We start from the raw sequence: 59,100 nt of genomic DNA on the forward strand, positions 1-59,100 counted from the left end.
TACTTCAAGCTGTGATGTGTCGCTCCAGCTATCTGCTCTGGGGAACCCCTGACAACCTGTGTGAAAGTGTAGGAACCTACTCAGCACCCTGGCATATGCTACCTAGAAAGGAGGAGAAAGTCGACCAATGGGAAAAGAAACAATGCATAAATACTTGCTCCCTCTTTTAAACTCAGGTGGGGAGTTCTATAACACATTTCAAAAGCCCCCTCAGAGGATTCTGCAGGATCATGTGCCAATCGCTCATAAAGGCAACACAACGTTGTTTTGGCTTCTCCTTCCTGCCCTGTGTGCCTGCTCCCTGGAATCACACTGTTTAATAAACACTACTGGCCTTAAGGAAAACCCAGACAAAGATACCATTTTATGGGTCTTGCTTTAGCAAGTGTTATTTTCCCATAAGTTAACATCCAGAATATTTGAAGAGTTATTATTGCATCTCTGTTGGGAGTAAGCTGTTTAGTGCAAAGAGCCTGAGATTCTGAGTTCCAACAAATACCAGTGCCTTTCAGGTGCCTTAAGAATAACATTTAGTGACTCCATTCATTTCTTTCATACGACTTCCTAACCTCATATTGAAAAAAAAAATGTAAAATGATAGGCATAAAATGACATGGAAAAGGGAAGTGGGCATATCCCATGAACACACTAGTTTGTAAACGAGTATGCCTACTCAAGGTTTACTAAAAAAAGACAGGAAAGTTTGCAATGCTGGTTTGTTAGACCAATTTTAATTGTTTAACAATTAAAAATAATATTTTTATTGTTAAAATTCAAGCAAAATATGAAGTTTAAGGGAATTTATCCTTCATTTTTAATATTCATGGTGACTATCCATGTGTAAACTGCAGTGGAAATGTGGTGGAAAAAATGAATTGGCCAGGGATCTTGCTACAAGGAACTACCTTGTAGAGTTAACTTGCTTTGACAAGTTCCAGATGGGCTTCATCCAGAATTATTGATGGAGCCTAGAATAGATCATGGAGATGTGATTTCTTGCTATACAGAAGATGAGTGTTTATATAATCAATTTTTAACTGTCTTACAGGATCTAAAAATAGAACATACTGGTTTTTTTTATTTTAATTTATTTTGGTAGGACTGATATTTAGTTGGGATGTTATGCTTTACACAGCACATGTTAGAAGGCACCAATTCTTTTCATTGCCAGGCCTCCATCTTCTCTCTTATTTTTGGGTTGCCACCCTCAGCCAATTTCTTGGTTGGAATTGATGGTGGCTATACATTCTTAAAACATATAGCTCACTAATTTCAGGGATGGCTACCAGGCAAGGGATTCTCTTTAGCTCCCAGTAACATATTCTGAGATGATCATTACCCTTTTTTAAGAACTTTCAAGTTTCTAAGGAGGTGCCATAAAAATCCTCAAGAAAAGTTCATGATGTAACTTATTTTAATTTGTTTTGCTCCAAATTTTAAGACATGTGCTACTCTATACTTCCTATGTGGCTAGGAAGAGAGAATGTCATTGAATGTATGAGTAACAACATAAATAGGACCTAAATTGTGAAAAGGGTTAGAATCATTACTACTGGAGGCTGGTAAAGCAATTTTACCAGCTCTACCACAGCCCACTCCCAGGTATACACGACTCCAAAGGAAGGACTTGGTGCGTCTTCACCTTCACTTCTAAGAGGCACTGAGTACTGCTGGCCTCTCCTTCCTCACATTAAAATTAAACACCACAGTCACTGTCCATCCATAGTCATGCTAAAAACAAGGGCTGCATGTCCTATTTCTCCATCTCTGCCTTTGTATTTTTCTCACATGGAGTGGGTAAATTAAGCCTCTCCTGTCAAGAAAAAAAAAAAAAAACTATCCAGAGAAAACCCTAGTCATAATTCTTAACGGTTGTAATTAAAAAACTCTAAAGAAAGTATTTGTGTCCTTCCTTTCTCCCTATTAAATAGCTGGTTTGATGGCAAATTTTTCTTCTGCACCCCTTAGAGACATTTGTGTAATTTGTATGTTCATACCACAATGCCAGCTGCTTTTGTGGTGCTCCAGGAGTTGGTAAATTTTTTCCATAAAGGGCTAGGTAGTAAATATTTTAGACTTTGTGGGCCACATATCTCCATGGTAACTACTCAACCCTGTCATTGTATGGCTAAGACAGCCATAGATAATACATAAACAAATAAATGTGGCTGTATTCCATTAAAATTTTATTTACTGGCTCTGAAATTTGGTTTTCATATAATTATGTGTCACAAAATATTATCCTTTAAACATTTTTTTTCAACAATTAAAAAATGTAAAGTCCATTCTTAGCTTGCTGTATACACAAAAAACAGGCAGAAAGCTAGATTTGGCCCACAGACTATATGTAGTTAGCAGACTTCTGATGCTCCACTACCAAATTAATGAGAGTTAAAGTTGGTCATTGTGTTTAAAGCTTTGTAGTAAATTATGTCTGTTACCATTTTAAATTCTATTTTAGTATTTGAGGGAACAGCAGGGATTTACAGCTTAATAGCAAATTCTTTGGTATAAAAATTGGTTTTTAAAATCTAAAATAGAGAAGGAAATTGTGCTAAATCTGAAAAACCGCAAGCACTGATCCTGAATTAACGTTGCTATATTGAACTGTATGCTGATAAAATGTCTTAAAAATAGTGAACATTCACCTCTCTAAGTTTTTTAAATAAAAATTGATGAATTACAATCTTATTCTGGAATTTAAAAACACAGGAATATTTAAGTTTTAAATAATACTGCATACCATTTAAAAAATTTACTCTGAAGCGTATTTCTTTTCCAGAAAAAGGGCACCAAGATAAAGGCTCTGAACTTGGGATTCTAGGGATTTTTCAAAACTAAAGCATCTTCTTAAAAGATAACAAGCAATTGGAAGTTAAACCATATGACTTCATCATAGTGGATATTTTTCCCACTGACGGCTGAACCGAAAATGTCAGCCCATTTCAGAGTGATACCAGATGCTAGAAAGTTTCAGTCCCTGGAGATGAAACTTAACACATCAGTAATTGTTCCTTGACCAGCTAGTCATAATAGTATTTTACTTTATAATGGAGCCCAGTGAATGTAAAGAGCATATTAGTTTTTATAAGTTCATATTTAAATTTTAAAAATATGAGTTTGGTCCTATTCATCTCTCTGAATTTGAGTAATAATAACAAGATTTATTCCAGGGTGTTTGAAATTTGTATGCTTTGGAGGGGAAAATATGTTGTTTTCTTTGCAGGTTTCAATCACCTTCAAGTATAGCATGTTTATTTTATCCTATAAATGTTTTTCTCCCTTGATAGATTTCTAGATTTTTTTTTTGGCGTTTTCTTTTTTTTTTTTGGTTTCATTAATCTACAATTATATGAAGAACATTATGTTTACTAGGCTACCCCTTTGAACAAGTCCCCCCCACATACCCCTTCACAGTCACTGCCCATCTGCATAGTAAGATGCTGTAAGATCACTACTTGTCTTCTCTGACCCTCCCCGTGCCCTCCATGCACTATACATGCTAATCGTAATGCCCTCTTTCTTTTCTCCCACCCTTATCCCTCCCTTCCCACCCATCCTCCCCAGTCCCTTTCCCTTTGGTAACTGTTAGTCCATTCTTGGGTTCTGTGATTCTGCTGCTGTTTGTTCCTTCAGTTTTCCTTTGTTCTTATACTCCACATATGAGTGAAATCATTTGGTACTTGTCTTTCTCCACCTGGTTTATTTCACTGAACATAATACCCTCTAGCTCCATCCATGTTGTTGCTAATGGTAGGATCTGTTTTTTTCTTATGGCTGAGTAATATTCCATTGTGTATATATACCACATCTTCTTTATCCATTCATCTACTGATGGACATTTAGGTTGCTTCCATATCTTGGCTATTGTAAATAGTGCAGTGATAAACATAGGGGTGCATCTGTCTTTTTCAAACTGGAGTGCTGCATTCTTAGGGTAAATTCCTAGAAGTGGAATACCTGGGTCAAATATTATTCCTATTTTGAGCATTCTGAGGAACCTCCATACTGCTTTCCACAATGGTTGAACTAATTTACATTCTCACCAGCAGTGTAGGAGGGTTCCCCTTTCTCCACACCCTCGCCAACATTTGTTGTTGTTTGTCTTTTCGATGATGGCAATCCTTACTGGTGTGAGGTGATATCTCATTGTGGTTTTGATTTGCATTTCTCTGATGATTAGCAATGTGGAGCATCTTTTCATGTGCCTGTTGGCCATCTGGATTTCTTCTTTAGAGAACTGTCTATTCAGCTCCTCTGCCCATTTTTTAATTGGATTACTTGCTTTTTGTTTGTTGAGGTGTGTGAGCTCTTCATATATTTTGGATGTCAACCCTTTATCGGATCTGTCATTTATGAATATATTCTCCCATACTGTAGGATACCTTTTTGTTCTATTGATGGTGTCCTTTGCTGTACAGAAGCTTTTTAGCTTGATATAGTCCCACTTGTTCATTTTTGCCTTTGTTTCCCTTGCCTGGGGAGATATGTTCATGAAGAACTCACTCACGATTATGTCCACGAGATTTTTGCCTATGTTTTTTTCTAAGAGTTTTATGGTTTCATGACTTACATTCAGGTCTTTGATCCATTTTGAATTTACTTTTGTGTATGGAATTAGACAGTGTTCCAGTTTCATTCTCTTACATGTAGCTGTCCAGTTTTGCCAGGACCATCTGTTGAAGAGACTGTCATTTCCCCGTTGTATGTCCATGGCTCCTTTATCAAATATTAATTGACCATATATGTTTGGGTTACTGTCTGGAGTCTCTATTCTGTTCCACTGGTCTGTGTCTCTGTTCTTGTGCCAGTACCAAACTGTCTTGATTACTGTGGCTTTGTAGTAGAGCTTGAAGTGGGAGAGTGAGATCCCCTCCACTTTATTCTTCCTTCTCAGGATTGCTTTGGCTATTCGGGGACTTTGGCAGTTCCATATGAATTTTTGAACTATTTGTTACAGTTCATTGAAGAATGCTCTTGGTAATTTGATAGGGATTGCATCAAATCTGTATATTGCTTTGGGCAGGATGGCCATTTTGACAATATTAATTCTTCCTAGCCAGGAGCATGGGATGTTTCCATTTGTTAGTGACCTCTTTAATTTCTCTTAAGAGTGTCTTATAGTTTTCAGGGTATAGGTCTATCACTTCTTTGGTTAGGTTTATTCCTAGGTATTTTATTCTTTTTTATGCTATTGTGAATGGAATTGTTTTCCTGATTTCTATTTCTATTAGTTCATTGTTAGTATATAGGAAAGCTACAGATTTCTGTGTGTTAATTTTGTATCCTGCAACTTTGCTGAATTCCAATATTAGTTCTAGTAGTTTTGCAGTGGAGTCTTTAGGGTTTTTTATGTACAATATCATGTTATCTGCAAATAGTGACAGTTTGACTTCTTCTTTACCAATCTGGATTCCTTGTATTTCTTTGTTTTGTCTGATTGCCGTGGCTAGGACCTCCACTACTATGTTGAATAACAGTGGGGAGAGTGGGCATCCCTGTCTTGTTCCCAATCTCAGAGGAAAAGCTTTCAGCCTCTCGCTGTTCAGCATGATGTTAGCTGTGGGTTTATCATATATGGCCTTTATTATGTTGAGGTATCTGCCCTCTACGCCCATTTTGATGAGAGTTTTTATCATGAATGGAAGTTGAATTTTGTCGAATGCTTTTTCAGCATCTATGGAGATGATCATGTGGTTTTTGTCCTTCATTTTGTTGATGTGGTGGATAATGTTGATGGATTTTTGAATGTTGTACCATCCTTGCATCCTCGGGATGAATCCCAATTGGTCATGGTGTATGATCCTCTTGATGTATTTTTGAATTCTGTTTGCTAATATTTTGTTGAGTATTTTGCATCTACATTCATCAGGGATATTGGTCTGTAGTTTTCTTTTTTGGTGGGATCTTTGCCTGGCTTTGGTATTAGGGTGATGTTGCTTCATAGAATGAATTTGGGAGTATTCCCTCCTCTTCTGTTTTTTGGAAAACTTTAAGGAGAATGGATATTATGTCTTCCCTGTATGTCTGATAAAATTCTGAAGTAAATCCATCTGGCCCAGGGATTTTGTTCTTGGGTAGTTTTTTGATTGCCGATTCAATTTCATTGCTGGTAATTGGTCTGTTTAGATTTTCTGTTTCTTTCTGGGTCAGTCTTGGAAGGTTGTATTTTTCTAGGAAGTTGTCCATTTCTCCTAGGTTTGCCAGCTTGTTAGCATATAGGTTTTCATAGTATTCTCTAATAATTCTTTGTGTTTCTGTTGGGTCCGTCGTTATTTTTCCTTTCTCGTTTCTGATTCTGTTGATGTGTGTTGATTCTCTTTTTCTCTTAATAAGTGTGGCTAGAGGCTTATCTATTTTGTTTATTTTCTTGAAGAACCAGCTCTTGGTTTCACTGATTTTTTCTATTGTTTTATTCTTCTCAATTTTATGTATTCCTTCTCTGATCTTTATTATGTCCCTCCATCGGCTGACCTTAGGCCTCATTTGTTCTTCTTTTTCCAATTTCGATAATTGTGACATCAGACTATTCATTCGGGATTGTTCTTCCTTCTTTAAATAGGCCTGGATTGCTATATACTTTCTTCTTAAGACTGTTTTTGCTGCATCCCACAGAAGTTGGGGCTTTGTGTTGTTGTTGTCATTTGTTTCCATATATTGCTGGATCTCCATTTTAATTTGGTCATTGATCCATTGATTATTTAGGAGCATGTTGTTAAGCCTCCACGTGTTTGTGAGCCATTTTGCTTTCTTTGTACAATTTATTTCTAGTTTTATACCTTTGTGGTCTGAAAAGTTGGTTGGTAGGATTTTAATCTTTTGGAATTTACTGAGGCTCTTTTTGTGGCTAGTATGTGGTCTATTCTGGAGAATGTTCCATGTACACTTGAGAAGAATGTGTATCCTGTTGCTTTTGGGTATAGAGTTCTATAGATGTCTCTTAGGTCCATCTGTTCTAGTGTGTTGTTCAGTGCCTCTGTGTCCTTACTTATTTTCTGTCTGGTAGAACTGTCCTTTGGAGTGAGTGGTGTGTTAAAGTCTCCCAAAATGAATGCATTGCATTCTATTTCCTCCTTTAATTTTGTTAGTATTTGTTTCACATATATTGGTGCTTCTGTTTTGGGTGCACATATGTTTATAATGGTTATATCCTCTTGTTGGACTGAGCCCTTTATCATCATGTGATGTCCTTCTTTATCTCTTGTTACTTTCTTTATTTTGAAGTCTATTTTGTCTGATACAACCCCTGCTTTTTTCTCTGTGTTGTTTGCATGAAATATCTTTTGCCATCCCTTGACTTTTAATCTGTGCATGTCTTTGGGTTTTAGGCGAGTCTCTTGTAAGCAGCATATGGATGGGTCTTGCTTTTTTATGCATTCTATTACTCTGTGTCTTTGTATTAGTGCATTCAGTCCATTTACATTTAGGGTGATTATTGAAAGATACGTACTTATTGCCATTGCAGGCTTTAGATTCGTGGTTACCGAAGGTTCAAGGTTGGCTTGTTTACTACCTTACTGTCTAACTTAACTCACTTATTGAGCTATTATAAACACAGTCTGATGATTATTTCTCTCCATTATTATTCCTCCTCCTCCATTCTTCATATGTTGGGTGTTTTGTTCTGTGCCCTTTTTAAGAGTGCTCCCATCTAGAGTAGTCCCTCTAAGATACCCTGTAGAGCTGTTTTGTGGGAGGAAAATTCCCTCAACTTTTGCTTGTCTAGGAATTGTTTAATCCCTTCTTCATATTTAAATGATAATCGTGCTGGATACAGTATCCTTGGTTCAAGGACCTTCTGTTTCATTGCATTAATTATATCATGCCATTCTCTTCTGGCCGGTAAGGTTTCTGTCAAGAAGTCTGATGATAGCCTGATGGGTTTTCCTTTGTAGGTGACCTTTTATCTCTCTCTGGCTGCCTTTAATGCTCTGTCCTTGTCCTTGATCTTTGCCATTTTAATTATTATGTGTCTTCGTGTTGTCCTCTTTGGGTCCCATCTCTCAGGAGTTCTGTGTGCCTCCGTAGTCTGAGCAACTATTCCCTCCCCCAGTTTGGGGAAGTTCTCAGCAATTTTTTCTTCAAAGACACTTTCTATCCCTTTTTCTCTCTCTTCTTCTTCTGGTACCCCTGTAATGTAGATATTGTTCCTTTTGGATTGGTCACACATTCTCTTCATATTGTTTCATTCCTGGAGATCCTTTTATCTCTCTGAGTCAGCTTCTATGCGTTCCTGTTCTCTGGTTTCTATTACTTCAGTGGCCTCTTGCATCTTATCCATTCTGCTTATAAATCCTTCCAGAGTTTGTTTCACTTCTGTAATCTCCCTCTGGATGTCTGTAATCTCCCTCCGCACTTCATCCCTTAGCTCTTGCATATTTCTCTGCAGCTCTGTCAGCATGTTTATGATTTTTATTTTGTATTCTTTTTCAGGGAGACTGGTTAGGTCTTTCTCTGCAGATCCTCTCTCAGGTGTTGTCTGAACTATCTTAGACTGGACTAAATTTTTTTTTTTTTTTTGCCTTTTCATGGTGATAGTGGTGGCTGTAGGCAGGTTGTGGGTGTGTCAGCTGGGCAAAGAAAGTCCTTTCCTGCTTGCTGGATGCCTTGCCCTTCTCCACTGCCTGTGACAGTTACCCGCACTCCTGGAGCAGCCACCAGGTTAATCCCCTAAGCTGCTGTGGGCGGGGTCTCCATTAGAGCAGCGTGGAGCCCTGCAGGGAGTGGCAGGCAGTCCAGGTGCACTCCTCTGTGATAGCGGCACCCCTGCCAGGCAGCTGTGTGCCAGTAGCGGCCTTTGGGTCTGGTCCAGGCGGCTGTGCGTTGGGCTGGGATTCCGGTTGGCTGCTGGGAGTGCGCCTACTCCCTCTGGCTCCACTGCAGGTGCATACAGGGCTCTCCCACACAGGCCTCTACTGGGCTTCTCTGGCTCCACCAATGCCAGTGCACGTGAGCCACACCCGGGCTCTTTGGTCGCCGCCACTGCGGGCTTGCACAAGCCTCTCCTGGTCCCCTCTGGCACTGTTGGTGCATGCGATCTGCTCCCAGTGCCTTCTGGCGCTGCCGCCCCTGGCACATGCTACCACTCTCCCACTACTGGGCCAGTGTTTCGGGGTCCACACTGGTTGGAAGAATAACTGGCAGACTGCTTAGTGCCATGAGGGGCGTCAGAACTGTGCTGCCTCCCCGGGGTTTAGGGCACCTAAGGTTTCCCGGGATTCCCAGCTGTTGGCTAAGTGTGCCAGGACGACTTCGTCCAGCTATGGGGTCCCTGTCTCTTTAAGACTTGCAGAAAGCACTCGCTTTTCTTTTGTCTCAGGGGTGTCGGTTGTGGGGACCTGTCCACAGGTTTTGCTTTTCCATTTCTCTAATATATCCAGCTCCCCATGCACCTAGCATCTGCGCTCCAAGTGCAGATTTCTAGAGCTGGTTGTTTAGCAGTCCTGGGCTTTCACTCCGTCCCCATTCCGACTGCTTTCTTCTCACCATGTTCTGGGGTGGGGGAGCGTTTGGGTCCCGCCTGGTGGTGGCTTGTATCTTACCCCCTTCCTGTGAAGTTGAGTTCTCACAGATGTAGATGTATCCTGGCTGTTGTACTGCATCCACTGGTGTCTCTTTTAGGAATAGTTGTATTTATTGTATTTTCATAAATATGTATGTTTTGGGGAGGAGATTTCCTCTGAACTACTCATGCTGCCATCTTCCCATGATCCTTGGTGATTTCTAGATATTTTTTACAGAGCTTCCCATACTTGATATTTTCAATTTTGAAACTGGGTTACAACTACCCACAGGTACCACAAAGATGGGTAGATGAACAGATAGGCAAGACGACAACATAGGAATTAGACAAATAAGCTTGGCTTCCTTTTTTTCTTTTTAACCTAATCCTGAGAGATTTGTATCTCTTTAAGTTATGCTACAGAACAATAGTACAAAAATTAGTATCTTCTTTTCAGTGAGAGAGTATGCAATTACTTGTCCTTTCAAATTGAATTTCAAATTTCACTTAACCTGAGCCACTTAGGTGCTAGCTATATTGAACAAAACTTTAAAATATATATATATATAATTGACATCTACTGGAAAAACTGAATAGGCACCCGCAAAAGAATGAAGTTGGACTTTACCTAATACCATGTGCAAAAATAACTCAAAAAAGATTTAAAACCTAAGCATAAGAACTAAAATTATGTATCTCTTAGAAGAAAACAAAGGGCAAAATTTCATGACATTAAATTTGGCAATGGTTTCTTGGATATGACACCAAAGGCACGGACAACAGAAGAAAAAACAGACAAACTGGATTTCATGAAAATGAAAGACACTATCAACAGAGTAAAAAGGCAGCTCACAGAATAGGAGAAAATATTTGCAAATCATATATCTGACAAGGGGTTAATATCAAGAATATATAGAGAATTTCTAAAATTCAACAACAAAATCCAATTCAAAAATGGGCAAAGTACTTCAATAGACATTTCTTCAAGGAAGATATACAAGTGACCAACAAGCACTTGGAAATATGCTCAATATCACTAATCACTAGGGAAATACAAATCAAAACCACAAGAGATACAACCTAACACCCATTAGGATAGGATGGCTTCTATCAAAATGAAAAAAAATAACAAGTGTTGGCAAAGAAGTGGAAAAATTAGAATATTTGTGCACTGCTGATAGAGGTGTAAAATGGTATAGCTGCTGTGAAAAACTGCATTGTGGTTCCTCAAAAAATTAAAAATAGTGTCACCATGTGATCTAGCAATCCCACTTTGGGTATATACCTCAAATAATTGAAAGCAGGGTCTTGAAGAGGTATACCCATGTTCATAGCAACATTATTCACACAATAGCTAAAATGTGGAAACATCCTAAGTGTCCACTGATGGATGAATGGATAATCAAAATGTGGTATATGCATACAATAGAATATTAGCCTCAAATAGGAGGAAATTCTGACATACGCTCCAACATGATGAGCCTTGAGGACATATGCTAAGCAGAATAAGCCAGGTACATAAGAACAAATACTGTATAATTTCATTTATATGTACTACTTACAGTAGTCAAATTCATAGAGACAAAAAAATGAATGGTAGTTACCAGGGGTTGGGAGAAGTGGGGAATGGGGATTTATTGTTTCATGGGTATAGGGTTTCAACTTTTTAAGATGAAAACTGTTCCAGAGATGGATGGTGGTGATGATTACACACAACATGAATGTGCTTAGTACCACTGAACTGCACACTTAGAAACAGTTAAGATAGTTAAGGTTGTGCGTATTTTACCACAAAAATAATTTTTTTTATATAAGAAGCCTAATATAAATCAAGACCTTTGTGATAGAAGGGTCCTGAATTCAAATTCTACCTCTGCCACTTACTGGCTTGCTGTTGTCAGTAATTTTCTTAGGCTTTTCTAACCTCATTCTCCTTGTTGATAAAATAGGCTCAGTAATTAAAAAGTTAATAAGATAACACATATAATGATTTTACTTCACTGCCTGACTCAGTGCATGTGCCAGTGCCCACTGAACGTATCCCCTTCTTTTCCTCTCATTATACCAATAATTCAAACATCCATCAAATGGGATTGAGAAGAAATTCTTGGAGTTTTTTCCTTACAGCATTGCTATTAAACTTTCCTAACTTCTGTCCAGGATGCGTGAATGGAAGGGAAGTGCCCTAGTTCGCTGTAATTTATGTCCCTCAGTGCCAGTACTGTGTTCCTTTACCTAAACTGCCCATTTCCCTCACCAGTCTAATGCAGGACTAAGCTTAAATATTATCTACCTACCTCACATACATCTGGACCCTGAAGAAAGGGGTGGAATTTGGAATAATTTATCCCAATTCTCTCTCAACTATCCACCAGGTTAAGACAACCAGGCTTACCTACCAGAGGACCGCAGACTAAAAGGAAAGTAAGTAGTGCCACCAACTGCCATACACTTGTGAGTTCACACCTTGTATACAGGGAATATCTGTTCTGTTTGCTCATATTCTCCCACCAGTGATACCAGAGGAGAGATGTGTCTGGAGGCAAATGCCATGTTAGTGACCCTTCTTAGACCAACAACTTTGCTAATGACTCTCATCCTCAGGGGAAGCCAAAAAGACAGTATCATCTCAATCCACCACCAAGACAAGCAGGATCCACAGAGGAAGTACATTGTGTCCAGGGCTCAGGCGGCCCTCCCCAAGTCAAATTTCTAACAGGGACCCACTGCTCACTAATCCACCTTCCCTAAAAATTGCTACATCAAAAGAAGGGATGTATTTTCCCTTGGCTAATTTGTTCCTACACCCACTCATTAGAATCACTGACCTAGTTATTATTGCTCCATCTGTTTTTTCTTGGAAAGGAGACAGCTTTTGCCAACAGTATAAACAAGATTATTGAGGTCCAGTTAGCAATGATGAGAATAGGGTTGCTATTTTTGCTTTTTTGTACGCCTTTTTGTTCATAAGCAAACTAGATGCTTGCTATCCTTTCAACATCTCTTAAGGAGAAATGAACACAAGCAAAATATAGATGCCCTGTATGCAGCATAAAGAAAACCTCATGTAGGAATAGACCCGAAAAATGGAAGTTTTTCCAAAAGAAGATCATTACATATCATCTATTTCAAGTTAATGCTCTCTAAACATTTATTGAATAGCTCACCCAGTTTACAGCCTCTTGCTTCTGCAGTTTATTTTCTATACTCTTACCAAAATGATCTTAATAAAACTTGTTTATTTCTCTCTCTCCTCCATTTAATACTTTTTTTAGGTCTTTATTGCCCTCATTTTGAGAATAGTACACAAGAAAGTTCATGATGAGGGCCCTGTCTGCTCTCTAGCTCATCTACCAATCTTTCTCTATTAGTGTTGAAGTAATATCAACCAACTTATAGTTCCCCGAACACATTTGTCTGTTTTAGTCCTCTTACATTGCCTAAGAGAATGCCTCCTCTTTCCCTTGAATCACCTGAACTCTTATTAATTTTTCGAAACCCAGTTTTGACTTCAATTGCCCCAGAAAAAGTTCCCTGACTCAGACTGAAGACTCTCTCTCTGTGCACTTATTCCACTTTATTTATTCATCCAGTTGAGAGATTCAATAACAGTTGGCAAATATTTACTGACCTACTTAACACGTCAAGTACTGTGCTAGGGAATCTCATCATAATTGTCATCCTGGCTAATACTTACATAGAGTTCGCCATATGCCAGGCACTGTTCTAAATAATACACATTTACTAATTCACTGACCTGAGCAACAACTTTGTGAAGTAAATACTTTTAGTATGGTCCTTATATAAAGGAAGCAACTGAATCCCAGAAAGGGTAAATAATTTGCCCATGGTCACTGGCAGTCCAGCCTCAGAGGGCATGTTCAGGACCGGCCTTGTCCCCATCATAGTGGAGATAAAAAATCTAATGAGGAAGATGGACATTAACATGTAATTATAACAAAATATGATAAAAGAAGGAATATGGGATGCGATGGAAGCACAGACCTGGAGACCTAACCTATTTGATTGGTGAGGCTTCCTTGAGAAAGAGGGCTTAAAGCTGGGTGATGAAGGATGACTATGGAAACTGCTTTAACTCCTAGATAGACTTTAAGCTACTTGGGGGAGAAGCCTTCTTCTTAGTCATTGCTATGTGACAGGACCTTTTCTATTGCTAGGTACAGAAAGTGTGAGAAGGTATTTAATTGAATGAGCAAATAAATTAGAATGTTAGGTATCTTCTATGAGCTCTACTTTAAGTATTTTCTTATTTAATCTATCTAACATTCCTGCAAGGCACCTGTTTCTTCCTCCCACATTACTAAGAGTGAATAACTCCCTCTTCTGTGCACTTGAGAAACTGAACTTGTTTATTTGTGGAACTTGGAACATTTCAGAAGTCCTTGCTGTTCCAATGTAGTTTCAGAATTGGCTCATAGACAGCTCTTCAACTTTTAAATGATTTATAATTTTATTTTTGAAATAGTTTCCCTCACCTTGGGGATTAGATTTCAGTATCAACATGTGAGGAGGGGAGGAGGATACACAATTAATCTATAACAATTGCCCTAAAAGAAAATTTCTGTCTGTATCCAAAAGCTATGTATTTACTTTATCTTTATCCTAAGTTATCTACCTTGGAGGATTTTCTAATGGGTACCCCAATTTAATAGTGGAGGATTAAAAAAAAAGTGGGGAAGAGATGAGACTTCCAATAACTTTTACTTTTTGTATACTAAGCATTTCTTCTTTCTTTCTCTTTCTCTTTGTCTTCTTTATGTTTCGGTTTGGTTTTGGTTATTAGGTGCTACCAGGGAAAGAAAGATAAACAGAATTATTTGAAATTTGTGCTGGGAACTTATTTTGAGCTGACTATACAAATGACCAGGGACTCCCCAGTTTTCCCAGAGAGGCTGCACTCAACTCAAATTTCCACAGGCCACAAGGTCACATCTTGCTGGGTACCTGGTTTTTCTAGACAAGTTGTCTATAATCACTTGGCATCTAAACACAGATTGCCTGACGCCCAAGTGGTCTGAAATCCACTAATAAGATTATTCTTATGTGCTCCCTATTAGAAAGGAGAACAAAAGTTCACCGGCAGGGTAACCTTTGCTACAGCGCAGACTCACTGGCATCCACAGTTCATGGCTTCTCTTGCTAACCCTTAGCTAATAATTTTTCCCAACAAAGTTTATTCCTTTACCCAGACTGTGTGACTCTGACACTATAGAATCCACTCATAGCTACTTTGGAGGATAGCCCTAAATTATCCATTGTCAAATGAAATGTTCTCCTTTACTTAGAATTCAGGAGCAAGAGGTTTTGAGAGTGCACTGTTTTAAGTGGTAGAGAATGAGAAGAGCTCTGCTGACAACACCTTCAGGACAAGGACAAGGTTTTTAACACAACTGGATAAACAGAGAAGGATATGGGACCATATAGTACCCTAGGCTCCAGTCCAGGTAGACAGTTTAATTGTCCTTTTAATTCCTTCACTCCTTCAGTGGAAAATGCACAGGCTTGAGGACATAAAGAGTAGAACTTAAGTCCTGACTCATCTACTGCTGTGTAAACTTGTTAAACAAGTTCAACTTCCTATTCAGCTGTTCAAAAGATATGCCTCATTTATTTATCTCAATCCAATTTAATTTACCTCTGAGCCCCCCTTCTGCTGAGATGGTAGGAAATCCAGTCTCTGCATCCCCTCTAATCCTTGCCAGGATCATGCAAAGATCCAGGGAGCTGTGTCATGTAGCACCAAAGCAATAGGGAGCACTTGTTAGCGATGAGGAGCCCATTGTCTAACCCACCTGGTCTGTGCTCCTGTGTCAACAGGGATGGGCCTCTTGCCAGGCCTGGGAGCCAGTCTTCCTATGAGTACTGCCCAGTCATTTCTCTGCTCAAGTTTTCCCCCTCCCCCTCCAGTGGATGGGACCCACCAACCTCATCCCCCTTTGAATGGCCCTACCCTATCCCTTCCCCTATCTACTTTTGCCCTTCCCCACAGCACATTTAGAATAATAAGATTAAAGGGAGCACACTGGTCCATTGGGTCCCATCATGCTTCCTAGTATCCATCACATTCCACCTTATTTCCTTTAGAGCACTAATCAGTATCTGTAAGAATGCTGTTCATTTATTCGTTTATTGTCACCGCCTCACTGGAATTGGGCTCATTTCTGCTTATACAGCCGTAAATAACTAGCGATTGCATTTCTTGTTTGTTTTTTACAGAGAAGTGGGGAACTCAACAAAAAGAAGTAAAAGCAGTGAGTCAAGTGTGACTTTTATATAGAGAGTGACTCATGTCCTGAGAGGCCACACTATATCGGGATGTGCTAGAACCCCCGGATCTGAGGCTTTCCTAACTAAATTATCTTTTTTCTGAAAATAGTATTGGATCCTTAACCGTATGGTTCATTATGCTTTTCAGTAAAGGCTTGGTCCCGGGCTTTACGCCTACCCGCTCTTTCAGCCGACCAAATCCTGGGGGAGGGAAGCCCAGCCCCTGCGCAAGCGCGTAGCGGAGGATCCCGCGGCGCCGAGGGCTTTACAGTGCGCATGAGCAACTAGAAGCCGCGAGGCGGAAAGTAGTGCGCAGGCGCGTTTGGCAGACTCGGTAAGTGGGAAGCTCTTGGAGGCGGTGACCCAGGCATCTGGGGAGCCACTGATGTCGTATTCTCTTAAACCGTGAGTTTCTGATGCGTTCCGCGGCGCGGGATTATGAGGGATTAGAGACGAATTCTGGATCGTGATTTCGGTTTTATGGCAGCGCATTGCTCCCCAACGCCCCTTCGGATCCCGCTGACCTCCGGCGGGAAAGTCGTGCGCCTGCGCACTAAGCATCCCTTGCGGTCTCGGGTCTGAGCGAGAAAAGTTCTTCCCTGCTGGGCTCGCTCCCCGCGCTCCCCGGCGAGTTCCATTCATTCCCTGTTCTCTTACGCCGCCGGTGCTCGTGGCCGGTATCGGTTTTCCACCAACTCGTACAGGGCCTTGGACGAGCCTCCTGGCTCCCCCCTTGGTGGGTAGTCAAAGGTTGGCCCTTTCAGCCCTGTTCCTTAGGTCGGCCGCTCTCCCGAGGCCTGTGCCTCGCCTTGGGCCGTTCGCCGGCAGGCTGGTGCGGGGCGCGCTGCCACCTCCGTGCCCGCCACCCTTCCCGCCGCCTCTAGATGCTGAGGAGGCACCCGGACGGTGAAATTTTCCCGTCGGCCCCTAGCCGTTAATTTCTGGAAGGCGAACGGAAAGGGAAGCAAACGGAAACCTTAGAAATGGCCCAGTTTTCCTTCCTTAGAGAATTTGGACATACGGTGCAATCTTGAATGCTTGCCCCTTTCGGGGGGCAGGGGCATTTCTTAGCGCTTGGTTCAGTGAGTGACGCAGATATCTCATCTTCACCAGTATTCTGACTTTCACAGCTACTTTGCTCCCCCTGTGGACATGACCCCTTAGATGGCATTTTGCATCCCAGTTGTTTTGTGATGGAGGCGTCTTTGGGGATTCAGATGGATGAACCAATGGCTTGTTCACCCCTGTGTGACCGATTTCAGGAGGAAGGCTCGTTTAAAAATCATGAGCAGAATTTTAAACTACCAGGTATGTGTTGATGTACAGGCAGCAATTCTGCAATTTCGATTATTAAAAAAAAGACAAAACTTCCTGTATCTTCTAGCGAGTTGCTTGTTTATATAGGAGCGTTTTACAAATCAGAAAAGCTCCCAGGAATATAGATTCAGGATTTAATTGCATTTTAGAAGAATTGTAGTTCAACCATGTCATTTCAAGATGAAGTTGCTAAGTTCTAAATATTAGTGATTGTCCAAGAAAACAGTTTGTTGATAACCAAACTATTTCTGTTCTCCTAGACTTGTGTTCTTATCTTTACTCTTCATACTGCATAAAGCTTGGATTTAGAAATTGATATTGGAGGGATTTTCACTTAAGTACTCAAAAGCAGAATTCACTGACAAAAATAAATGAAAAGTTGGTATCAATAATAAAGAGAAGTGTCATTTGACCCTAACCCAGACCTTAAGGTGAGAGGTAGAGGGTCAAACAGTATCTGCATTTGATCTTGTACACTAAAATGTGCACCTTTCTTCCTGTTGTAGCACAGTGTCTGGGACAGGCATTTAATAAATGTTTGATAAATAGAAGAGTTCCAGTTGACTGTGTATTTTTCCTGAAAGGTACCAAAATCGTTTTCATCTTTGCCTTAAGCGTATTTAGTACTTGTCCAAAAGATACTAGTTTTGACCTTTCATCCGTGAAATATACTTACCCACTACAAAATAAACTTGAACACCACCCTAGAAAAATGACATCTCCTGGTTTTGCTTTAAACTCATCTTTGGTGTAGAAATAAGTACCCTTCCTGATATTTTTGGTGATGAAAGCTGCTATTATCCAGTTACCTATACTTAAAACTTCAGAGTTGTCTTCGACTTAGACTTTGTATTATCCTGTCACTAAACTCTGTCTTACATTCTTTTTGTTATGTATGGCATTGCCTCTTCTTCCCACTCCCACTTCCATCACAGTAATTTGTCACCTTATACTTGGCTCCTGAATACAAAGCTTCTTACCTAAACTGCCTGCTTTCATTTTTTTTCTATTCTCCAGTTCATCTTGTACACTGCTAGTAGAAAATGCCAGCTTCATTCAGTTCCATGCATACTGTCCCTCTTCTCTTCCATTTTTCCTGGAGTTAGCTGTTTTACCTGTTTTTCACAGTTCAACTTTCCCATCATTGAATACATAACACAGTCATAGTAATTTTTTAGCACTCTGTGTATTTTGTCTCTTCAGTTTAACTGTAAGCTTCTTGAAGGCATTATCTCATATAGCCCCTAATGTATGTTTTATATGAGGCAGAGTGTATGAATAGATGAATCTGACTTGGTTCTAGCTTTATGTTCAGATGAAAGCTACTATTTTGATTTTCTTCTGAAAACCTGGGAAATAAAGAGTGAGGTGAATTTTTTTCCAGATTTCTTAAGTTTTGTGCCCTTCATGTAACAGAATATTGAGCATTATAAAACAGCACCTTTGATAACTTACAAAAATGCTGAAGTTTTATTCATATGGTTATTATATGACCCTTAATAAAAGCTGAAGTTATATCAAAGATATAACTTTAATAAGGAGTAAAACTAATGAGATCCAGGCACATAGCTGATCTAATGTGATTAACTTTCTTTTAATGGAATAACTTGAATTTTGTGGCTTTTTCTGTATCTTTGTATTCAAGAACCTAACAGTATCTGGCATATAGTAGGTACTTGAAAGTATTTGAATGAATGGTTTAATGCAAGGGTATGAACTAAAATACTTAGTGTAATGGATGAATAGCATGGACTTTTAGAATATTTGTCAGTTTTTATAACTTTTTTCTGATAAAAATTGCATATGTTATAAATAAAATTGAGAAAGTATAGAAAGTCAAAATCAAATATTAACACACTATCCAGATATTGTTACTGTTGACAGTTATATATGTTATATATACTATATATTATATATAATGATTTGTCATATTCCTTTAGTCTTCCTGTGCATACAGAGATACATTTTTTTAAAAATTTAAGTGGGCTCATAGTCAACTTATTTCTTATCTCCATTTTTACTTAATATATATCTTGAACATTTCTTATATAATTAAATATTCTACAGCTTGATTTAAGTTGACTAATATTCCACTGCATAGTATAATTTATTTAATTGGCTTTTTCTTAATGAAGCCTTAGATTGTTTTACATTTTTTCCCATTAAGAAAAATGCTACAGTGAATGAAGTACCTGGAATAATACTGGACCAAATGTTTATTCTTTCATTCTTTCAGTAAGCTTTTTTTTTTTTTTTAAGTATCTGCTGTATGTCAAGTTTAGTCAAGTGATGAAAATCTGTTCAGTGAAATAACTAAGTGTCAACTATTCACCAAATGTCTCTTCCATATTCTGCCATATTCTGGAAGTACACTGTAACGCTTTTGGTGTGTTATATAGATGCTCTTAGCCCTTGCTTCTAAAGTGGCTTAGAGGTACCATATGGTGTACCTGGGACAGATCCAGTTTATGCCTGTTACCACACTTGTAATTATTATTAGCACCCCCTTTCACTCTCAAGTGTCCCAGTTTGGGCTAAATTACATAATCTTCCTAGTTTTAGTAAGCGTAAATCAGGCAGTACATGAAGCTCCAGAGTAAGCATGACATATTCCTGGAGTATCAGTTTTACTCCTTGGTAAGTAGTTGAAAACATCTCATTTATATGATGAATATTAAATGTCTGTTATGTGCAGGTACTTTTCTACTTGCTGGGATGAATCAATATATAAAACAAAGATCAGTGCCCTTGTTCTGAGGGAAATAGACAATAAACAAAAGAAATAAGTAGTATATTCAAAGTGATTAGTACTGTGAATAAAATGTAGAAGGGAAGGAGAGATAGGAAGTATGGCGGGGAGGAGATTGCAATTTACTAAGTGTTATTGGTCAGAGAAGGCTTTATTGTGGTTAACATTTGAACTAAGACTTAAAGGTGGTCATGGAGCTATGCAGGTATCTGGGGAAGAGCATTACAGGCCAAGGAAACTGCAAATGTGAAGGCCCTGAGACAGGAGAGAGTGCCCAGCATTTAGGAATGGCTGGAGGTCATTGTGACTAGAAGTGGAAGGATGATGGTAGTAAAGTCAAAAAAGAGGTGTGAAGAGAGGAGGTAGTTTTTTGGCTTTTACATGGACTAAGATGTGAAGCTACTAGTGTGTTAGAGCAAAATAGTGATATGGTGACTTAGCTTCAACAGGGTAATGGCTGCTGTGTTATGAATAGACTACCCAGCAAGGGTGAAAGCAGGGAGTATAGTTAAGAATGCTATTGCTGTATTAAAGCCACTTGACATATTATGTAGCAAAAAAAAATTCACTTAAAATTTCAGAAAAGAAGCCTAAATGTTCATGTGTAAAATATGGACATATAAATAATTTTTAGCTTGTGGGCTTGGAAGAGCCTTCCTCTAATTCTCAAACTATATACTTACTGGTCTCTGCCTTTAGTAGTGTTTTCCGGCTTTTGACATGAATGCTCTTTTCTGCTGTTTACTTTCATCTCCCACTTTATAATTTGAGGATTTTGCATTCACTTTGGTTGTCAGGAAGTTTTACTTTTTGAAAATGTCAAAGTTGTTCTATAGCAACAGGAAACCTTAATATAAATGTATTTTGAGTTTTGTAAAGATAGGTAAATACATAGTGAGTAGTGTGGAAGCACATTGAGCTTACATAGCACACTATCTTCTTATATATATTTCTCTCTGCTGATTTCTGACAGCTAACCAGTAACTCATCTACTAACTGCTAGCTTGTGCTTGCTTAAGCAAAGGGAAGTTGTAAATGTGGAACTCATGGGAAAAACTTAGACTTTTATCCTAGGAAGGGAAAGTTCATCTAAACCCTTTGGTTTTACAAGTTAAGAAGCTGAGCACTAATGTAGTTCAATGGTAGGAGTTGAATCCAGGCTCTTTTGTATGTCAGCACTGTCCAGTAGAATTTTCTGTGATAACAGAAATGTCTCTGTGTTATCACATGGTTAGTGCTACTGAGGAAATTAAACTTAAAGAATTAGTAGACGGTACAGCTCTTTATCATCCTTGTACAAAGCTTTTAGTACTATTAATCATGAACAAAACACGCACACCAAAACTTCATTCAATATGTGTCATAATAGAAAGACTACAAACAGGGTTCGTAAAATACTTCATCATATCTAAACACCATTGATTGTAAAGTACACTATTTTATGTACTGCTTAGAAATGCTGTCAGTTAGACTATGACACAATGCTTTCTTATCACAAAGAATTTTATATTTATTGAAAGTTATTTTAGACCTAATTGGACAAATAATTTGTGATCTCTGGTACATACTTAAAAAGGAAAATAAACATTTCAGATATGTGTCTTCTGAATCACTTTTTGTACTTGGACTCATCAGTACCTTATTTTCCCTTTCACAGTATTATTCTCTATACATTAGTGATGCAGAATTTCTTTGAATACATTTGTCTTAAAAAAAAGCCATTGTTAATGGACTCTTAAGAGACTAATTATGCTGGCCTACATTTTATTTCTGCTTTACCACCTCTACCACCTCTCCCCACAGCCATTTGGCTGTTAAGGGTTCAAATGTGAATGCTTCTAAATGATTTCTTGGATTTTCTTGAAGTCACTGATAACTATTCTGTGTTTTGATGATGACTGACAATTTTAAGTTGGATCCCAATTTCACAGTTATTTTTAGAATCAAAGAAAGGTAATGTCAAACTGAATTTAACATTTTAGTGTCCTTTCATGGTGCCTTTGCTGTGAAGCTGGTTGGAATTGACACTCATTAGGAAAGATTGTAATTGACTGTGGCAACTCTTGATTGCTAGAAAAACAGCTTTTCACCCAGGCCTTAGTTTTGGTTTCTAGAGTAAAGTAGTGTGGTAGCTTATTGAAGTAACTGCTTCTGTCTGGCTTCACTGTTGTAACTAATAAACTTCTGTGGTTTTTTTGTTTTTGTTTCTTCTTAACAGCTATCTTTGAATGTCCATAATGATGGTAGTAATTCATTTATTCAACAAATGTGCCAGGCACTCTTCTAACTAGGAGCTGAGAGTGTTCTGTGGGGAACTATACAGACAGAACCTGCACTAGTAGAGCTTATGTTCTAGTGGGAGGAGGCAGACGGGAACAAACAAGCAGGATGATTTTTTAGTGCAACACAGGGTAATGTAAGGGGAGGAGTGCTGACTTAAAGAGGATGTCAGAAGAGACTGGCTTTCACTTGCCTGAAACTGTGCCTTTCTCTTCCTCAGCCATATTGAATTTCATTATCTCCCCCCTTCTCTCCCCCTACCATAGTCCATACCTTTTTCCTTTTCTATGTCCTTGCACACATAGTTCCTTCTTCCTAAAATGCCTTCTTCCACTTGGTAACTGCTTCAGAACACAGCTTAACTGTGTCACCTGCAGCTTCCTGGCACCTTCAGAAGCGTTCATTCCCTTCCTGCTCCTACCTAGCATTATATGCATTCCTCTATTATTACAGTTATTGCCTTGCATTAAGAGTGAGTGAGCTTCCAGTACACTAAGCTCCTAAAGAATGGGACTACACTGAATTTGTTCACTTTTTGAAATATACCCATTGCTGAAAACACAGTGTTGTTAAATGAAAGAGTCTATATAGACATACCAGCAACAACACCTCTGTGAAATGGGGCAAATGATTAACTTTCCCTAAATAGGGTTTCCTTACCTGAAAAATCAGGGTAGTAATTCCTGTTCTACCAATATCACAATGCTATTGTGAAGATCTGAAAAGGTAATACATGTGAAAGTGCTTTGGAATGACTTAAACTGTTAAACCATGCAGAGTATCATAGCTTTAAAAGTAGCTAACACTTGGTCTAGGTATTATAATAAAATTAGAGGAGTCTTATGTAGGTCTCTTTTGTATCCAGTAGTTTATCCCATTTTGTATTATTGCCTTTCCTTATTTTAACTGTGTATGTTTTTGTAAAAAGCTTACATTTATTTAAAAGTAGCAATTTATCTTCTGGTAAGGATAGAGGATACTACTGATATTTCAGACAATTTTTAAAAAATATTTTTTAACAATCCTGAGATCTGTAGGAAACCTGAGAGCATTAATACATAAAATATTTCCAAGCCTGTAAGATTTTGTATCTTCAGAGGAAGGAAATAGTTTTCAAGAGTGCATTTTGTCCTTCTCATGCCATCTAGTGATTGCAGCACAAATTGTTGTTGTTTTTTTTAAATTTTATTAGAAAGTTACTTTTTTAAGTCTAGTTATTTTTTACATTGTGTTGCACTTTATGCAATGGCAATGTATCTGTTAGTATATAAATCCAGAGTATAGAAATTTAGTGTATGTGATTCTGTGATTTACCAGTTTTGTCTGTTAGTTCAAGAGGTATGTATGAGTTATAGCACCTTGGTGAGGTTTTAATTATTGTTATGATTTCAAGGTTTATTATAGCTATTTTTAAATTTGTAATTTATTATTCATATTTTAGGATTTCCTTGAGTTTTTTTAACTAAGAAAAGTATAAAATACACTCATTAATTATGACTATAAATTCCTTTTTCCTTGATAGGTGTTAAAAAAGATATTGAGAAACTTTATGAAGCTGTACCTCAGCTTGGCAATGTGTTTAAGATTAAGGACAAAATTGGAGAAGGTAATTTGGGGATGTATTTTATTATCTTTATAAGGTTTTTTTCCTTCTATTTTCCTTTGTATAATCTTGATTTTCATTATTTCTTACTGAAAAATTTACTCTTCTCAAAGATATTAAGGCCATGGTTATATTACTAATTGTGGTAACAGCATTTCTTTTTTCCCTAGAAATAGTGAAAGAACAAATATTTACAGTAAAATGAACAGTCCTATTTTAATCTTTATACTTTATACATTAAAATATTGACATTAATAGTATATTGGTAATGATAATTATTTATTCCATCAATGGGAAATGAAAAATTTAAGATTCAAATGGCATTTGGTCAAGAGAAGCCAAGTATTTTTCCTCTTTCTCCATTGCAGTTAGGTAGACTTGCACATTGAAACATATATGGAACCTAAAATGGCAAAATGATGAATACTATTTACAGTATTTATAGGATGGTCAGTATTGACATAAATACCATTGAGAGACTGGCAGTCCTGTTGATTGAATGAAGGGTAAATTTGGCAGAAACGTGAAGGGAATGAGAAGATAAAATATAATAGAACTTTTTGGTGGCTATGTTGGGAAATGCCTAAATAGTGTAAACTTCCATTTACTTTGTTACTTGTTCTTCCACAATGAAAAGTGTCAGATGAGAAAATGCTGGGTCAGGGAAGCTGAAGATAAGATGATTTGTGATGTAAGATGCAGATTTTTACATCTTTTTCCTTACATTTCTTAAACACTGACTTAGTGTTCAACCTTTGTTCCAGAAAACACTGATGTCCTCTTAACAAATGGTAGTTATTCCTTGAGAGGAAAAATGTGTCATAAGGCTAAAATAAGTTTGGAAATGTAGCGTGTGTAGCCTCCTTTTGGTTATTTATGATGTACTTTCCACACATTAAAGTCTCTGAAAAATATTGTCATAAAGAAATCTGTTGTCTGATTTAACTCAGAATTTCTCAAATTCAATTGACCACCAAATCTTTTATTTTTTTCTGTTTAGTTTAGTGTCAAACTTAAAAGCCCAGGTGTTTCTGTCACTGTTTTTTTTCTAAGACTTCTAACTGCTTCTTTTCTGCTTCTGACTGACCTGTATTATCCAAGTCTTAAAAAAGTAATTTCAAGTGGCAACTTCAGTATTACGAAAAAATGCTTAATAGAATGGATCATTCATAACCATGAAAATATTTTATGCTGACCCAGTTAAAAAGATTTACTGTAGAGCTTTCATAAATTAATATACCCCCTAAAGAACTGAGGACAGTTAGGAATTTATTAAGAATTGAAAATAAGTTGTCTTTACAGATGTGTTCATTCTTTGTGTTCAGTGTCATTGAAATACTCATGTTCAGTGCCATTGAAATATTAATGATTTTGTTAATTTTATGGCTTCCAAACAGTTTTTAGGATCTATTTTAGCATTGTTTCATTAATATTTTAAAAAACCAAATATTGAAAAATGTAACAAATTGTTTTACAGGCACTTTTAGTTCTGTTTATTTGGCCACAGCACAGTTACAAGTAGGACCAGAAGAGAAAATTGCTCTAAAACACCTAATTCCAACAAGTCATCCTGTAAGGATTGCAGCTGAACTTCAGTGCTTAACGGTGGCTGGGTAGGCAATTTAAAGATACTTTAATAGAACTAGCCATATATAATTTTTAAGATTTTTTAAGTAGACATCTAACACAGGCGATAAAATTGTCCATGACTTAAGATTCTTCATCAGTAGTTGCGGTTTGGTAGCACTTTTCCTCTAACATTGGAATGGTTTGTTATATTTAGGTTAACTTTTAGAGTGGCTGTCCCTTGAGACTCAGGTTGATTTTCTGTTCCCTTAATACTTCTTTTTCTAATCGTCCTGCCAAATCATAAACCTTGGCTTCCATGGTGTAGATATGTTTTAAAATGTCGGGAACTCAAATTTCATATCTCCCCAGCTATTGACAGCCTTATCTCCTATTTTATTTTGAGCAACAGAATCAACTGGCATGTGTTTCTCATTGGTCTCTCTGCTCGGTCATTCCTGTCAACGTGCAGCACAGTGTATGTTCTACTGCGCCGCTACATAGGCGCTTCTGTTTCCCCTATTCTGCCATCCCTCTTCTAGCTGTTCCATCATTTTTTTGCTCCCCTTCACTGCCAGACTTCTCGGGGACCATCTACATCTACTCTTTTCACTTCCCTACCCTCTTTCACTATATACACAGCTGTTCTCTGTGCTAAACTGAAACTACTTTAGGGTGAGTCATCCATGACTTCCATTTTGCCAGTTCCTTTTTCTGTTCACATGAACTAGGCAGTGCATAACATAATTGATTTGAATCATTATCTTTAGACTGTTGTACTGCTACGTATTCCTGGTATTCTTCCTGCTTTATATGGCCTTTGGTTGTCCATATCCTTTTCCAGATCTTCCCTTTCTACCTGACCCCTAAATGTTGGAGTTCTTCAGTGCTTGATTCTGCCTTTCTTTCTCTAGACTCTTCCTAGGCAGAATTATATATTTCTACATGGCTTTAAATGTATAGTAATGATTCCTGTAAGTATATATTTAGCCTCAGACCTTTAACTGTGGAATTTCTATATCCACCAGTATATTTGTTTCTATATGAGTACCTGATAAACATCTCAAACCTCATATTCCATAAACTAAATTTTAATCTGCCTTACCTGCCCAAAAAAAAAAAACCGCAACTGCAACAACCTCTTTTCATCTACCCATCTCAGCAAATGGCACCATCTTTCCTAAACTACATCCATCACCAAGTACTGGCCATTTTGCCTCCAGTTTATGTCTAAAAACCCATCCATGTCTTAACCACTATCTCAGTTCAAGCGTAGATTACTACAGTAGCCTACTTCTCTTCCCACCCTAATCCTATAGTCACAAAACAGCCAAAGTGATCTTTAAAATAGAAAAGTATGCATGTATATAATATAAGTTGAATGCTGTTAGTACCACCACTTAAAATCCTTTAATGGTTTTCCAATGTACTTAGGAAAAAAATCCATCCTTATCTTCTCTTCCCACTTCCTTCACTGTGCTCCAGTTTCTTTAGTTCCTCAAACATGTCTCAAAAGCTTTCTCACCTTAGAGCCACTACACATACTGTTTCTCCATTTGGGAATACCTGTCTTGGCCTTTCCATACTGACTCCTCATCTTTCTGATCTGAGCAGGTATGGCACCACTTGAAGGTCTTCTCTGAATTAAATTAGGTTCTCCTATTTGTTGTTGTCACAGGACCTTTGATCTCTTTCAAAACCTTTATCATAATCTGTCATTACTTGTTACCTTGCTTATTATCCGAATTGTCCACTAGGTACTAAATTCCATGAGGGAGAAATCATGTTAATTTTAATTCACCTTGCATCCCTAACATCTAACATAGTGTCTGGCCAATAACAGTGCCCCCTGAATATTTATTGCGTGAGTGAACAAGCCTGTATCTTAGTTTCACCCTCTGCTTATTACAGAGGGCAAGAGGATGAGATAGCCTCTCTAAGGCATGATTGCATACACTGTAGTCCCCTTAATGCCACACTTTAAATTCCTTTTTCCACAGTTTGAATGTTCCCTTTACCACTTTTCCTTTGCCTGTACTTTTAGAAAGTGCATATTAAAAATATCTTTATCTGTTTTTGCTTCCTTTCTGGCTTTTCTTCTTTTATTTGCTAGATACTTATCTTTATGTTCTGCTTCCATTGAATCATGTTTTCCCTCCTTAAATCCTATTTGTTGGCTTCTTCTTTCCCACTTAATTTGCTCTCTGAAAATTTTCCAGTTAATTCCTCTTTGCCAAACTAAAAGCCTTCCCTCAGTCCTCACTCTCTTTGACCCCCATGTTTATCCTCCCTTTCTTTAAAACTCTTCACACAGCTGTCCCTCTCAGCTTTTTGCTCCTTCCTTGTTTTGATTTCCAACTTGAGACTTTTCCCAGACTCAGTTTTCTCTTCTCTCTAGTCCTTTTCGTACCTTCAGGTGTCATACCTTTAGATTTCATAGCTTCAGGTGTCACTTCTTTGCAGGTGTTATCACTGACTGCTCATGTAAGATTTAGCCCCTTATCTAGACATATTTATCAAAATGATGAGGTCTTGTTTTTTCAATACTAGTTTTCCAGATTTCTCTACATATTTTGTTGATATCCATGTTGTTTTACTCTCTCAGACTCAAGATCCTATTTTCTCTATTTTCCTCATCTTTTATGAGGCAGTGTAGCATCGTGGCTAAGAGCATAGATCTGGAAAAAACTGCCTGTATTCAAATCCTGGCTCTATAACTTTCTGGTTTAGTGATCTTGAGGAAGTTCCTTAACTTCTTTGTACTTCAGATTTCTTCTCTGTAAAAAAGGGAGATGAAGTAATAGCACTGTCCTCAGAGAGTTATTGTGAGGATTAAGATTAATAATTGAAGTGCTTAGATCAAAGCTTGGCATAAAATGAATGCATAATAAATGTCAGCATTTATTTATTTATTTATTTCTTATCTGCTACTAAGGCTTGTTAATTCATTTTCATTATTCATCTTTTCTTTCTCATTTGTTGCTTCCCTAATTAAAACTAGAATTACCTCGTTACTATAGTAACCTCAACTGGTACTGTTTTGTTTTTTAAAAACCTTTTATCTTGTACAAGTCAGCTAAATGTATATACTATCTTGTATGATAATGGTTTTAAGTCAGTTTTCTAGGTAAAATGAGTTTTCTAGGTAGAATTGTATTTTTAAAAAACTGGACATAAAGATTCAGTTCATTTGACCTTTCCTCTGAAGTTCATTGTACATGTTTCCACTAGGGGGCAAGACAACGTCATGGGAGTTAAATACTGCTTTAGGAAGAACGATCATGTAGTTATTGCTATGCCGTATCTGGAGCATGAGTCCTTTTTGGTAGGTTTTAATATTTTTTGAATTTTCATTAGCTAAGTATTTATTGAAAACAGTTTTATGACTTTATTCATAACTTTATTTTAGGATATTTTGAATTCTCTGTCCTTTCAAGAAGTACGGGAATACATGTTTAACCTATTCAAAGCTTTGAAACGTGTTCATCAGTTTGGTATTGTTCACCGTGATGTTAAACCCAGCAATTTTTTATATAATAGGCACCTAAAAAAGTAAGTATGGAAAGTTACCAGGATATATTTACACGTGAATGAATTTGTACTGTCAAGTCCATCTCTTAGTCATAGCACATACAGCGACAGCCACGCAGAGGATTTTTCTGTTTCAAATTTGCATTATGATTGGGCAGGGGCAATAGAGTGAAGGAGAAGATAAAATTGGGTTAGAGAGGTAACAGCATACATCATTTGGTGTACCATGGCTCAGTAGAAATAGCACTTAGCTAAGAGAAAACTTACAAAGGGTCTAGTCTTTTTTGACCTTACACATTTCTCTTATCTCTGGGCTTCATTTTTCTTTTCTAGTAAATAATGAGATTGGACCACATGATAGCCAATCTCCTGCTTCAACACTAAGGTTCTGTTTTTATGTGTGTTTGTATTATGTATATGTACATCTTTTTATGCTGATAGAGCTATTGTAAGCTGAAAACTTAAATACTGCTGTTTTTACGATGACAAGAAGTGTATGACAAGAAGTGTAGAACTGTAACTTCTTGGGCCTTTCTTGACTTTTTCTTCAATTTTCCTTTAAAACCATGAGTTTATTTTTATTTAAAACTTGTTTAGTTAAAACTTTATCTGCTCTGATGCCATCTCTGCCACTGTCAGGGTACCGACTGTTTGTATTCCTTGTCTGCCTTGTCAGCACAGCCACTGGAAAACAGAGAGGAAAGACTTTGTGTGTGTGAGATACATCTTTCCTTAATTTCCATTTCTTGTTGCTAATAAGTCTTTATCTTGGCTGTAAACTTACTTTTCTTTTTTAAAGAAAGTTATAAATCTTAACTGAGCCAAAAAGAATTACAGTTTCTGTATAGGCATGGTTTAAATATATTATGATGCTACTAAGTTTTAGTTGTTACAGAGAAGTAAAATTGCTTACTTTTTTCCTTAGGTATGCCTTGGTAGACTTTGGTTTGGCCCAAGGAACCCATGATACAAAAATAGAACTTCTCAAATTTGTCCAGTCTGAGGCTCAGCAGGGAAGTTGTTCACAAAATAAATCCCACGTCACAGGAAACAAGATTTCATTGAGTGGCCCAGGAGCACCTAAGGAGCTGGATCAGCAGCCCACCACAAAAACTTCTGTTAAAAGGCCCTACACAAATGCACAAATTCAGATTAAACAAGGACAAAATGGAAAGGTTCTACCTCTTTTATTTCTTAAGTACTAGTATGGTTTTAAAAATGGACTCATTCATCCAGCAGAGGGAGATATAGTACTAGGTTAATACCTGCAGCTAAAAAAATTATTTTTGTTTTTTATATATTCAGTTCATTAGATAGTGATCACTAAGACTTGTCATTTGTACCATTTCAGAGCTGACATTTACTTGGTAGATTTATAATTGTAATGTCTTTGTCATTACAATTACATTATACAACAAAAATGGGAAATAATAAATTTTCCCTGCATGTTATGAAGTTCAGATTAATTATCCGTTTTAAAGAAGAACATTAGTTTTAGGGGAAAAATTCTGAAGTGTCTATCTCCATTTTAACTGCACAGTAAAATGTAACATTCATGCAGGTGGTTTTTGAATTTTTTTTAGTTATATATATTTATGGACTATGGTAACATTATATTGATGTTAAGAGTTCTGTCTAGACTATTTTCTCCTTTCACAGAAGTGTTTTGGTGCCTGAGAATGACTTGGATACAGCTGGTTTTGTTTCATGTCCTTAACTCTTTTCAAAACTATGGCAGAGTACAGCTGGCAGAAAGTGTTACAGATATAATCCTGTTTTCCTTGTTTTTGTTGGTATTGTAGGAGGGATCTGTAGGCCTTTCTGTCCAGCGCTCTGTTTTTGGAGAAAGAAATTTCAATATACACAGCTCCATTTCACATGAGAGCCCTGCAGTGAAAGTAAGTAATGTAGCTTAATAGTGCAATCAAGTCAGTGGTACACTGAAGAGAATTTAGGGAGTAGCATTCATTATCAGTAAGTTTTTTAAAGTAAAGTTTTGCTTTAGCAGAAGGTATTACTGCTTAGAGCATCTAGTAAACACTTTCTCCAGTTTTTTTCTAAACTCTTCTGGGGGAATTTTTCATTGTTTTTGGTTAGCTGACTTGCTCTTTCACTGAAAGAGCATTTAGAACAATTAAGGCCTTTTCTCTTAGTGGCTAGAATGTGAGCTCCCAACAACTAACATATTTCTGACACACAGTTCATAGTATAAGGTGTTTGTAAAGTTTACAAAATTGTCACTAATGTTAAATGGTTTTAAATTGATTTACAATGACTTGTAACAGCTAGGTAGCATGAGCAACAAACTAAAGCTGATTTTAGCCAATGTAATTGTGCAGTTTATAGTTCTGAAATGGAGTTAGACACTAGAACATAACTGTTTTGTACTTTTGTAATACATCAGGAGAAGTTGTAATCAGGAGAAGTATGAATCAAATATTTACAAAACTAGGACTAGTTAGTAAATTTTAAGATGTTTATTCAACAGAAAAAAACTAAGACCTTTAATGTTTTAATAGACAGCTGTTTACAGTCCAGTAGCACACTGAAGCAGTTTTAAGAGTTATATTTCCACTATTGCATTTTGCCATACTAACATTAGAAAGTATAGTGTTAAATATAATGAAAATAGGAAATACGGATTTTCTTTTACAGCTTATGAAGCAGTCAAAGTCTGTGGATGTGCTGTCTAGAAAGTTAGCAACGAAAAAGAAGACTATTTCTACGAAAGTTACGAATAGTGGTGTGATGAGGAAAACTGCCAGTTCTTGCCCAGCTAGCCTGACCTGTGATTGTTATGCAACAGATAAAGTTTGCAGTATTTGTCTTTCAAGGTAATGTGTTTTGATGGTGCTATAAACTCACCAACAGGCTGCCAAACAAGATTAGGAATTGCATTGATTGTGCTGAGCAGTTGATTAGTGAGTGAAAGGGAAAACAAGTTCTGTGAACTACAGAGGCACTAATGCAGAGAGGTGTACTTTGAAGAGCAAATGACAACTGATATTTTCTTCATTTGGAAAACACATTTACTCTTACATGCAAATAATTTTGGTGGGGAGAGGGAGAGGTTTTTTGACTTGTACATTTTGCTTGCTGATTTAATCTTTTGTTTTCTTTCTTTATTCTGCCTTTGTAGAATAACCAGAACCAAATAATAGAGCTCCTCTTTCACTCCTGCTCTTAGCCACATAAATTTCTCCCTTCCTTTTAAGACTTTGATTAGCATTCACGAGCTTTTCCTGATTAACTCAAATATATATGTGAATAAATATATTCGTAGTTAATCACTCCATGCAGAAATGAATTTTTATACTTCTGAATTCCTAATGTATTCTGTTTTTCTGTTATGGCTCTTGTCATCTGTGGGTGCCTAGAAGTTACCTTAAAACCTGGAATAAAGCCTAGTGGGGTGGAAGAGTTTAGTAGAAGTAAAATCTAGGATTTTCATCACACTGGATTATCTTTTACTTTATAATAATTTTTCAAGATGTCAAGGCAGAATGTACTGTGAACCAAATCAATGAACATTATTTTTTGGTCTTAAATAATTTAACTTAACTAGAAATACCTTACTTCATCATCATAAGGTGGCAGCAGGTTGCTCCTAGGGCTGGCACTCCAGGATTCAGAGCACCAGAGGTCCTGACAAAGTGCCCCAATCAGACCACAGGTATGTTGCACTAGAAATACAGAACCCAACTAAAATTAGTTGCCCCATGTATATTTTATTTATGATCTTCTATTGTATGCCTATTTTCTGCTTTTAATTAAATTACATGAGTGACTCCATACAGCTAGAGTCAAAATGCTATTTATGAAAGTTTCTAATTCTAGTGTTGCCCCCCCCCTCCTTTTTTTAACAATTTTTTTTCTATGGAATTTTGCTTACCTATGTAACAGATGCTTTTAACATCACCTTTGTGGGGAAAAAATTGTGTTTGGTGGTCTTTGTTTAACTTAATACTTCCAGCATTTTATCTGTTCAACTAATGCTGAAGTCTTCTGTAATGCACATATGATGGTGAGTTTGATTCACATTATTTTTTGTTACTGGGCAAACAATATAATTGCAGTATAAAAAGTTTTGAATTAAAAAAATCCATAATCTAAAAAAATTGTCATGAAGCCAGAACCCAGGAAACATCTTAATTGAATAGATGAATCCTTCTATTCACTTGGATTAAGGACTTGAAAGAAATGCATTCATTCATTGTCTGTATTCTCTACTTGCTAATAATACACAAAATGAATGAAGCCATCTGCTTACACTCTAGTAAGGACATGTTCTCAAATAATTATAGAGTAATCTGTTGAATATGGTTATGAAATTCATGTGAGGTATTTTAGGGATGTCTATCCTTACCTGAAGGGATTCCTTAGGAGGAAGTTCATAGAAGAAAGAATCTCTGAGAAGAGCATGTAAACTGAGTTGGGCAATTGACACTGAGGCATGAGTGGAGAAACTCAAAAAACAGCCTGGTATATCATGCTGGAAACTAGAAGTTTAGTTTTGCTAGAAAGTAAGGTGGAATTTGAGGAATAGTGAGAAATTAACCTAAAAAGAGGTAGATATGGTCACACTTGTTAAACAGCTTGGACTGTAGGTATTAGAAAGTTATTCAAGGGCAAGAGATAGTAATAACTGTGTTCTAGGTCATTCTGATAGGTGTGCAGAGAGGTTAGGTTTTGGAGAGTGGTGGCCTGCAGTGTCCAGGTGAGAGATGATGAAAGCCTGAATGAGGGCCTTTGTAAATAGGAATTAAAAGAAAGGTGAAGTATTGGAAAGGCAAAGCCCGGTGGATAATTGGCTATGGGATTTGGGTATGGGGTGGTAAAGGAGAAAGCATCCAGCATTCCTGGCTTAGAGGACTTGGATGGCTACCTGACTGAGGTGGTAAGTAAAGAAGTAACTGGCTTCCAGGGAAACTAAGGTTGATTGGGGGCATAATTGGTTTGAGATATTTGTGGGTCATCCAGATAGAGATGTCCAACAGAGCAAAAGTAAGTCTGAAGCTCAGGGAAGTCTGGGCTGGAAATACAGTTGAGTATCATTATTATATAAATGGTAGTTGAAATTGTGAAGTGGATGGGGCAGTCAGGAACTCAGGAACCTCAGCATTTCTCAGGCTTGGAGAAAATGTTGGAGCAGGCGCATGTGCAAAGGTAACCAAGAAAGGCAAGAAGATAGAGTGGCCAGTGGAGTAGAGAGCAAATAACTTGGCTCTGATACTGTTTGGTGATACTAGGAGGCCTATAGTTAGGACAGAAAAAGTCCCTGAAAGAAAAGGTTTTCTTAACCTGAGGCTGAACTGGTCTTCATATTAATTGCCAGAATTCTAGAGATTAAAGATTGTATAGCAAAAGTCAGAGTTAGCACCTGGCTGAAGAATAGGTTATAATGTTGAATTCCTTTCATTAAAATGAACCACTTTTACTACTATTTTGTGTAATTCTTGAGGAACATCCAGATTTTTCCCCACATAGCTATTTTTGGATTTTTTTTAATCTTATAAAATATGCATTTAATGTAGTGCTTTCTAGATGAAATAGCCTTTTAAATTTACCAATATGTTGTTCAAGAAAGAAAACATTGTATCTTGTAATAAGGATGTTAGACCAGGGAGGCTGAATCCTGAGATTACATTAAAAACATCTGAGAAACTTTTTAAAAGTTTTAAAAGAGCAATTAAATGAGGGTCTTTGAGGGAGTGGGCCTTGGCATCTGAATATTTTTGACTCTCAAGATGATTTGAATGCATAGTAAAGGTTGTGAACCACTGATATAAAATTGATATAAATTGGCTTCTGATGCTCAAGTTACAGATTTGGATTTTTTTGTTTTCTGTCACAGCAATTGACATGTGGTCTGCAGGTGTCATATTCCTTTCTTTACTTAGTGGGCGATACCCATTTTATAAAGCAAGTGATGATTTAACTGCTTTGGCTCAAATTATGACAATTCGTGGATCCAGGGAAACTATCCAGGCTGCTAAAACTTTTGGTAAGCCTTTTTATTACTTTAGTACAAAACAAATGTCTTGGATTATATCCTGCAAATCACTCAAGTTATCATGAAATTCTCTTTACCAGTAAACACACTCTCTGTTCATAAAGTTCTCTGATGTTAGGTAGAAAATACTTCACTTACTTGAAAATTAATTGCGTTATTTAAAAATAATTTATCATCACTTCTATACATTTAAGCATTTAATCTTACCAAGCGCAAAGCACTACACTTCTCCAATATTTAAAGTTCAACAATGTTTTAATTTGTTTATTGTATATTTATTTTAAAAAATCAGGTGCTCTTGAACCTTACCTAAGTGATTTTAGTCTATACTAGCAAGTAAAGAGTTAATTATAATATAGCATAATAAGGACTATAGTAGGGAAGATAATAGAATGTGTGTTAGTTGTCAGGTTCCTCAGGGTGTGGTAGCAGAGAAGAAATGTGAAGAGAACACCTTTACTGATGGAGTAGTATTGTAAGCATATGTTGGACATGGGGAGTCATCTCCTTAGCTACATAAGTTCTTGTACTTAAAGACTGGGATATGTAGTGTACTTCATAGGGCACCTGAGAATTATCTCAGCCTTGCTCTGGCCAAAAACTTGAACTCAAATACACCTTGTGTTTATTCTCTATGCACAATTATAGTTAATATTTTCCAAAGTGGATAGCTGCCCCACAATGTAGAGCACCCCTTTGGAACAAAATTTCATCAGTATACCTCAAAAGTAGCTGGGCTGCATTGTACCCAGCCTCAGGATCGCTGATTCTTAATCAGGGGTGCCTATTAGAATTATCTACAGAACTTCAAGAAATCATATGCCTGTCTCACCCCACTCCTTCCTGGAAAATACGGTACAGAAAAACATGATACTTAAGAAGGGTCCAGACTTGTTAGTTTGAAAAAAGTGATTTTGATAAAGAACTACTGACTAAGAACCATTGCAAAAATGATTGTCCCTTGCTTAGGCACCAGTGCCACAGCCTAATCCCCCAGAAAAATTTGGTAGTTATGAAGAAAGCTCCCTAATAGAAGCTTATTACTAAGAATGTTTCTGCAGCAGAGTCAATCCACAGCTTGGACCTTTCTTGAACCTACTTTAAGAAAATTTTATCATATGATAATACAGTGAAATAATACATACATACAGGGAAAACAGCTGTGACTGGAAAGCAAGATTGAGATATTGGAAATTGTATTCCTTTTTTACATCAGTATGTTTATTCTGAGATGCTGAGATGACTGCGAAAACTTGCCATTTACTATTGAAAAATGTCATGAGAGTTGATGAACATGAAGTTTACCAGAACACCAAAATATTTTGTTGATGAACTTTAATCTCCCCCATTTGCAGTAGAAGTTATAATGAGGACCAGCAATGGAAGTACAGCATTTCACACAAAATCATTTCAGGGCAACTGTCATGACAGTAGTGAAGGACTTCTAGAGATTTATCACTGTAATGCTTACTCTCATATTTAAAAAATAATAATGCTAAATAGTACTTATTAGTATGACTTCTGTAGTTATTTCAGTCAAATCTCACTATAACTTTGGGCTGCAAACTGGACTCAAAACTTCAGCAGCTGTGACAGTGTTCTTCCTAAGATACAAAGAAGTGTTTGTTTGAGATTAGCAGCAAGAGTATTTGTACTTCTCTTGTGTGGAACCTGCCCCACTGTCCTCAACAGAAGGTGGGATGACCTGGCTCCATTGTGGATTGTTATTAAGTACTTCTGGATTTGTGTCAAATTCAGGAGAAAAATCTTAAGCTAAAACAAATGTGTGGCACATAGTAGTCTGTAACAAAATATGTTTTGAATGAATGTATTAGTTTATTTTCCCTGAATAATAAGCCCTCTTTTTGGTCATGTAAAAAAATAATTTAGGTATATTTTGTGACTTTGGGAGATGGTGTACACATACTGTTAATTATTTCATGACTTCAGGGTAGCCTGTATGATAGTAGTATAGTAGGTGAGATAGACATAGTCTAGTAGGCGAGACATTGTATCAGTTATAATACAGGATAGCAAAAGTAATAGTAGAAATCTTCATAGGATGCAACAGAAGTTTAGAATGTCAACTCTCTGCTAGCTCACAGAGACAGGAACCACATAGCCAAAGGCATATAGCAGCTTGGAAGGGAGAGGAAGTGGAAGCTGCTGCTGATTAAAGATTACAGAAGGAAAGGATGACACTGGAGAAGTTGACAAATTCAAGTGAGTACCTTACATAGCTTAGTAAGCCACTGCTTGCTGCTTACTGTCGTCCACTCTATGATTTAATACCTTCAACTGTGCAATGCAAAACAGAACTTAAGTATATCATGTGGTACCCTAACTCATACTCATTGTAAGTGTATACACAAAGCCCATGGTTGGACTTGAATACTGCTTGGGAGAGGGGCTTCTGATAGATTCAAATAACAAAATATGTGTATTTTTTCTTTTAGGCAAGTCAATATTGTGTAGCAAAGAAGTTCCAGCACAAGACTTGAGAAAACTCTGTGAGAAGCTCAGAGGCATAGATTCTAACACTCCCAAGTTAACAAATGATGTTAAAGGGCCTGCTTCTAATGACCCAACTTTTTCAGAGAAGACTGACCACAAAGCTGCTCACCTCATACAAACACCTCAGGCACAGCTCTCAGGGAATTCATTGTATGAAGGGGACAGTAATGGTGGCTGTGGGGGTCGTTTTACCACGTACACAACCAGCTTAGAAGGCTGGGATGAGGTACCTGATGAAGCTTATGACCTGCTTGATAAACTTTTAGATCTAAATCCAGCTTCAAGAATAACAGCAGAAGAGGCTTTGTTGCATCCTTTTTTTAAAGGTATCAGCTTGTGACTATCGTTCTTCATTTAAGATTGCTGATGTGTATTGTGAGGTGGGATGAAAAAGTTATTTGTAAAGCCATGAATTCTTGACGAGACTAGGGCAGGATGAATATTTTCAAATTTTAGTATTTGTGCTTGTGACAGATTCTAAAATATGGATTAAGATTATTTAAGATCCCTGGGCTAATTCTTTGGACTAATAACGTGATCTTTGAGTTAGATCTACCCAAGTAGAATCAGATCTTTTGTTTCCCTAATTACTTGTCACTCTGCCATATGCAGAAAAAGGAGCAGTTGTGGTCTAGTACATAGTGGTTCAAAGTACAGATCCTAAAATTAATGGATGTGATAGAGATTAAATGAGTCAAAAAACATACTTTATTGGTTTCTTTGAACTGTGTTTTCTTTTGTAAAACTCAACCTGGTGCTGGTGCTCTAATTATCCAGTAAGTAAAGATAATTTCCTCTTCTAGAGGCATGTATTAATACCTCTTATGAACACTAAGACAGTGAAAAAATGCGGGGTTGGGGGTAATATTGCTTAAAATTGAATTTAATGTATCCATTGTTGAAAGCATTTTGTGAAGGCATTTTTTTGTGTGAATTGCCATGTTCTTCTTAATGGATTCTCTCTTGATTTTTTGGCCTTCTCTACTGCCACCCAGCACAGTCTCCTTGGAAAAAATACAGTGTTTCCCACAAAGTTTCTGGGTACTTGGTTAAATATTGCATGTGTTTACAGGTGGGAACTTAAAACAGTGCATAATAACCTGGTTGATAAAAGGGGCAAGCTGTAGGACCAAGGTGAAGATTGGATAGTCCAAAATGCTTTTATTTTTCTTTGAATGTCTGTTTTTTTCACACCATCTGAGGTATAATTAGGTAGCTGCTAAAAAGGGAAAATGAACACAGAATCTAGAATATTATTGGAGATTTTTTTTCCTCTGCCTAGAGCCACCTAGTTCTCCCTAAATACCTTGTTTTGACTAAGTTGGTCTTGCTAAGAGAAGGTTGATTACTGTACTCTTGAAGAGTCTTGGGTGAGTTGAGAAGAAAGTTAATGAAGTAGGCACCATAGAAAAGGACCAGAGAGAGAGGCATGTGTATTGTTACTGCCTACCAAAATGATGCATATCAGACTTCCGTGGGACGTAAGTTGGGGTGTAGGTCTGCTAAGAAGTTTCCCATTTAGTAGTCAGAATACAGAAACAGCTTCAAGACATACACTATTCTTTTTGTTATTTTGAGCACTGAAGTCAGTATGTCTACCTATTCTACTTGGCAAATATAATATACATATATATATACCATTTCAATTGATCTGTTCTGTCTTCTCATGTTGTAATCTTTAAAAAAAAACTAGAATGTTCTTGAATTTGTTTAATAAAGTTACCCTTTTATATTTCTTATGTCAGACTACTCATTTGAAAAATACTTGAGGAAAAAACCAAGGTATTGACCACAGTATTTTCCTTCTCAGACTGATGAGTGCTCTCTCTTCAGCAAATAATAAGAGTAACAAAAATTGGCCTGATTCAGGTGATTCAAGGAAAGATAGAAATAGATTTTTTTGTTTTCTAGAAAAGGTGCTCATTGACTTCATTTTTAGGTTGTCACAAGTAGTAAAGCAATAAAACCATCTCATTAACCAAAGTGAAGTTATAGATAAAAAGAGACTCTTATGTAACTCAGTCCAGTTAACATATTCTTGGAAAATTAATAGGTAGAAAAATGTAACTACCAAACGTGTAGGGAAGGAGATACTTTCTAAGAAAGTTTAATATTGAGGGCTCTTGGTTTAACTTTCCATTAATGTCACTTTTACAATAGAACTTGATTGATACACAAGGTGAGGTAAAGGGAACTAGTGTTTTAAAAGATACCCAGTATTACAAATTAATTCTCTTCAGAATTTAAGTCCCACTAGAGAATGTTGCCTCAATTTTGGGTGCTGTAGAGATAAAAAGTAGAAAGGAGCTTCCATGTGCGTACTTTCAGATTTTCCAGCCTTCTGGATACTATTTTATAATGGCAGATACCTCCCTAAGAAATCTTTAGTAGGCAGAATAGGCATTCCTAAGGAAAGATAAAGAAGGTAACTAGTTGATGCCATTTCCTATTATTATGGAAGTTCCCAGAATATTTAGCTATTTTTCATTGTCATTGCTTTTTAAAATTCTTACTGTTCAGACTCTTGAGATAAAACTGTTAAGGGTGTTTTCATTTAATAAGAATTAGACATTTAGAACTATTAATAACAAGCTACAAGTATTGGTTTTTGAAACAGGCTGCAGCTCTGTAGCATTTTTAATGAAACTTTTCCTTATAAGGAGATGATTGTGGTTGCCTTAATGACCTAAATAAAAATGTGTCTCAAGAGTGGTTATTCCAGAGAATTCAACTTAGTTTATTTCAAATCTGAACAAATGTCATCAAGTGATGTTAATCTCTTATGTTTCTGGCATCAGCATTTTAGGAACAAGATGGTGTTGCAAATGCAGAATATTGATTGCATAAAGTCTTGAAACGCACAAAACTCAAAGACTTAGGTATTAGTAATTTCTTCTGTTTATGTAATTTCAGCCCTTCGCATCACTGAAAAGTTATTTATCTTAAGAAACTGGGGCTAAATTTGTCGGGTAATGCTGTCTGCCAATGTCTGCAGACGTATTGTTTCCACCTACATTTGTGCGTGCTGTTTGTGGTCTTTATAAAGAACTGTATCTAATATCAGGTGGAAATTCAACTCTTCAGATTTTTTCCTATGTTCTTAGAACTGATGTTGCAATTTCCTGATCTTGTCAAAGGATGTGTTTGAACTGTCTTACTTTCTTGAAAGGTGGATATCATCACCCACATACTAGATAAGTACTCAGAAGTAGTTAATGCTGTGTCAAATTACAGCAAGATTTTCAACAAAGTAACCACAAAGGTCAGTGCTAAGACAAGTACTTAGTCAATAATGATATGTTAGATATCTAAAATGAAAAGGCAGTTGCAAGTTGGGCAAGAAAATTATAAAAATGAAATTCTGGAAACTGATTGCAAAATAGTCTGAGCTTAATTTTACTGGCTAAGTCTTTTTTCAGTAGAAGAATATTAACTAAAAGAAAAAAATTGTCCTTGACCCCTGTTATGGATGCTTTAAAAATATATTAAAATGTGGAAAAGGATTCAAAAGGATGAGCAAGAAACTTATTTGGAGAGTGTGTACATAGCTTTTGTAAAACAAGGAAGATGACCGGAAAGCAGATGTGAATGGTTTAGATATGTGTTTAAGCAGGCACCAGGTGCAAAATGCTTTTTAAATTTAATACTGTACACTGCCCTAGCCCTTAAGCAGATTCCATCTTGGGCCCTACTGATGCATTTCTTTGAGGAAAGTAACAGGTTTAGCATTAGGAAGTTCAGTGCTGCCTTACAAAGGAATATAGAGGAATAACTGGCTTCTAAATTAATCTCTGGTTGCAGATTTAGGGAAGGCCAGTGTCACTCCTTGTAGTAGGGAACCTAGAGCAGTCAAGGGATGGGCCTCTTGACATCCTGAAATAACCCTAAAAGCACTGTCAGCTAGGGAGTGAGTAGCACAAGTCAGAAAATGAAAAAGCCATCTGATAATTTCATTCTAATGAGAATTTTTGCATGTCTCTTATCTACATCCTATCAATGCTGCGGTTTTATATGTGCGTATTTAATTATGTGTTCACCCTTTGTGTAAATTCCTTCTGTAACTTCTCTGAAGACTGTAGTATATGATCTAGAAATGATGACAAACAAGGATAAGACTAAGACAGTAAATCAGAAACAGATGTATGGCTCTGAAGCCTCACATTGTTATTTAGCCCCATCCTTAAGCAAAAGCACCTCCGAATTTCTCTAACACTCATCTTAATACTTTGTTACCCAGTAGAAGTTTCTTTATTCCTTCTGGCATGTTGCTGGTCTTCCTACACTCAAGTGTTCTGATTAAAAACAAAACCAGTCCCACTGTGTGTGTGTGTGAATGAGTGATCTTTATACAAGAATTAGCAATGCTGCTTTACACTTCTCCCCCAAGGTTTATGAAATGAATGTCTGTCCTGTGAGTGTCTCTTCTGTCATTTTAACTTATTTTAAAACTCCATGGATAAGTGGCCCTATCGAATGTGGACTCCTTATAAAATGGAAACTTATTAGCACTTTTATGTGTAGAAATAAACACCAGTGTCTTTGTGTTGTGTATTATGAGGAAGTGTCTTTCTAGTTTGTCCCTATATAGTGTGACTAGACTAGTCCCTGGCATTTATTGAGTGGATGTTCAATAAATATTTATTAAGTGATTGCATTTAAGTTATGTGTCATTAATTGCTTTCCTGGCCAGATATTAAGCCAAAAACCTTTCCTAATTAGGGTGCCCATTTTTCTGTTTGGTACAATCTACTTGCTAGGTAGTGATGCCAAATGGTAAGAAAAATGAAATGTCTCATTACTCTTCACATGATCTCTTTTTCAATATGCCATCTCCTCCCAACACCCACCCCTCAATAAATATGTAATTTAAATAAAGGCAAGATTTTGATGTCAGGCTTTAGATTCAGAATAGCCCTAAGGGGATCTTTGGACTATTGTTTGCCATTATCTACAATGCCTTCTCCTGTGAAGTCAAATGTGCGTGTTCCTACTAGGCTATCAGAGGTCCTGCACCCGCCCCCCTTACAAAACCTTTGCTGATCAATCCTAATGATTATTTCCCTGATTTCCTATACCAAGAGTATAAATTTCTGGAAGGTAAAGACTGTCTCATATCCCCCCACGTTTCTTATCACATTATAGAGACTCAAGTACTCAGAACTTTGGGATAGACTAGAAACCTGACACCAGGGGTATTTCCAAACCCCACACGAATAATCACTGCCTAATCCTTTTATTCTTAAACATTTGCAGGATTATACTGTTTCCCCTTGGTAGTGTCATCTAAAACATCCCAGTGCCCCGCACCCAATCTGGCCATTACCAGTTCTAATTTCCCACCGCTCCAGTCTGCTGGAGCTCCACTCCCATTGCTTTGACCCCGGTGGAGACAGAACAGCCTGTGGACATTCTGTCTGTAATAACCCTTCACATCCTTGTACAAGACGTGAGTGAGTAAACATTTCATAGGGCTTATAGTCATGTTCTTAGCTCCTGTGTACCAAGCACCATAATAATAAAAAAGTCAATTTGTTTTAAGGACTTGTAAGAGTATATGAAGTACTATGGGAAAGGATTATATTCACACTTGGTTATGCTTTGCTAATGTGATTCATTTTCATACATGCAAGGCCCTATTCATCTTGGATTGTTCTGAAACCACTTCAGTTCCAAAAATGTTAGTCCACATTGATGTGTTCTGAGAATTCCAACATTTCTTCATCCAAACTGCATTTCTAAGAATGTCTCTCAACTAAAAGTAGTGTGAAAATTGTTAGAAACGTATTCCCATTTTTTAGCTTTGAAAATATGTTCATTATAACGTGGCATTTGAGGCTGTCTGCTTTGGAACCAGCTGATACACATATTATTGAATAAACTGGAGAGTTTTCCAATGTTCTTTGAGCATCGAATGGGGCCTTAAATATTTTCTTTGAGATTAAAAGTATAGGTGTAACAATCGGGGGACTTAATTAATCCTCCTTTACTCACCCTTTTCCAGTTAGAAGTACACCCTAACTAGAAGAGACATAATATAGAGGTGTCAGCCAAGGCTGACTCTTCCCTGAACTGTGAGCCTTCGTTTCATCAGTTGCCAACGGGTTATATATGCTTGCCTCATCTTTTGAAGGGATAGTAAGTTTTGAGCATGGTTCCTAAGTATAAAGTTGACACGGTACATAATTGTTTCCCTTTCCTCCCTCCTTTCTTCCTCTAGTTGCCCTTCACCTCCCCCTACAAGGTAGCATGGCCTGGGAATATTCTTATATGTTTCTTCCTTAGCTTTTTTTTTTAAGCACATCAGGGTTTTTAAACCATTAAACTGAAAATTGCCGTAATCTGGAATGCTGTGAGTCTGACAAAACAATGCTCATTTTCTATGCACGGTGATGTTCTGTCTGTCCACCAGATGGCAGGAGTTCCTTGAAAATTTTCTGTCAGCTGTCCAGGCGGTTTGGTCTGGTGTATCAAAAAAAGATAGGACACAAAAATACTGGCGCTGACAATTAAAAGAGTTCAACCAGGGAAAGAGGGAGCTAGTGGTCATCTTTCACACCCTCATCCTTTCCAACCACAAACTTCTCACCTGTTTTGCTCCTCCCCTGCCTGGGCTTTTTCATCTCCTGCTTCCTTTAATGTGAAACACTTCCTACCAAACCCCAGCGTCCATCACTTGGTAACTCCTGTTCATTCTTCAAGGCTTAGTTCAGACATCACCGGCTTTAGGAAGCCTTCCTTGACATTTCATTTTGAGTTCAGTGCACCACACCCTTCCTCCCAGTTTACTGATTTATCATCTCTTCTACAATCTAGAATAGTGATTGGGACAAGTGGACATTCCAAATCCTATAGTAAGGAATGACTGTTCTCCTGTACTCCCAGAGCACCTTATAGACATTCCTACGTGCTCACAGCAATGTGGCACAGTGTATATTGTCATTCTCTTACCTTAGCACCTACTAGGTTGTAAGCTTCATGACAAGAATCATGTCTATTTTAGGCACCATCATATTTTCGGTGCCTGGCACATTATCAGGCCTCCAATATTTGTTGGAAAATGAGTACACATAACTACATGCACACTGAAACAAATGGGTTTATTTTTTGAGGACCTCAGTGGAGCAGAGGAGGAGAAATGGTAGCAGGGACCTACCTATACTAGGCTTTTTTTATTTTTTTGATTTAACAACATCTGTACTTTCCGAGTCAACCAGGTGGGCTTTTAATAGCAGCTACACTAATGAAAAGTTTTTATGTTGGCCTGAATTCTCAAATGAATTTGGAATTGATGCCAAACTGTAGGAAGTTAAACATGGTTTGCAGAGTAAAAAGATTTGAAGAGATAGAAAAATGGTTTGTGAGCAGCCATCTGGTGACCAAACAGATAATGGTACATAAAATACACAAGAGGAGAACTTACGTGGGTGTAGACGGTTACTATAAGAAACAAAGCTGGGATAACATTCAGAAAAAGAAAAAGGCTCCCAGACTTGGCCACTAGAAGCACTTCTAAAGATGTGCTCTTGGTCTTGAGCACACATGAAGCTCATATACACATGTGTCCAAGGCTGCCTGCGAGGGTCCCAAGATAAAGCTAGAATGAGGCTGTAACCCGAGTCAAGAAGGACCTAGGTCTCCCTTTTTTTTTTAAAGATCCCAATATAGTATTTTTAAAAAGAGTGACAAGATGACAAAGCAGGTTTATAAAAATGATAATTTTTAATGTTTCATCTAACAGCATCTTTAACATACATATAATGTACAATGTATGTTAGAAAGTTAAGCCACATGAAATTGTTGATATTCAACTGTTTTTTGACCTGGAAAAACAACTATTTCATTCAGTTCAGCCAAATACAACTGACCTCCCAGTACTCACTGTGGCTTTAAGGTTGAGGGAGTCTCATCTGTTTGTGATCTCTCAACCCACAAATAAAAGCGTTCTAAGCTCTCTGACCCGGGGGTGGAGGCTGAACACCAGCTAAAAGAAAGTTACATTCTGGAGATGAAGCCTATATGTGTATTAAGTCTGAATGTCTGAAAAATTGTTGTAAGTCTCCAAAGTATAAAGCTGGAGGCCTCTCTGTACCTAAGTTCCCGAGTTGAAGGAAGTTCAGCAGGGCCTGTCACAGAGTGGGCCTGCAGGAACCCTGACCTGCTCGTTTCCTCCCTGAGCTGGTCCCGCGTTGCTATCTCCCGCTGACAGTGAGTCCAGGTGCTCAGTGTGCTCTCTCCTCCTTCAGTAGTGAGACCGCCAAACAACTCCAGTCTTCCCTTTTGCCCTGCTTCCACACATAGGCATCTCCCGACTTAACCTCCCAGCTCCCTGGCTTCTTGCCTTCCCTTCCTCAGCATCCCTTTGCCACTGCCACCTCCTGTAACTGCCAAACTAGAAACAAGCCAAAAGGATTGCTAAGAGAAGCCATGGCATTCCCCACCCGCCTCAGACCCTACGTGGAACGTCCCCGACCCTACCCGACGGGTCGTGAGGTTCTCCTGGGCTCTCAGTTGTGAGGTGGTTTTGATAATCCCAGTGGGACCTGGGTGTTTAAATTCTCGCTCTCCACCACCACATGTGAGACGGATCCAAATATGTCGCAACAGCGTGGCCCTGGGCCTGCAGCTTTCGAATTTCGAAATGTGGCAAACTCCTTGTACAGTGATGTTATCAGCAAAGGATTCTGTCTCCAACCCTGTCAGCAGGAATTCTAGAGGGCTTTCTCCTTGCCTGTGCTTACAGATTTCTAGAATTGTCTCCCTGATGGAACAAACATCTGAAATCTTCACAGGAGTATAGGCAAGACACCCCTGGCAATTCCCTTTTTCCTTTTCAGATACCATGTTTATACAGTCCTTCTAAGTGGGGCTTGGCAGTGGCACATAAGTCCCCTGAATCTGATGCTTCCCTGTGCACACATTTAAGGGGTGACAGATGTTTGAATTGGCAGCTGGGCTGCAGTCAGTGGAAATAGCATTTTGTTCCTTTCCATGTGGTATTGTGTATAATTTCTCCAACATGATGAAGTTGTAAGAAGGAAAATCTGGGCTTTCGTTTTTTAATTTTCTTCTGGATATAAATTTTAGGAAATGTCTTCATATCGTAAAACCTCATAGCAGTTTCTACCTTGTCATGCCTCTACTGGCCTTGTCGTGCCTGTACCCTGCCCTGCATTGTCACAATCTATATGACCATCTTATCCATTGCCAGATCTTACTGATCGTCACATCCCAGTCTCATCCCTTTGCCCACCCAGTGTCTAGCACAGTACTCCGCACACAGTGAGCATTCCAGGACTATGGAACTGTTAAAGTTGCTTTGGATCTGTTTTCATCCAACCCTTCCATTATCCAATTTTATTTGGGGGACTTAGTATTTTAAATATTAGAAATATATTAGGAGACTCAATTTGGGATGTATGCCCAGCTCTCACAGTTCCCTTGTCTTGGGAGAAGTCTCTAACATGCAGGAGTGGTCCCCCAGTGATCTCATCAGTGAGCTGTTCCCCTGCCTCCTCCCAAGCCTGTCCTACCATAGCGAATTGATTCAGAGCTTACACCTGACTAGGTGGGGTCCCTCAAATTTTTCAGTCCCAGATAATTTAAACTTAAAGGGAGCTGAATCCTATTAAAGACTAGGATCTTGAGAAGACTCAAAGACAATTCTGGGGCTGCCCTTGTTCCCACTTCACCCAGAGGCTGGTCTTTCAGCTCCTCCAGTTATGTGAGCTGCCTCAGCGTCCTTCCAGCAAGTCTCGTGGTGCTCAGGTTGGCTAGGGTCAGTTTCTGTTGGACATGCTCAAAGGTCCTGAGCCAATACAATGATTGAAAAGGGCACAAAGAAAGCAGACGGGGCTTTGAGGCCTGACTCTGCTTTTCACTGTATGATACAGTACAAGTCACAAGCCACTGAACCTCACACACTCATCTTTAAATCATCAGTGAGTCAAGTCAGTACTGGTGAGAGTACACTGGAGCATGGGTGAAATTGTAAGATGCAGAAATGGCAGAGGGAATTCATTCTGAGAATTATAAATAGCACAGGCAGGCAAGGATGCAGGAAAGTGGGAGCCAGTTTGGGAAGCACAAGAGAGCTCCTCTGGAGCATGAGTTCCTTTGTTTTAAAGTACAGGTTTTATAATTAGGTATGGCAAGACCAACAGATGAGGAGAGCACTGCCAGTGAAAAGATAGTTACGCTCACAGGAGATGAGCACGCCATGCATGGGGGCCACATGGGGAAGCATCAGGGGTAGTCAGCCAGGAAGCAGAAGGAGTGGGACAAACCTGGGGAAGAGCCTTTATTGTGGTCTCTGTGGGAAGGAATGGGCAAGACAGGGCAAACAGGTTTAGGATTGGCTAGTTTGAATAGTTTCAGTGTGCTCAGGTCACAGGGGTTACTCCTAGTTGGTACGTGGCCCTGGGGGTTTTTGGGCAGGGAAAGAGTGGCCCTGAGTGGTAGCCTGATAGAGGAGGGCTCCGGATTGGTCGGTCTGCCTTTGAAAGGTGCACTCAGGGGCTAGTTGTTTACTATCTCTAGGAATTGGTCAGTCCTGAGAGGAGTGGTCCCTCCAGGGTCAGCAAAGCCCCAGACGTCAAAGAATCAAAAAACAAAATAATGCAAAGAAAAAGAAAAACAAAGACATGGTCAATACATCCCTGTAGGAGAGCAGCAGGACGTGAAGAAGGAAATTGGAGTTGGGACTAAGGAGCAGCTTACTAAAGAGCAGCACACTAAGATACCCAGCAGCAGCTTTGGGTTTCATGCCACAAATTCTTCCTCAGCACCCTGGAGGATTTTGAGCTGGGGAATGACAGGAGGACTGTGTATTAAGAATTCTGTTCTGGTGTCTTTGAACTGAATGAGGCAGATTTTAAGGATCAGATCAATAAGACCTTGTGACTGACTGGATGTGGGGATGAGAAAAAGACAGGAATAAAAACTAACTCCAATATTTCAAATCTTTGTGATTAGAGTACAGTATTATTATTAATAGGTTCAGGCATCTGTGCAAAGGCACCTCCAGTACAAGACTTGGGAGAAAAGTGGACAGAAATGATGAGATGGGTTTTGGAGATGTTAAGAGAGAAGTGACACCAGCACATCCTTGTGACCATGACCAACAGGCAGTTGCCACGTGTCATCACTTTGTATGACTGTAGCATTGTGTGTGTCTCGGATCCCCAGCCATGTCAGAAGAACCCTAAAGGGCTTGTGTCTTACTATCTTTGTCCCTCCCAACACTGAGCACTGAGCCTATCTCCCTTGGTCCCTGCCCTTGGGGAAGTTAACCTAGACTATTTTTAGAGGGTACCTCCACCAGGACTTGTCCACATTAAAAAAGGAACCAATCTGGGCTTTCTCAATCACTAACAGGGGTCTAAAGATGCAACAAGGTTACATACTCAAGTCACAGATAAGAGACCTAATTTCAGTGAGCTTTGGCTTCCTCATGATAAATGAAGGAGCTTTCTAAATGCCTTCTAAGGTCTTTTCTGGTGTAATATTTTATGCATCATTTTTGAAACTTTGTGATGCTAGAAAGATACTTAGTGGATAAGAGATCCAAATTGCATGTTCTTGTTTTGTAGATACCAACCTTAGGCCTGCCTCTTTCATCTTGACTCCTACCAGACCTTGTTTGCCTGAGAAGCAGTCAGCTCTGAAGGTGTTAGGCCTTCCTAGTCCCTTGCCCATCCTGTCATCTTGTCCTCCATTTATGACAGGCTAAGCTTATCTATTGGTGTAAGTAGCTTCTCACTTTTGCTTCAGACACAAAGGGCAGATGTTCAGTCACTGAATAAAATCAGGACTTCTCCGGAATGTCCTAATTCTACGAGAACATGGTGAACATCCTTCCATGATGAAGGTATCATGGTGAAGAAGAAAACAGCTGGAAGGGAGAAGAGTAAAAGGAAGTCACATTTATTAAGGATCCTCCATATGCAGCCCTCTACTAGATTCCTTGAATCCCCTTATTAACCACTCCCATGGTACCTTATCACTATGGATAGGTAATTTACAACACTATCAGACTTGTAAATGTGAAGTTTATGTCTATCTCCTCAGTAGGGTGTGCTCCATAAAGAAAGGGACTATTATGTCTGCCTTGTTCACCTCTCTGTTCTGGTCCCAAGGAGGTGGGGGCTGCTGGGAAAATATTAAGTGAATGAATAATAAATATATTTAATCCTAACAGTTCTATAAAACATCCATTTTACAGAAGAAATGGAGGCTCAGAGGGATTTAGTGACTTGCCTGTGGTCACATGGTTGGAAAGTGGAGGAGCCAGACGACTGAAGGAGGGCTCTTCTACTTCCCTTGTGTCTCCTCCGTGAAGACTGCCCCAAGCAAGAGTGCTGCTGCCATGTTCTATGTCTGTAGAAATGGGCCCTAGCTAACTTAAGCAAAACAGAATGGTATCAGGGGCTCATAAAATAGAAGAGTTAAGAAACAAACAGAGGTGAGATTCAAATACCAGGTATAAGTAAAGGTTGAGTGAGGAGTCAGATCCTCTTCAACAAATTTTTTCCTGTTCTCCTCCATCATGCTGCTCACCTCAGAGTCCAAGAGGGAGAGTTAGTTGACCCAAGGAGGGCAGCGTACCTGGATTGACAGTCCCACTACGATTGCACATAATGGGGGTAGGAAATTCCAAAAAGAATTCAAGTGCTCTTACCAGAAACAAGTAGGAGTATGTTCTGTGCATCCAAAAATATAACAAGTGTCCTCTACAAACGATTCCAGGGAGGACTGCCAGCATCCTGAGCCAGAGATGAGTGATGCCCTCAAGCTGCTACCCTTCCCTCTGCTCCTCCAGGAGGTGGTGATGGAGGATGGCTGGGGCAGGGGGCTAGTCTATAACAAAGCCATCTTTGAACGCCAGCTGGGCTCCTCCTCAGAAGTTTCTAAAGTGTTGAAGAAAGTGAGAATTCACTTGTCTCCCAACCCAGCACCCTCGTCAGACCTGGCCTGGCTGGCTTGCTTGCTTGTTGCTTCTGTTGTTATTCACGCCTTCCTGTGGGATTATTTCAAATCCCTATTTCCTGATGATCCAACATCCTTCTGCAATCAACTGGCAGTGGGTGAAGCCTGCCAAAACCTCAGGTAGCGGCCCTGCCCGGCACCATTTTCAGCAACATCCTGTGTTCACAGCTTCCCAGTTCAGCTCCAAATGCCAATTTTGGTTTGTGAAAATTTCCATGGCCTCCTGCTAGGCTGATGTTCACATATCCCAGCCCATAAACATTGTGACCTTGGCCAGATTATATTCCTCTCATGCTGGGCCCCAGCCCCCACTCTGTGATCTGTGCCACCATTACCTTAGACAGTATCCTTTCAATGTTGGCAGTGACCTCTGACTTCAGAAGCATCCCAACAACCCTGTTTGGGAGGTGGGGCATAACTTAGGAACCCAGAAAGGTTAAGAAATTCCCTTATGGTCATATGGTGTGATTGCAGTAGGACCACTGCTGGAAACCAAGGTCTTTTGGCCCATGATCCCAGGCTTCTTCATTAATTAGTTAATAATAATTAATAAATCAGGTCATTGAGAGGCCTGTACTTCTGTTACAATACACCCAGAGAGTCCATAACTCTACAGTCACAGCAAAAACCCAAATTATCTATATAAATAATTGGTCCTAGTCCAGAATTTCCCCTCAACAAATACCTACTATTGCACACATTACCTTCAATACTCCCAATTACCTGGGTACTGATGCTTGGCCTCACTTCACAGAGGCTTGAAGAGGTTAAATATTTGTCTCAAGTTCATACAGGTAATAAGTAGTAGATCCAAGATCCAGACCCAGCAGTCTAGCTGCAGAACCCTTGTGTTTTTCTGCGGCACTTTAATTTATAACTCTCCACCATGGGTGCCTTCTATCCTCCTGTGGCAACTACACACAAGCACGTGTGCACACACCCTTCCTCTGAATACCTTTCCAGTGGTCTCCCTGTCCTTTGTTTTACTGAAATACAATTTTCATACTAAAAAATTGGTCCATCATAAGTTATACAGTTTAACTTTTTAAATAAATGTAAACAATTGTACAATCATCACAATTATAATCCAGTTTTAGAACACTTCCATCCCATTCCCTCCTATTCTTATGCAATGAATCCCTGTTCCCGTCTGCTTTTCTAAATCATATATATAAATGAAATCATATAAATGTAGTCTGTGTCTGACTTTTCCTACTTTGTGTGTTTTTGAAGTTGACCCATGTTGTTGCATGTATCATCCCTTTTTATTGCTGAGTGGTAGTCCATCATGGATATACCAAATCTTGTTTATTTATACACTAACTGATAGATATTTGGATTATTTCCAGTTTAGGGCATGGGGAGGAAAAATAATTTCCCTCTGCTATTCTGAGTTCTTGACTAATACCACTGTAATAAAATACAGATTTGCAAGAGAAAACAAACAGAAGTTTATTCACATATATACCTCATGAATATATTGGAGATACCCAAGGAAAAAATGAGTACTCCCTGAGGTGGTCTAAGACACCAGCTTAAATACCATCTCCAGCTAAAGACAAAAGAAAGTTGTTATGTGAGGAGAGAGGATGGGGTGAAGGCCAGTTATGGGAGATTACCAGAAAAAGCATGCAGCTTTAAACCAGTGCCTTCTCCATTGATAAGACTCTCTGGTGACTTAGAATCATCTTTCTCTTCCTTGTACAGAAAGGGAGACACCCTTACAAATGGAGATTTCCTTTATAAGTGTTGATTCTCCTTTCAAAAGAGTAATTTCTACTCTGTTTTCAGAGCTTCTCCTGTGACTGGTGTTTCTCAAAATAATCCTTATACTAAAGATGCTTATTTTGGAGTGGCATATTCTGCTACCCTGTAGGGGCTATTATGAATAATGCAACTATGAACACTCACATTTAAGTGTTTGGGTGGATATGTGTCTTCATTTCTCTTGGGTAGATACAGGAGTGGAAGGGCTGGGTTGTATGGAATATATATATATATTGACATGTTGAGAAACTGCCAAACTGTTATGCAAATTAGCTGTAACATTTTATATTCCCAAAGGCAATGTAAGAGAGTTCCAATTTCTCCACATCCTTGCCAATAGTTGATATTGTCAGTCTTTTATTTTAGCCATTCTAGTGCTGGGTTATAGTGGTTCATGGCAGTTTTAACTGCATTTCCTTATGACTAATGTTGAGCATCTTTTCATATGCTTACTGAGCAATTGTATAACTGCTTTGGTGAAATGTCTCTTCAAGTCCTTTGCTCATTTAAAAAAACAGTTTATTTTCTTCTTCAGTTGTAAGAGTTATTTATATATTCAGGACACAAGTCCTTTATCAGATATATGATTTGCAAATATTTTCTCCCAGTCTGTGGCTTGCCTTTTCACTTTTTCAGTGTAATCTTCCAAAAAGCAAAAACTTAATTTTGATGAAGTCCAATTTATCAGTATTTTTCTTTCAAAGGTCATGTTTTTGGTGTCATATTTAAGAAATCTTTGCTTAATCCATGTTCACAAAAGTTTTCCTTTTGTTTTCTTCTGTATGTTTTATAGTTTAGCCCTTATATTTGGCACTCTAATTCATTTTGAGTTAATTTTCACATATGGTATGAGGTAAGGATATATGTTCGTTTTTTTGCTTATAGATATCCAGTTGTTTCAGGATCATTTATTGAAAAGACTTGGCATCTTTGTCAAAAATCAACTGACTGTAAATCTAAGGATTTACTTCTGGAGTCTTGAGTCTATTCTGTCCCATTGATCTATATGCCTATCTTTAGGTCAATTCCACATTGTTTTGATTACTATAACTTTATGATAAATCCTCCAGCTTTGTTCTTTGTTTTTCAAAAGTATTTTTATTTCTCTTCACCCTTTGCATTTTCATATAAATTTTAGGATCAGCTTGTCAAATTCTACAAAAAAAAAAAAAACCCTGCTGAGATTTTGATAAGGATTGTGTTGATAATATAGATCAATTTGGGGACAATTCCTACCTTAGCAATATTAAATCTTCCAGTCCATGAATGTGGTATATCTCTCCATTTGTTTAGATCTTTAATTTCTGTCAGCAATGCTTTGAGATTTTCCATGCACAGGTCTTGCACTTTTTTTGTTAAAGTTATTGCTAAGTATTTTAGTCTTTTTTATGCTATCATGCATGGAATTTTCTTAATTTCATTTTTTGATTGGTTGTATATCCTGTAACTGTATTAAACTTGCTTATTGGTTCTAGCAGATTTTTGTACATTCCTTAGGCTTTTCTACATACAAGATCATGTCACTTGCAAATAAGGGCAGTTTTACTTCTTCCTCTCCAATCTGTTTGTCTTTAATCTGTTCTTCTTGCCCAATTGTACTGGCTAGGACCTCCTGTGTAAAGTTGAATTGAAGTGGTAAGAACAAACATGCTTGCCTGTTTCTAACCTGTCCTTTTGATAGGTTCTGGATGCTGTCTTTTCAAAAGGAACCCTGATGGCTCTTCCAGAAAAAGAGGAGGTATTGCAGATACCTAATGTGGATAAAGTGAAGATTCTTATGGTCAGGATTCTCACCTGGCCCTGGTTGGCTAGCTCACTACACGTGTGTGGGCAATACGTTGCTATTGACTCTATCTATATAAAGAGCTCTGCCCAGTACTCTGGGCAACATGGTGGCATGGCCACAGGGCTGCAAGGCTGCAGGAGAGCAGAGGCTGAGTGGTGGCAGTGCCAAGGACAGAGACTGAGATGACTGTCGGGGTAGAGAGGCCCAGAGGCAGAGAGCGGCAGACTCACTCTGAGTGGATGGGATTCTAGTCATTGACCTGCCACTGTGGGAATAAAGTTAGGTATAAACCCTTTCACACCAAGAACATTCCATTGTCATTCCTTGGTCTCACTGAATCCATAGTGAACTTTCCCCGGGATTGAAACCCATTGGTAAGACACCCAGGATCACACAACTTTCTAGCAGTGGCCTCTCTCTTCTCCCTAACCCTTGCTCCCTGTCTTAAAGCACAGTTTCTTGACCCCACAGCCAGTCCGGTGCCCAAAGCCTTTCTTTTGCCTTAGGGGGCCTCTCAGCACATCTCCTGCTTTCTTGGCCTCATGCCTAAAAGACTTTTGAAACTCATAATACACTCATATTTCTCTTTCCAAAGTCCCTCTGAAGCAGCCTCCTCTCAACACCAGAGTTTTAGTACCTCAGAGGAGTAGCACCTGCTTTTTTGGCCCCCTTCCAAGAAGATTCAGCAAGGGAGAGTTGAAAATCAGCTGAAGTACTTGGAACTCTGATTAAAGATCTCCTTAGACCCCAAAAGGAGCTGAGGGTGAGTCTCAGAAGACCCTGACAGCTGAAACCCTCCTAGGCACTGTGGGGTTCTTCGTTGAGCAACTCTTTAAACTCCAGCCCTGTGCTCTCTTCTCTCCCATGTTCTTCAAAGCACCTGCTAGACTCCAAACAGCCTAATCCCTCTAAAGCCCCCAAAAACTCACCATGGTCATCTCGGAGTCTTTGATTATCTGTCCCCTTCCCTCCTGCCTTCCCATTTCCCTCTGCCTATCCATGGTCTGCCTATCTATCAGCACCTAATTCCAGTTCTCCCTCTTCCACAAAACTTTTCCTGATGACTCTGGTCTCTAGGAATCTCTCTATCTCACCACAGCTGTACTCAACTGGCACCCAATTTAGCACAAAATCACAGCAATTTGTACTGTGCAATTAGTCTGGATTTTCCCAGACCACCTAGATGTAAGAAACTTCACATTTATGTGTTGTAAATCATGATCTCTGGCTTGGCCCCCACCCCACAACACTGATGAGAAATCCAATATTAGCCACCAATATGATGACTCCATTTTGAGCTTCATGTGGTGGCCGTAGGGACTAGTCTTCAGTGGACTTTATCATTGCTTAGTTATTTGCTGTCTATGTCCCAGAGCCCATAAGTTAGGCAGTGGGAGTCAAATTCAGCTTCCATGTCTAGCCCAGTGCAACTACACAGTAAAGCACTGTGGACCAACTGACAGATGGGGTGCGCTGGGTTCCCTCGTGCTATCCCCTGATTTGTTCTTTGTGCCTCCACTCCCTGCAGAGCAGTCTCCCAGCTCTCCTTAATATGCGTGGCACCCTGCAGTGGCCATCCTGGACTGGCTAACCTTGCCCAACATGATCATAGTAAGTGGCTGGAGCATTCCCAGCCCCTCCTAGCCCAGCAGATGGTACTGGGGGAGCCCAGGCCTGCAGGGGCAACCAGATCCCTCCCCGCCATAGCCCCTGCTTTCCTGAGGTTGTCCTGACACGTTGCACAACCGTATCCTTGACCCTGGAGCCTGAAATTGTCTCATGGTTCATGCTCTTTCAGCCTGCAAACTGCATGCCTGTCTCACTCCCTTGCCAGCATTTCCACAGCATGTGGAGGGCTGTGAATTACAAAGTGAATTTTCTCCAGTCAATTCAAGCCAGCCTGGCAGGAGTCCCTCATTCTCCTTTGTCAAGGAGGCAAAGACTCAGTTGTTCACCCAGCTTTGTCTTGCAGCAAGGCAGTCCTTTCTCTGCCCTTCCTATCTCCTCTAAAAGCCCCAGTGGTGCCTTTCACTTGACCCTGCTCTGAAGTGCATGGAAAATCAAATCTGCTTCCTTCCACTGTTCACTGCTGCCCCAGGGCCCACTCCAGGGTGGGTGGGAATAGGGATAGGGAGGGAGGAAGTAGGTCGAAACAGTTTGCATGTGACAGCTTGTTAGTTGGGTGTCATTTTACTGCTGGGCAAGAATGATCAAAATAACATCCAGGGGTCCAGGCACTGTGAGCTGCAGGACCATCCGGTGCCGGAGGGCAGGATGTGGGCTAGTTGCTGCCCCAGGCGCTCACCCTAGATGAGAGTGCTCTGGTGTCCCTACAGATGGAGATATTTTCTTAACGACTTTAAAACCCAATGGCTTTTCAGGGAGTCCCCTCTAGTTCCTACTTGGCCACCTCCACCTTTCAGTCCCTCCACTCAGCAACCCCTCCATCTACTTCACTAATCCTCCTAGATTATTTCCTGCAAAACCCATTGTGAAATTCACTTCCACCTGCTACAGTTCTCCCTTCTAACCCTATTCTGTTCAGTTCTCAACGTTTCTTTAGCACCCTGGTGTTCTGTTCGATTTCTTTTTCATGTATTTAGTCCAGACTTTGAAAAGATATGAAATCTTACCTCTTTTAAAGTTCCCCAAAGCCAGATATACTGCCCCACCCCCATCTCCAGTGCCTCATTCAGTTCCTGGCCCACAGTATACTGACCAGCTCTCACAAATCTTCACATATGCTTCACAACTAAATCCCAGGACATCAGAAGGGAAAACTCTAGAGTGGCTTCTTGGACTCCTGCTGTACTCCCAATTCACCCCATGTCAGAACTGACAGGTCCCCTGATGCTTACCCCTGCATCTAGACGAACGTGTATTAGTTAAGGGTAACGGGTTGATTTTCTGTGTGCTCTCCCTTAACCCAGAGAAAGTTTGGTGGAAAAGGCAAGTGGAAATTCCTGAAGAGCTATTTTCACAGCAGGCCTTCCAGAGCCCTTGAGGCATATCAGGTAAGTGACTAGGGCCCCTACATCTGTAACTGAGGAGATGCTGATGCGCAGTTGTGTCTGAGAGCTGGGGGTAGACCCTTGCTCTGAAAAGTGTGGTCCTGTGGCAAACAGCATCATCCTCACCTGGGAGTTTTTGGAAAGTGTGGACTCAGAACTTCAGAATCAGAATCTGCCTTTTAACAGTGCAGGTGATTAGTATATACACTCAAGTGTCAAAAGCCTTGCTGTATGGATGATTGGACTAGATCACGAGCTTAAACTTGGGCGCCCTGGACGTATGGTTACCCTACTTTTCCGGGAGACGGTAAGGTGGGGAGCCAGCTGGGGTAGAGGAGATGTTTGAGCAGACAGTGCTCAAACTGGGCCCTGACTTGGGAGTATGGTTGGGGTGCAAAAACTGTCTTTCTGTCCCCAGCTCTTGCAGTAGGCAACTATCTAATCACTGAACTATTTGTTCTGCTACTTAGTTGTGTTTATTATTATTATAATCATTAATGGTCACTAGAAGAGAGTGTGTTCATGGGAGCATGGAGGAGCATTAATAGCCTGTGGGGCTGGTTGGAGGGGGAGAGCCCAGGGGAGTTGTCCCTCAGAGATATCATGGGTTCAGTTCCAGACCATTGCGATACAATGAGTATCACAATAAAGCAAGTCAAATGAATTTGTTGGTTTCCCAGTGCAGATAAAAGTTGTGTTTATACTATGCTGTAGTCTATTAAGTGTATGTAGTATAATGAATCATAAGAAATACAGAATTGGTCATTCAGATGACCAATTATGTATTTTCCAGGTATATTTGGTCTTCATCCACAGTTCCTGAAAACACTGCAGAGTCTGAAAGGTGGAATGGGTGCCTTGTCATGTTAATGGACTTTTGGACCCCACCCAAGGAAGGGTGGGGCCTGGAAGTTGTATCAGCCAATGGCTAATATTTAGTCAATCATAACTATGCAATGAAGCCATCACAAAAGCCCCTGAGAAGAGCTTATCGCTCTCTTGGATTCTGCTTCTTGGTCAGAGGGAGCTTCTGCACTTGGGGAACCAGATGCCTCCACGTACATGCCACTGAGCCAGTCCCCAAGCTCCGCAAAGATAGAAGCTCCTTTATTTGGGACCTTGCCCTGTGTATCTCTTCATCAGGCTGTTGTTAACTTGTATCCTTCATTAAACTGGTAAAGGTAAGTGTTTTTCTGAGTTCTGTGAGCTGCTCTAGCAAATTAATGGAACCTAAAGGGGAAGTCTTTGGAACCTCCAATCTGTAGCCAGTAGGTCAGAAGCACAGGTAACTGCCTGGGTCAACTGACATCTGGATTTGGGGGTGGAGGGCAGTCCTGTAGGACGGAGCCCTTAACCTGGGAATCTGGTGCTGTCTCTGGGAAGATGGTGTCAGAATTGAGCTGAGTTCTGGGACACCCTGCTGGTGTCCAAGAATTGCTTGTTGTTATGTGTGGGAAGATCCCCTCCCACACCCAGACACAGTGGAATCGGGTCCAGGAACCCAAAAGGAGTTAGACTATTACTGCTGTTTTAATATAGTATTATTGCTATGTATGTGTGAGAAAAACACAGTGCGCAGTAGCATTGTGTTTTAAAAAACAGTGTACATACCTTAACTGAAAAACACTTGAGTGCTAAAAATGCTAAACATCTCAGCTTTTAGCAAGTCATAATCTTTTTGCTGGTGGAGGATTTTGCCTCCATGTTGACAGCTGCTGACTGATCAGGGTGGTGACTGCTGAAGGTTAGAGTGGCCGTGGCAGTTTCTTAATACAATGAAGTTTGCCACATCGATGGACTCTTCCTTTCATGAATGGTTTCTCTGCAGCATTCATGCTGTTTGATAACATTTTATCCACAGTAGAGCTTTCATAATTGGATTCAGTCCTCTCAAACCCTGCTGCTGCATTGTCAACTAAGCTCATGTATTATTCTAAATCTTTTGTTGTCATTTCAATCTTCACAGCATCTTCACAGGGGATATTCCATTTCTAAAAACCCTTTCTTTGCTCAACCATAAAAGCAGCTCCTTAGCTATTAAAGTTTTATCCTGAGATGGCAGCAGGTCAGTCCCATCTCCAGGCTCCACTTCTAAGGCTAGTCCTCTTGCTGTTTCCACCGCATTTTCAGTGACTTCCTCCACTGAAGTCTTGATCCCTCGAAGTCACCATAGGGTTAGAATCAACTTC

General features: G+C 39.0%; 1 protein-coding gene across 8 annotated transcripts; it reads left to right on the forward strand.

Moving 5' to 3' along the window:
- The first annotated feature begins 16,065 nt into the window (after positions 1 to 16,065).
- Positions 16,066 to 42,017, forward strand: CDC7 (cell division cycle 7). 8 transcript variants are annotated; one of them, XR_005055880.2, is made up of 14 exons: positions 16,115 to 16,195; positions 16,921 to 17,098; positions 17,614 to 17,691; positions 23,659 to 23,742; positions 25,217 to 25,352; positions 28,537 to 28,630; positions 28,715 to 28,857; positions 29,762 to 30,011; positions 30,639 to 30,734; positions 31,492 to 31,670; positions 32,427 to 32,509; positions 34,691 to 34,840; positions 36,948 to 37,072; positions 37,306 to 37,483. XR_005055880.2 is itself a non-coding variant. In XM_036998115.2 (14 exons), exons 2-13 carry the CDS (start codon positions 16,984 to 16,986, stop codon positions 37,024 to 37,026), a joined length of 1,524 nt encoding a protein of 507 aa, XP_036854010.2. In that variant the 5' UTR covers positions 16,115 to 16,195; positions 16,921 to 16,983; the 3' UTR covers positions 37,027 to 37,072; positions 37,306 to 37,483. The 8 variants fall into 8 exon arrangements, 7 of the variants coding, with proteins under 7 accessions (XP_036854006.1, XP_036854007.1, XP_036854010.2 ...); XM_036998115.2 differs by having other exon boundaries at positions 36,911 to 37,072; XM_036998111.2 differs by lacking the exon at positions 36,948 to 37,072 and having other exon boundaries at positions 16,066 to 16,124; positions 37,306 to 42,017.
- Positions 42,018 to 59,100: the final 17,083 nt, after the last annotated feature.

The sequence above is a fragment of the Manis javanica genome, chromosome 4, assembly GCF_040802235.1.
Source record: "Manis javanica isolate MJ-LG chromosome 4, MJ_LKY, whole genome shotgun sequence".
NCBI lineage: Eukaryota > Metazoa > Chordata > Mammalia > Pholidota > Manidae > Manis > Manis javanica.

Excerpts from the sequence above, each read along its gene's own strand:
- CDC7 (XM_036998111.2), top strand. The coding sequence starts at position 16,984 with ATGGAGGCGTCTTTGGGGATTCAGATGGATGAACCAATGGCTTGTTCA. Across the intron at positions 17,692-23,658 it reads CTGTGTATTTTTCCTGAAAG|GTGTTAAAAAAGATATTGAG; the intron begins GTACCAAAATCG and ends TTTCCTTGATAG. Across the intron at positions 30,012-30,638 it reads AACAAGGACAAAATGGAAAG|GAGGGATCTGTAGGCCTTTC; the intron begins GTTCTACCTCTT and ends TTGGTATTGTAG.